General features: G+C 38.6%; 1 protein-coding gene and 1 long non-coding RNA gene across 6 annotated transcripts; both read left to right on the plus strand.

Moving 5' to 3' along the window:
• The first annotated feature begins 18,801 nt into the window (after positions 1-18,801).
• LOC141623190 (red chlorophyll catabolite reductase, chloroplastic) lies at positions 18,802-46,280 on the plus strand. The gene is made up of 2 exons (XM_074439274.1): positions 18,802-19,190; positions 45,413-46,280. The coding sequence occupies exons 1-2, from the start codon at positions 18,855-18,857 to the stop codon at positions 46,019-46,021; spliced, it is 945 nt and encodes a 314-aa protein (XP_074295375.1). The 5' UTR covers positions 18,802-18,854; the 3' UTR covers positions 46,022-46,280.
• A 9,676-nt stretch (positions 46,281-55,956) lies between these two features.
• On the plus strand, positions 55,957-59,873 carry LOC141623191 (uncharacterized). 5 transcript variants are annotated; one of them, XR_012533234.1, is made up of 4 exons: positions 55,968-56,444; positions 56,668-56,734; positions 56,908-57,178; positions 59,618-59,873. It is a non-coding gene; the product is annotated as an uncharacterized LOC141623191 (long non-coding RNA). The 5 variants fall into 5 exon arrangements; XR_012533235.1 differs by lacking the exon at positions 56,908-57,178 and having other exon boundaries at positions 55,970-56,267; positions 56,359-56,444; XR_012533232.1 differs by lacking the exon at positions 56,908-57,178 and having other exon boundaries at positions 55,957-56,444; positions 56,539-56,734.
• The last annotated feature ends 12,216 nt before the right edge of the window (positions 59,874-72,089 follow it).

The raw sequence follows: 72,089 nt of genomic DNA on the forward strand, positions 1-72,089 counted from the left end.
AATGGGACTTGCCAAGGACAAGACAGTTGTTAATTTGCATCCTAAGGCCCAGACTCGTGATCGCAGACCGCCGCCAAATGATCTCATGGATCGGCGGTGAAGGCCCTAGATGTGAAGGCGGCCCGGGCGAAGGTTCTTTGGTAACATGCCGCGCCGAACGCGGAAAACAAAGTCTTCGGCGGCGACGCGCGTCGACATCGATTCCACCTCCCATCCCTTGATCCGAGAAAGAGACGGTGGAGGTCGTTGATATTACCGCCGAGGAGGTGGTCACCTTGGCGGTGGAATCTCCTCTCTTCCGCAAGAGGAAAGAGCCTACTACCCGCCGCGATGCTTCGCTTCTCTGCCGCTCTGCTGCTCTCGCTTTGAGGCGGCAAAGAAATGCGTCCTCCGACCAAGAAGGCCAAGCCTGGTACGGATCTATCTGTGGCTCGAGACTTAGCCGGTTCATTAGGCGTTCCCGATGACGGGCTCTCGGTATGTCCATGTATGTTGACACGGATGCTTTGATTGAATTTTTTGTAGATCAACCGCCGTCTCACCGGACACAATGTTGAACAAGCGTCCGAGAAGCGATCTGCGCGGGCAGGTGGTAATAATGACACCGTCGTCTCCTCCTTACGAAGCCTACCCCGTCCAGATTAGGTCGGAGGGCCGAGTTTGGCCGGGATGCTATCGAAGTGGCCGATACGGGTAGGTGCTCTTATTGTGGAGCAAGAAAAGGCCATGGTGAAGTGCTCCACGGCTCGAGCGGCTCGAGCTTGAACTTGACGCTGCGAACAAGGAAGCCGAGAGGGCCAAGGCCGAGGTGAAGAGGCGATCCGTCTTGAGAAAACTTAGGGAGGACGCCGAAAAGCGATCCTCGCCGAGAGAGCCAAGGCCGAGGTGCGCGGCGGTGAAAGCCGCTAAGTCTTTGGGGGCGTGACCACCTCCGGAAAGTCGACTTTAATGCTCGAGAAGAGGGACGAATGGAAGTCCATGTTTCAGCCCGGGGAAGGTGGTTCGGAATAAGGATGCTATCATCGCCCGGAGGGAGGAGGACATTGAGACGCTCCAAACCGTTATCCTCCCTAATATGTGCGCCCACACGGGACTGGCCGAAGAAGCCGCCGGGGGAAGTGATTGGGGAGCTCTTTCCTCTTGATGGCTCCTTTCCGTGGCAAAAATTTGACGAGCTGTTTGATGACAAGCTCGAAGCTAAGGAGAAGGCTGCGGAGGCGAAGGCCGCTGCGGAGGCGAGGGTGAAGAAGGAGGAAGAGGAGGCCGCGGAGAAGGCGGCCCTTGCAGAGAAGGCTAAGGCGGCCAAGGAGGAAGCTGAGAGAATGAGAGCGGTGATCTTCTTTGAGGTGAAGCGCCAAGACACTCCTGGGTCGCCTACCAAAGACGATGCTGCTAACGTCGCTGATGGCAAGTAGCAACAGGCATAGGGAGACGGGCGGTCGTCACCAGGTTCACCCGGCATCTCGGATAGTTTCAGCTGTTCGGGGGCCAACTATTAAGCCTTTCCTCCCTGCCATCTTTTGGCGCTTCAAATGATATGTCTGTAACCTTTTGTTTCTTCTTTTCCTTGTATTTTGTAAAACTTTGGTAGGTTGTGTTTTGGCTTATCCCTATGGGGACGGCCGTCGTCTGTATTCTCCTTGTAATCATTTTCAGTAAAGTTTGATCACAATCCTTCACTTGTCTTCTTACGTTATTAATTGAGCACTTTTTCGTTTTTACTTTCGGCCTGGCCGAGGCAGTTAGAATGCGTATCTCAACTGTGTTTAACGTCTTTTTTTTTTTTTAAAACATGTTGGCATGTTGGTCGCTTCCTCTTTCACTCTCGGTCTGGCCGAGGCGTCCGATTTGCGCTTCCCAACCGCCACTGTGAACATGTTAGCGTATCGACCGTTGTGTCCCCTGCCAGGCCTTCGGTTGGCCGAGGCGGCTAGAGGTTACGGCGCGACAGCGTTCGTATCTGTAGACATATTGATCGCTTCCTCTGCCAGGCCTTCGGTTGGCCGAGGCGGCTAGAGGTTACGGCGCGACAGCGTTCGTATCTGTAGACATATTGATCGCTTCCTCTGCCAGGCCTTCGGTTGGCCGAGGCGGCTAGAATTGCGTCTCAGTTGTACTTATCGTTCTAAGGCATGTTGGTCGCTTTCGCAGTATCAAGCTATTTGGTAGTGACTAGTGGCGTCTACTTCTTGGGGTGACTGCCCGGCTTGGGCCGTGGCGTCTACCTCGATATGACTACGGAGGGGATAAACACTTTGACGGAAAACTTGGATGATTGTTCATTAGATATAAACACGCGTCGGGGTGCCAACAATTATTTTGGACACCTCCGCCGCTATACAAAGTATTTCCTGAGATTGTCGGTGTTCCAACGGCTCATCAAAGGCACACCCTCCATGTATGCATCGCCGGTATGTACCCGGCCTAATTTCTTCAACCACTTTGTAGGGACCCTCCCGATTAGCCAGTCAATTTACCATGAATGTTCCCTTTGTTGGTGGCGGCCGACTTTCTTAGGACTAGATCTCCTACTTTTAAGTCCCTTTTGTGGACTCTTCGATTGTAGGCTCTTCTCATTCGGTTTTGGTATCTTTTGCCCGAGTTGAGGCGTCTTTGTATCTCGGCTTTCTTCGACCGAGTCTAGGGAGGCTTTCGGACCTTCCTCGTTTTCAACCGGTTAAAGGTGGCCGTTCGAATGTTGGCACACGCTTCAATTAGCGGGGCCTTCGCAGATCCGTAGACTAAGTGGAATGGATGTACCCCATTGCTTCTTTCTCCGTGGTCCGGAGGGACCACAGGACGCCGGGTAGTTCATCGGCCCATCTTCCCTTTAGGTCTTCGATTTGTCTTCTTCAGCCGTTGAGGATTGTTTTATTGGTCGCCTCACTTTGTCCGTTGCTTTGTGGGTGGCGGATGGAGGAGTATGCAAATTTGATACCAAGTTCCTCCAACCAGCTCATTATTGTGTCACTCTAAAACTCTCGGCCGTGGTCAAATACCATGACTTGGGGTAACCCAAAACGAGTTATGACATTTTCCCAGATTACCTTTTTCTTACGCCGCCGTCGTCTTGGCATCAAGCTGCGCGCCTTCAACCCATTTGGTGAAGTAGTCAACGCGACAATCAAGTACTTTCTTCCTCCGGATGCCGTTGTAAATGGCCCTAGTAGATCCATCCCCCACTGTGCAAAAGGAAGGGGACTAAGTACCATTGCAGGTCTCGGGAAGGTGCACGTATCACCGGAGCATGCATTTGTGGTTGTTGCACTTTTTGGTTTTGGCTCGGAATCCTCAAGCATGGTGGGCGAAGTAGCGGCTCGAAGAGCTTTATGGGCTAGTGTTCTTGCCCCATGTGATGACCACGAGATGCCTTCGTGAATTTGTCGTATTAGCTCGCGTCCGGGCCGACGCATTTCAAGAGTGGCCTTATTACGGACCTCCTGTATAATTCTCCTTCAAACACCAAGTACCTTGCTGCGATCCTCTTTATCTTCGTGAGAGCTGCGGTCCTCCGGTAATTCATTCATCGTTTTTACTTCATTATCGGAGTCATCCACGTCGTCTCGGTCTCTACGTCGCCCACCATGCCGACGGTCTCAGTAATGCTTTTGGCATTCCCGATGTCCACCAAAGACGGTTCGACCGACATTCTTGATGGTTGAGCGGCAAGCTTTGAGAGAGCGTCGGCTCGGTTGTTCTCGACACTGGAATGCATTGTATCGAAAGGATTTCAATTTTGAAGTGTCGCTTTTACCCTTTCCGGGTATCTTACCATCCCGTCGTCTCGAGTCTCATACTCTCCTCTAATTTGATTAGCCACTAAAAGTGAATCATTTTCAAAATGATGTGCTCGCCCCGGACTCTAGCTAGCTCGACTCCGATTATCACCGCCTCGTATTCGGATTCGTTGTTTGAGGCCGAGAAGGTAAATTTCAAGGCGTACTCAAACTCGTCCCCGTTTGGGTTGATGATAAGTATGCCGGCTCCTGAGCTGTTCGTCGTGGAGGACCCGTCGGTGTATACTTCCCATACTCCGGGGTTTTGCTCTTCTTGAAATGTGCACTCGGCCGGGGAAATCTGCAAGTGCTGTCCCTTTATCGAGGGCCTCGGCTTGTATTGAATGTCGAAGCCGGATAGCTCTCTTGCCCATTTGATGAGCTGCGGATTGCTCAAATTTTTCCAATGCTTTCTCCAATGGTTGGTCGGTTAAGACCGTCACGGGATGTGCGTCGAAGTAAGGCTTCGGATTTCCTTGCGCAATAATGACGGCAAAGAAAGGTCGCTTTTTCAATCGGTGGGTAATTTCTTTCGGCGGGCAACAATGTATGGTCGACAAAGTAGATTGGGTGTTCTTGTTTGTCTTCTTCTCTCGATGATCACGGATCGACCGTGGCCGAGGTAACTTGCTATGTATAGATATAGCGTCTCCCCAAAGATCGGCCAGACGGGGTTGGGAGAGTTTGAAGATGAGCTTTGATTGCTTGAAAGCCGTGCTCTGTTCCTCCCCCCAGCTGAAGTCCTTATTTCCCTTCAACACTTTGAAGAATGGGGTGCTCTTGTCGGCTGACCGAGAGATAAAACGGGCTAGAGCCGTCATCCTCCCGGTCAACATCATAACCTCTTTTCGATTCCTCGGCTCCGGCAGGTCCAGGATTGCTTGGACTTTCTCTGGATTGGCATCAATTCCCCTGGCGCTGACAAGCACGCCGAGGAACTTACCTGACCGGACACCGAAGTTGCAATTCATTGGGTTAAGTTTCATCTTGTATTTCCTCAGTGAACAAAATGCCTCGTGTAAATCGGCTAAGTGCTCGCTGTCGGACTTGCTTTTTACAATAGCATCGTCGACGTAAGCCTCAATGTTTCGCCCTTTTTGATTTTGGAACACTTTGTCAACCAGTCTTGTGTAAGTTGCGCCGGCGTTCTTCAAACCGAACGGCATCACTTTATACATGTATGTGCCGTTACCGGCGATGAATGCGCATTTAGGCATGTCTTCTTCGGCCATGAATACCTGATGATACCCTGAGAAGGCGTCCAGCAGGCTCAGCATAGTGTAGCCTGCCGTGGCGTCGATTAAACTATCTATTCGAGGCAAGGGATAGCAATCTTTGGGGCACGCTTTATTAAGATTGGTAAAATCTACACACATCCTCCACGCCCCCGATGATTTCTTCACCATTACAACATTAGCTAACTGATGCGTGTCTTTTATATGATGTTTTACATCCCATTTTACACGCATTTCAGAGCTCATTCTTGTAGTTTATGCTACATTTCTCCCTATTTCCGTCTACTTCCGTATTTTGTACATTATTGCAGAAATGTGAAGAATTCAACGGGAAAATCAAGCCAAATCCGTCCCCTAGTAATCTGCATTGCATTTGACGTAAAGGAATCACTTAAGGAACGAGCTTGGTGCGCAATTCGAGGCCCAAAAGACAAGTCCACGTGTTTTGAGAAGTCAAGTAGCAGCTCAAGTGGTCGATCGACCATCACCTTCAGTCGATCGACCAATGTTCGGGTTCGAAGCTCTGTTTGTTTAGAGGAGCAAGCGATCGATCGACGATCTATCGAGTTGATCGACCAGCTTGCTATTCCAGACGTGAATTGAAAGACCGTGAATCTTGAAGCCCATTAAGTTTTAGGTTTCGATAATAATTGTTACGTATTTGCTATATAACGTAACATAAAACATTCAGTTTAGGATCGAAGTTTTTATCTAAGTTTCATACAGTAACTTCCAGTTTTTGTTCATTCGAGTAATTAGGGTTTGGAACATCGTTTTAGCATTGGAATTCTGTTCTTGTTCTTAATCTCTACTCTGAAATCTCGGTATTCTCTCTGCCCTAATTTCAGTCTATTGTTTTATTTTCATCATTAGTATAGATTTTCTAGTTAGTATCCCAAAAGCCAATTATCGTATTATCGCTATTTGTTATTTACTTTAAGCATGAATTCAGTAATCGTTATTAGTTTTAATGTTGTTTTTACCCTTAGCATGAGTAGCTAAATCTATAGTGCTAGGATGTAGGCGATTTATGGCAAAGGCGGCAATAGATCATACACGGACTGTCTCGCGTGTTGGTCGATCGACTGACATTGTAGGTCGATCGACTGACCTCGTAGGGTTTTATTTTTGTTTTAAATGTTTTAATGTTGTATTTGACGAATCGAATGCATGCGACCAGTTAGATACCTAGTTTATGACTGACCCATTAGATCGAAAGATAGGGAAAGTTATTTGACCATCAATTAAATCGACTAAACTGTGCTAAGATCGAAAGATAGGTATAGTTTAGACCGTTAGTCACTTTTCAGGACGAAAGTTAGTATTAGTGACATTAGGGACCTATAGCGAGATCGAAAGATGCTATTTGTTAAGAGTGGACCGAGAGGACCTCTTTATCTCCCGCCTTACCTGTGTTTGATTCAGACCGACTTAGTTTGCTGCCGCCGAAGCTATAATGAACCGAACATCCTAGTACCCTTCTTTTATCTGTTTAAATCGTCTATTTAGTTTATTATCTTTATTCACTTTTAGTTGTAGACCAATTCAATTCAACCCCCACAATAGTTACCTCAGACTGAACATAAATCAACTAAAATTTACATCTGCCTCCTTGTGGTTCGACCCTGTTACCACTAGCCTAGGTTAGTCTTAATAGGAATTATAAATTTTATCTTTGGTACTCACAACGACGGGTATCAAATTTTGGCGCGATTCTTAGGGAGGCAATAGTCCTAATTTTAGTTGTTTTTATTTTTAGTCTTTCTTAGTTTAAGGGACAACCGTTCCTTAAACTTTTCTTATATTCTTTTTGTAGTTTCTTCTTATGCGCAGGTCACAGGGTGGAGAATTAGTACCGTTGAACCCTGAGCTTGAAAGATCCTTGCGCGAGTTGAGACGAACACAAAGGGTACTACCGACAGAGGAAGAGCTGAGTACTCTGTCAAGCTATTACGAGAACGATCCGTTCAAGAAGACCCCTGATCTTCACCCGTTTCCACTTCTTCAGAGACGATTTACTTCTCGAATTTCAGTCATGGCCGAGGAAGCGAGTATAGCTAGTCATTCCGAGCCGACAATTTGAAAACTTATATAAGGGGTTTGAACTACCAGGAGATGCCAGGAAGTTCGAACCAAAGCCTTCATACATTAGCATGGTTGAGAAGAACCAGTTCGGGGGAGCTGCAAACGAAGATGCAGCTAAGCATATGGAGACCTTTATTGACTACTGCTGTTCCATACCCCCACCAGCTGGCGTGACCCAAGACCAGATCAAGGAGACCATGTTCATCTTCTCCTTCGTGATGCTGTAAGGGAGTGGTATAGAGATTTGGACCGAATCGCTCGGGGATCACTGATTGGAATACATTGGCATTGGCATTCTACAAGAAGTACTTTTCTGCTTCAAGGACGATTGCTATTAGAGCTCAAATCACGGGCTTTAAACAAGGGCCAGATGAGAATTTCCACGAAGCATGGGTCCGATTTAAGAAGTTGGTGCGAACCATACCGCACCATGGGTTCGAAAAGTGGAGCTTGTGCAATCATTTCTACAATGGGTTGTACGACGATCAAAGGGCCATTTTGGATCTTTCCAGCCAATGGAAGATTATTTGAAAATTTGGGAGCAACCAAGGGGTAGAAGATCATTGACGATCTAGCTACCCACAAGGCCGAGTATAGGAATTCTAGAGGGAACCAGAGGAGAGTCGCTGAATCCTCCCTCTGTTGCGCACTTGAGGCTCTCACTGCGAGATTTGACAAGTATGAGCTAGGAGGAGCTTCTAAAGGTGGGATGTACCAAGTCAATCTTTGTGTCGACGGTCCTTTCGTCTGTGAAAGGTGTGGAGGTGAGGGCCATGTCTCGAAAAACTGCCCTAGTCCCTTTGAATCTTGTCTCGCCTTTCAACACTATAGGCGGACCAACACTTACTACGAGCCAACCCACCCAAACTTGAGTTGGAGAAGCCAAAATGTCCTAAATCCAACTCAAGCTCCGCGCAAGAAGCAACCCCATGTGCCCCCTCATCAAAAGCAACAACAATATCGAAACCACCTTATGTGCCGCAGAAGAACAATCGTGAATTCTGAATTTTCCGAGCTTAAGAACTTTCTTGCTAAAGGAGTCCCAAGCAAGAGAGACCGGGATGAAGCTACTAGAGAGCCAAATAGCTCAATTGGCTAGCAAAAGTAACACTCGAGCTCCCGGACACTTACCGACTCAACCTGAACAAAAGGAGACCCTAAATGCCATCACTTTGAGGAGCGGGTCCACCCTTGATGGTCCTGCCATGGTTGAGGACGCTGTTGAAAAAGATGAGCTGGAAACAAGTCAAAAGAAAGCTTCAACGAATAAATCAAAGAAAGCAGTAGTCTACGGGTATATCGGTCGATCGGCGATATACCTAGTCGATCGACCGAGGCACGGTTACTGTGGAGCTTCGAATCAGTACATCTCGCCGATCGATCGGAGGACGATGGTCGATCGGCGAGATCGCTGCGATCTTGAAGAATTTCGTCCTTTAATGCCAAATAATCTGCGAGACCACTTGTTTCGGGGTACCACGGTCCCGAAAATTTTGGGGAACCGAGCGCCGATGGGTCGCCCCACTCAAGTTCGATCCAATGACGGTTAATGGTTCTCATTTGAGACGGTCTGAAGAGGGGTCTAGCTTCAACAAAGAGAAGGTGACGGACTTTCGGCCTAAGTCCAAGGATGCTGGTGCGCGTGAATTGGAGGAGAGGGCTAAGGTACTTCTTTGACCCCTTACCCGGAGAGGCTCGTGCCAACGAAGAAACAGTATCTTTCAAACAAATTTGAAAAAGTTATCCGTAGTCCGAATGTACAAGTCCCCTTCCTTGAGTTAGTAAACCAAGTGCCCGCTTATACTAAATTTATGAAACAACTTTTGTCCAAAAAGCGGTCACTTGAAACAATGCACACTGTCGCACTTACTAAGGAGTCTTGCTCCTATCTCTCTCACACCTTTGCACCCTTAAGTTAGAGGACCGGGTAGCTTTTACATTTCCTTGCAAAATAGGTACCTTCTCTATTGAGAAGGCATTGTGTGATTTAGGGGCTAGTATAAGTGTCATGCCCTTGAGTCTAGCTAGGAAGCTTAAGTTGACCCGGTTTGCTATCACGGACATGACGGTTCGGATGGTGACCGTCTCTGTCGAGCCTATAGGAGTCCTAGAGGACATACCCGTCCAAATAGGGAAGTTTTTCTTCCTGTTGACTTTGTTGTCCTTGACATGCCTGAGGATGCCCATATACCGATCATTCTAGGTAGGCCGTTTCGCACACCGCCTGGTGCAATTATTGACGTAGGCTCGGAACTTTGACCTTCAAAGTTGGGAAACATTCTATCATTTTTGCCCAACCTGCTAAGAAGAAGGACCCCATGTGGCACATTACATGTAATACGGTCTCGAAAAGAAATCGTACTTTGTGCTTCCGAGTTACTGTCTCTATTCATCGCTCTGTCTTTGACCCCTCCGCCCCATTGGGAGCAATAAGGAGGAAAAACTTGTTGTTTCGGACATTGCGGAGCTGGTTTGGGGAAGGAAAGGCTGCATGGTACTTCCGCCGCGACAGAGCAAACTATTTCAAGAGGAGGTCTTGGATGCCTTAGCTATCGATGATGAGGAAGTGGAAGATGAGCCAACCAAGGTGAGATGGGCCGATTTGGATTCCGACGATTCCAAGGAAGTCCTTGATTGGGGAGATGACGAAGTTAATCCGTTGAGCTCTCCGACTATCGAAGCTAAGAAGGGTGCGGCTGACGAGATGAGCACCATTGAGGCTACCTCTAGTAGCCAGAAGCCGATGAAGTGGGCCATACCGTGGTCCTTCTTGATCAACTATTAGTTGATCGAGCTCGTTATAAACTTCATTTTATTTGCTTTGTTAAGACATTTTTATTGCTTTTTGTGTGCGCGAAAACTTCGCCTTTATTTCGTTTTGTTTAGGATTTTTATGCACTTTAGGCTTTATTCTGGGATTTGCGCAATTTTGGGCGCGTATTATTGTGCATTTGCAGGTTTTTAGACCTCGGTAGCTCGAGTTATTGAGCTAATACGAAGAAATAAGACGTTGCAGCAGTGTTTTCAGTCGATCGACTGGCCTATATGGTCGATCGACTGATTTGCATGTTTACAGGAGCTAGCTATATTCGTTCACGACCTCTCCCCTGCTGTGTTTGGTCGATATGCGGACCTAAGGGAGTTTTCCACTCCGCTTTACTTTCCGTCATATTACTTATTTCTTCTGTTCTCTCATTTACGCACAATTTTACCGCTTCAAAATTGTTTTCTCAGTCTTATGCGTGGTGTTTTTGTCCTTGAGGCACTCTTGTTAGTAGCATCTTTAGCTCATCTGAAACCTCCTAGCTCATTTGGTTTGGGGAGGTTTCTCTGCTGCGCTTAAAGTCTTGTGAGTTCCATATCTTTCCTTCATGTCTTGTTTGTTTTATTTTCTCGCAAATTCCCATTTCTCTCTTCTTCATTATATGATTTTGCACAATGGGGACATTGTGTGATTTGGTTTGGGGAAGGGTTTTGCGTCGCATATCATTTGCTTGCATTCACGTTTACATTATGTCTTGCATTGTTGTCTATTTCTTCATATTCATCAAAAATCAAAAAAACAAATAGAAAAAAATTTCAAAAATTTCAAAAAATTGCACGTTTATTTTAGCATATAGGTCGAGTCGGAACGGTAGTATTTCAATGATGATTTTGCATTTGCACCTGTTTTGCCTGAGCCTTGCTAGATTAACATGTTATTAGTAGAATCGTAAATGCATATCTACGAGTTTTTCGTTACATTCTTGCTGAACTTGAGATTTGACTTAGAAAATTGGCAAGCTACATCATACATTCTGAGATTTAGAGCCTATAACTGGTAACATTCATGACCGGTTTATTTAGGAATGTGAGTAGTACTCCTTATGAGACATGTTTCCTTAATGTGCATAAATATGAATTCGATCTACTTAATACCTGTATGCATTCGGTCTGTGGTTTGTTGACACATGTGGTAGAGGTTTTCCTTTTCTCATTTTACCCATAAGCTCCATTTGCCAAAAATATCCCTTTTTGTCCCATTTACTACATCCTACATTTAGCCTGTCCTTTGTCAAGCTAGTAGTCTGTGTTCTTGGGATTGTTACTCATTTTTGGTGGCATATGCTCTGTTGAGACGTTATTGGGAAAATGAGAAGAAAGAAAGAAACAAAAGAAATGAAAAAAAAAAAAAAAAAAAAAAAAAAAAAAAAAAAAAAAAAAAAAAAATGATTCGAAAAAGATAGAAAAAGAGGTCAGATTTGTTCATAGCGATCGATCATCTTTCTTGGCCGATCGATCGAGATTCGAAAAAGAAATCAATTCGCATAATTCAAATCCTTATCTTTTGGCGATTTTTGCTCCCATATTTCATTTATATCCTATGGGGAGTCTATTGATTTGTTAGTTTGGAGATTGTGAGTTTTGTGCTTGCTATAACACTGTTTCGTTTGATTATGAGCAAGAAGTTGGATGTTGCCACTTGGTTCCGTTTTGGTACTAGCTTGATCACCTGTACCTCCACTTTACCATGAAATGTTTTGCCTCTTCTTACCCATACCTCACATATCCCATATATACCTCGGCATGTGTCATTGGTCATCTGTTTGGTTGGAATGCATATGTACGGTCATAGAGATCATTTTCATATTTTATTCTTTGGCATGTTCTTATAGGTCGTAGTTAGGTGAGAGTCACTACAAAATTAATTCTTTCTATCTTACAAATATTCACCCGTACTTATTGAGTGATTTGAGCGACCCGTGAGGGTCCAATTTGATATGTCTCTACAGTTGACGGTTCAGCAGTTTTTGACGGCTTCATAACTCGTTTGCATGATTCATTTGCTAGTTGATTGTTGGTTGTGCATTAAATTCGGTTTAGGCTTAACAGTTTGCATTTCGCTCTGAGATTGAACTCGTTCCATTAGGTCATTAGATCGAGTCTAGTTCTTGCTTGGGGACAAGCAAGGGTTCGGTTTGGGGAAGTTTGATGCGTGTCTTTTATATGATGTTTTACATCCCATATTACACGCATTTCAGAGCTCATTCTTGTAGTTTATGCTACATTTCTCCCTATTTCCGTCTACTTCCGTATTTTGTACATTATTGCAGAAATGTGAAGAATTCAGCGGGAAAATAAAGCCAAATCCGTCCCCGAGTAATCTGCATTGCATTTGGCGTAAAGGAATCACTTAAGGAACGAGCTTGGTGCGCAATTCGAGGCCCAAAAGACAAGTCCACGTGTTTTGAGAAGTCAAGTAGCAGCTCAAGTGGTCGATCGACCATCACCTTCAGTCGATCGACCAATGTTCGGGTTCGAAAGCTCTTGTTTCTTTGAGGAGCGATCGATCGACGATCTATCGATCGATCGACCGACTTGCTATTCCAGACGTGAATTGAAAGACCGTGAATCTTGAAGCCCATTAAGTTTTAGGTTTCGATAATAATTGTTACGTATTTGCTATATAACGTAACATAAAACATTCGATTTAGGATCGAAGTTTTTATCTAAGTTTCATACAAGAACTTCCGGTTTTTGTTCATTCGAGTAATTAGGGTTTGGAACATCGTTTTAGCATTGGAATTCTGTTCTTGTTCTTAATCTCTCCTCTGAAATCTCGGTATTCTCCGCCCTAATTTCAGTCTATTGTTTTATTTTCATCATTAGTATAGATTTGCTAGTTAGTATCCCAAAAGCCAATTATCGTATTATCGCTATTTGTTATTTACTTTAAGCATGAATTGATAATCGTTATTAGTTTTAATGTTGTTTTTACCCTTAGCATGAGTAGCTAAATCTATAGTGCTAGGATGTAGGCGATTTATGGCAAAGGCGGCAATAGATCATACACGGACTGTCTCGCGTGTTGGTCGATCGACCGACATTGAGGTCGATCGGCCCGACCTCGTAGGGTTTTATTTTCGTTTTAATTGTTTTAATGTTGTATTTGACGAATCGAATGCATGCGACCAGTTAGATACCTAGTTTATGACTGACCCATTAGATCGAAAGATAGGGAAAGTTATTTGACCATCAATTAAATCGACTAAACTGTGCTAAGATCGAAAGATAGGTATAGTTTAGACCGTTAGTCACTTTTCAGGGCGAAAGTTAGTATTAGTGACATTAGGGACCTATAGCGAGATCGAAAGATGCTATTTGTTAAGAGTGGACCGAGAGGACCTCTTTATCTCCCGCCTTACACGTGTTTAATTGACCGACTTAGTTTTTGCCTTGAAGCTATAATGAACCGAACATCCTAGTACCCTTCTTTTATCTGTTTAAATCGTCTATTTAGTTTATTATCTTTATTCACTTTTAGTTGTAGACCAATTCAATTCAACCCCCACAATAGTTACCTCAGACTGAACATAAATCAACTAAATTTTACATCTGCCTCCTTGTGGTTCGACCCTGTTACCACTAGCCTAGGTTAGTCTTAATAGGAATTATAAATTTTATCTTTGGTACTCACAACGACGGGTATCACTAACCACTCAGGATAAGTACAAGGCATGATAAAGCCCGCCGCTAGTAATTTATCTACCTCGGCTTTGATGGCTTCATCTTTCTCGGCTGAGGAGTTCCTCATCTTCTGCTTGACAAGGCGAGCGGTGGGGAGTACGTTCAGCTTGTGAACAATTACCTCCCGGCTCACGCCTGGCATCTCGGCTGCTGAGTAAGCGAAGACGTCTTTGTTCTTCCTCAGCAGGTCTAGGAGTGCGGCCCTGAATTTTGGCTCCAGGTTGACACCGACAGTTACGGTGCGCCCTGGGTCAATTTCCACTTCTTCGGTCTCCGCTCCTTCGACCATGCCGACAGTGGCATCCATGAGGTCGCCCTCCTGTTGTAAGGATGGGCTCTTCCCCTTCTCTGACTTCTTCGCCACTTTGAGGGATTGCATGTTGCACCCTCGCGCGGATATCCGGACGTTGACTACTTCGTCCTTTTCGTCCTTTGAGACGAGCTTATGCGCTTCCCCCCGGTCCGAGACATACATCAGTGTCAGGGCCCGGATGGACATTACTGCATCGGCCTCGCTCAGAGTGAATCGGCCTATGAGAACGTTGTAGGCGGACGAGCCGTCAATAACCACGAACTCAGATAGGACATTCTTAGCCGCATTTTCCTCGCCGAACATCACTGGCAGCCTGATTGACCCCAGGGGTACCAGGCCGGCCCCGGAAAAACTGTACAACGGATTGGTGTAGGGGCTCAAGTCCTCAACCTTCAGACCGAGGTTTAGAAAGCACTCCCTGAACATGATGTTCGTGTAGGCGCCTGTGTCAATCAGGCACCTCTTGACCAGGTGGTTGGCTATGTCCAAGTGGACTACAAGTGGGTCGCTGTGTGGGGCGATGACTCCCTCGTAGTCCTTCTTCCCAATAGTCATGTCGGGGATGTTGGAAGTGGGGATCGCTGTTTTGGGCACAAAGTTGATGGCCTGATATAGCTCGTTCAGGTGCCGTTTGTGCCCATGAGCGGACCCACCGTTCTCGTTGCCCCCGATGACAACATGGATCACTCCTATCCGTTCAAAGACGGATTTTTTATTTGAGCCGCCGGTATTAGTCTTTTGGCCTCCGGCAACATATTTGCTGAGGCTCCCCTTCCGGATCAGCTCTTCAATGGCATTCTTCAGATGCGGCGATTTGTCGATCAAGTGGCGGTGTGGCGTGGTACTCACGATCTTGGCTCGTGTCACCGTCCCCCTAGCCTTGGGAGGCCTTTCCCACTTCTGACCCTCGTTCTTGCTCGGGCAAAGACCTCGGCAGCGAGATACGACCAAGGGGTGTGACCATTGAACCGCTTTTGGTAGTACGGTCCTGAACTCCCCCCGGCGCCCGCCGAGCTCATTTCTGGCGGACTTGTCGGGCCGTGACCTATTATTGTCACGGCGTCCTTCATCCGGTTGTCCTCCGTGCGCTCTTTCTCTCGAGTGTCCGGCCTCGGGGCCTACCTGGTTTTGTGGTAGTCCTCCACCTTTATGGCTTGGTCGGCCATCTTCTTGGCGGAGTCTAGGTTCAGGCCTCCGCACTTGATGAGCTCGTTTTTTAAGTCTCCTCTCGGGAGGCCTTTCATCGATCGAAGGCCGCCGATTCATTTGTTCGACTCACGAATCTGCCGAACCTTGGCGTCGAACCTCTTCACATAACTCCGGAGAGACTCGCCTCCCTCCTGTCTGATAGTCAGGAGATCCAATGTCTCGACGGCCCTCCTCTTATTGCAAGAATACTGGGCCAGAAATGTGTCCCTTAGGTCGGCATAACAGTATACCGACCCATCGGGTAGCCCCTTGTACCAACTTTGCGCCATCCCATGCAGAGTCGTTGGGAAGACTCGGCACCAAACCTCATCAGGTTGCTCCCATACCGACATGTAAGACTCGAAAGCCTCGGCGTGGTCGGTTGGGTCGCCTTCTCCTTTGTATGATATGGGTGGCAACTTTAGCTTAGTCGGCACCGGGACCTCTAGGACATAGGCATCGAGGGGTGTCGACCACGTGTCGAATGACACGCGGCGATCGCTCCTCGCATCCTTAGTCGGCTCCTCTCCCCGTGGCGGGAAGGGCTTCTTCTCCGACTCGATGAGTCGGGCTTCTTCTCCGACTACGGTGAGTCGGACTTCTTCTCCGACTCGGTGAGTCGGACTTCTTTCACTCCCTCAGGGGCGGGCCTCGTCGGTCTTTGCGGCGACACTGTTCTCCCGCGAGTGCGGGAAGGACTCAGGTCTACCACTTGCACTCTGGGCTCCCCCGGCGTCTTGACAGGGTCAGCTTCCTCCAATGCTTCGTTCAAGTTTCTTGGAGTCACATTTTGGGCCCTGGTCTCCTGTGCGGGTGCCGCCGCTCTTGTCGTTGTGACAGTGTGAGTCGGCGTGCCACCCATTAGGTCCAGGAGTAGCTTCAGTTTAGCTGCATCAACCACATGTCCCATGATGGTGACTTGGTCGGCGGGCAGCGGTGTATCTGGTACTATTGGCATCCCGTACGCCGGTTGAATTACTCGGCCGGTGAGGGATTGCACAACCCCAGAATTGTGGACGGTGTCATCTTGGCAGAATTCGGTTTCGTCGGTCACAATTGCTTCTGGCTGTTTTGACATCCTCTTAGCTTGTTGGGTGGGTTTTCTGTGTTTTTTTTTTTTGTAAGGGATTTGACTAGCTTCTAGTATCTTTTCCCCACAGACGGCGCCAATTGTTCCGGGTGTAATTCCAGAGCAGTGTTTGTTTACCACGCAAGTGAATGGATGTCCTTCCTTGCCTTGGTTCTTCCTCTCGGTCTCTCCTGAAACGATGAACAAACTGAGGGCTCAGCTTTGCACCGAGCGTACTCACTCCGACGCTCAAGTCAATAAACTTAAAAGGATTAAGTTGTGTGTTACTTGGCGAAGTATATATTGTAGAGAGATAAGGAAGATATTACCAGATTATGAGGTGTTTAGGTTAGATTGTGTATCCTTTCCTCAATGAGGGTTGAGGAGTATTTATAGACTTTCACCTTTTGTCACGTAGTGGCCAAGTGGCCAAGTGGCTAGCAGGTGGAAGACTGATGTACCCTCGGCCGAGGGACCTATGGCAGGCCGGCGGGCCCTGTTGACTCTATGCCGAGGGGTCTTGGATATGAGTACGCGGATATGTGCCCCGGCCTGGCTAGTTGTCCTAGCCGAGGCACAAGAGACAGGCCGACAGGCTGCGTCGGTTAGGCTGTCTAAGTCGTTGACTTGATGTGGATATCTTTGACCTTGCTCAGTATGTTGACTCGGTCAGCGGGTGCAGAATATGCCCCATCAATATTCGCTATCGTAATCGTCAACATGTAAATTACACCGAACAAATGATGTCAATTGAGAGACCACGTGCCTTGGCCTTAGTTGCCAAAACGATTTATGATGAAAGTAATACACAATTAGTGTTTCATTGGGTTTACGAAAGCATTCCGCTAAGAAGGGTGTCACACGCTCAACGTGATTTTTTCAAGTTAGCTGATCTTCAACTCATATATACACCATATACATTAAAATGTTGACTCATTTTTTTTATTGCAGGAAGTAACTTCACTTACATGAAATACCTCGCTTCTGTATAAATAAGCGACAGTCAATTTCGTAAAATTGGAGGGAAGGGGTAGGAGGACATCAGTCAAGTATATTACCCTCCTTTATGGCGTAGTAGACGGAGACCAAATCTCAACCAAAGACAATAGTGAGGTACTCTACCCTCTTTTATGGCGTGGATTTTATGCAAATTGAGAGGGAGAGAGGCAGTTAATTAGTGGGATAAAGGATAATAACTTAGCATCGATAAGATTGATAACGAAATTCAAAGCATAATAGTAAAAGATGGCAACTGTGTAATATGCCTGCACAACGAATAACTTCTATGGAACAATCATAGTTAGCGATGTCGATTTCGGTCACTAAAACAGCGAAGATAATAACCAAACTTGACGGTATAACAAACAACAATACGACATGCATAAAGTATACTAATTCTAATAGGCGAGTCACACTATCTTGGGCGTACAACAACTAGTTACTTAAAACATGTATAAGCAAATTGCAATGCCTGTTAGGTGAAAAGTACAAATTAAAATGGGTAAAATGCACTGCGGTTTGTCGAATACCCGGATGCTGTTGTTAGATATTTTGTCATCTTAAATAGCGGATTAGGGCGGGTAATGGATAGGGGCGGGTTTGGGAGGCGGCAGCACAAGAGGAGGTTAACCTGGATAAAGGTGGTGGCGGCGGGGGTGTTGGTTGAGATGTCGAGGGAGAAAATTGAAAGGGAGAAAATTGAAATGCAATGAAAATTGAAAAAATATGGTTGTTAAAATGTGAGGTTTAAAATGGTAAATCATGTACATGAAAGAGGAGTCCATTTTGAAATAATGGTCAAAAATAAAATATTCGTCGTTTTGGGTCGGTTTTGAAAATATTTGTCAAAATGATGTCCACGTAGCCTCGGGATTTCTATACCTGAAACACGCCACTACTAATGACGTGTTTTGTGAAGGAAACACGCCATTAGTAGTGGCGTGTCTTTACAACAATTTTTTTTCTCAACTGACTGAACTTTTTTTTTTTAAAAAAAAAAAAAAAAATTACATAAGACACGCCATTAGGGGTGGCGTGTTTCCCCTCCGAAACCCGCCATTCCCAATGGCGTGTTTGTTTTAGTCCATTTTTTAATGAAGTTTCTTTCCGTACTCATTATAAACACGCCATTGGCAGTGGCGTGTTTTAGGTCCAGAAATCCCGAGCCTACGTGGACACCATTTTGACAAATATTTTCAAAACCGACCCAAAATGACAAATATTTTATTTTTGACCATTATTTCAAAAATGGATTCATGAAAGAGCAACACCCTAATTTTTAAGGAAACAAAAATGTTCGTACAGTAGCTTAAGAGTTAAGCCCAAGTAAACCTGGCAAATTGATCCGACCCGACAACCGAACACATGATCCGAGTTTGACCCAAACCCAAATTGACTCGATCCAATATAACTCGACCCGAATATTTATTGTTCTAAACTGATTATTCTCCATAAATGACTTGATAATTGTTGACCCGAAAACGAAAGCACCCAAAATGACCAGATCCGACCCAAATCTGTGCCAACCCAAAATTCACCCGACCCAACCTAGTTGACCCGTTTACCAGATCTAAGCCCAAGAAAAGAATTGGGCTCACATAACTACATAAGTGATGTACTTCCAAAACAGTATTTTAACATAAATCCAGCAAACTAGTAGTCAGTGAAGAAGAGTAAAGCTAATGGCTCACACACTCTCCCATTTTATTCCAATTTTACCCTTTTCACCTTGTCATTCTTCTCTTTCCACACACCAACGCTCCAGACTTCCTTCTCTTCGCTCCCGTGCATCATCAATATCATCTCAAATGAGTGATCAACGGCCCAGATTCAAGGATTTTCCATACGTATCAGATCCAATCAAACATCTGATGCTTGATTTGGTATCAATGGTAGAGATGCGTTTGGAGTCGCAGCTGTTACCGTGCACTGTTCCGCAGGATATAGAGTATTACGAGAACGATACTGGTACTGCTCATGGTTCTATCTTTGTTCGCTCTGGTGTCTCATCTTCTCCGGTAATTTCAATGTCCTTTATTGAGCATTTTTGTAGTTTTCCACTATTATTCTTTCCGGTCAAGTCAATTTTATACGTTTGATTCAAATTATATCTCACACATACTCGCTTGGTTGTGAGGGTTATTTTAGTAAAAGGTAAACAAATGATTGAGACGGAGGGAGTATCGAATAAACGTATGAAATTGGCTTAGATGGAGGAGTACTATGTTAGAAGTTTGATTATTTTGCTTAATTGTTGTTCTATGAAGCTTCTTAAGTACTCTTTAGTTAATTGCTTAAGACTTAGAGCTTAAAATAAGAGAAAAATGGAGGAAAATGGTGGTAGTAGAGAGTTGAAATGAGGGGGAAAAGGTGTCAATTTCGTTTATTCGTAATGAGCCCTGTTCTTTCTGGCCTTTTAGAGCTGAGCTGCGCTGAAATAATATTAATATTATTATTATTATTAATATTAATACTAAATATAATATAATATAATTATATTTATAATTATTATTATTATTATTATTATTATTTTTATAAAAACGCAAACTTTTTTATTATTATTATTACTACTACTACAAGAAGAACATTACTAATAGTAATATTAATACTAGTAATTATACTAATTTGAGTGATTAACTAGGTAGCCACCATGAACCACAATACACTATCAATTTTATTAGGTGAAATAATGGAGCACCGATTTGCTAGATTGTTGTTCAAAGTCTAACTATGTATCATCCTAATTTGAGTGATTAGATAGCCACCACGAAGCAACAACAATCCTAATTTAATTAATTAGATAAATAAAAAGCGACATACCCTAATTTCATCTTTAACAAACAAATAAATTTGATTGATTAATTAAAACTCAACAAATAATGTTAATAATTGATAAACAAGTAAATTAATTTATTATTTGATAAATTAGAATCCATCTTGTAAGTTTTAAGTCATTTGAGCAATTAAATTAAGTTTTAGGGAAAAATATTGATTCAAGAGTCCATTTGGTTAAGTTTTAGGTGAAAAGGGTACAAAATAGAACGTTTTATGAAAAAGTGTATGTGAAAGAGTAAAATTCGTATATGAAAAAACAATTAGGTATTAATAATAGTAATATTAAAATTAACAATGTTATTAATAATATTATTAATAGTTAATAGGAATAATTGACAATAATAATCCCACCTTTTGCCTTTCTTCCCATAGTAATCCCATCTTTCATTATTCTCATATTAAGCCCACCTTTATGGTCTATCTTCTACAAATAAACCACAAGACTTGCTACCTCTTTAGCCAGTTGCTTTACTTTTTTTATTAATTAAGTCATCCCCTTTAATCCAACCCTCAGCTCATATGTAACATGTACTGCCCATCTCTATCTTTTTTTCCAGATTTTAAATTTTCTAATACTTCTCCCACCTTTCTCCTTCAACTCACCAAAAACTAATCCCGCTTTAATGCATCCACTAGCGTCATTGCCCTACATGCATCCACTAGCGTCATTGCCCTACACCGGAGTAGTCACTGTAATTGCATATTGGCGTAATCACCGTATTGAAATGTACAAGATTTTTAAGGAAATTAAAATTTTAAATTGTGTCAATTAGTATGGTGAACATTTTTGGCTCCCTCAATACTCTTGATTATCAGACGACTAGTTAGATTTTATGAAGTGGTTAAGCTAATTGAGAAAAATTATCTAATCATGCGCAAGACTAATGCTAATTTCAAAGAATTTAGTATAAGAATTGTTCTTATGGGGGGTATTTTTGGGTGATTTGAATCGAATTGATGGCTATAAGAGAAAAATTGGTAGTAATGCTCTTGAAAAAAAGAGAAGAATGACGGATTTCGGGAATTAATAGAGAGAATGAGGACAAATTTTGAAGGGTAAAAGCTGAGTCGAGACTCGAAAGAGTATGAGAATGGTGGAGAAGGTAACCGAGTACTTTCGGAAAAACATTCGAGATGAGTCAGAAAACTCACTATCAGTTGTCAAAGTTAAAGGATTTTAAAAGCCAGCGTCAATAAAGGATAAGCATGGTGTGATGGCGATGAATGATGGAGATGTGGAAAAGGTGATTAAATTACAGTGGAGGGTGGAGGATGATAAGGGTTAAGAGAGATTGTATTAAAAGAGGGAGTTGACCTGATATCACAAGTAATATTTTCACAAGGATTGTTTTAAGAAGACATGGTAATAAGGTGGGATTATATTGAGATTAATGATAGGTGGGATTATTTTAGGAAGAAAGGTTAAAGGTGGGATTATTGTTGTCAATTTTTTCTAGTTAATATTCATATTCATATTAATAATAATATTAGTAATAGTATTAATTTTATTTATATGATTATTATTGATTTTAATAACTATAATATTCAAAATGATAACAATAATGAGGATGACTAATTAATAATAAATTAATGATAATAATAATAATAACAACAACAACAACAACAACAACAACAATAATAATAATAATAATAAATTAAATAAATAAATAAATAATATTAAAAATATTAATAAAAACTATTAAGGCATGGCTGGGCTGGGCCGGGCCGAGTTTTTAACATAACTTGATTTTACCGAGCCGTGAAAAAGATTCAACAAAAAACAGAAACAAATCCACTATCTGTTTTACGTCAAGCAATACGTGGAGTAACTCCCGATATAGCAGTAAAAGCAGAGGACGTGTAGGCGGATCGACTCATCAAGTTCCCATTGAAATAGGATCCACACAAGGAAAAGCACTTGTCATTCGTTGGTTATTAGGGGCAGCCCGAAAACGTCCGGGTCGAAATATGGCTTTCAAATTAAGTTCCCGAATTAGTGGATGCTGCCATTCAGGGCTGGGTTGGGCTGGGCTGGTTCTCCAACGTTTGACACACACATGTGATGTTCATCGATATTCATCTCGGTTGAACTCTTTCTTCAGAAGGGCAATGATCGGATAACAATTATCAACCTCCACGTTAGGGTAATGCAGTTTTCCGTTAACCCCCTTCTTATCAACCTCCACCCCCTACCACCAGTCCACCACCATCATTTCCTAACATTTTCATCATGACTTAGACCCCCACAAGTGTTACGCTACGTGCGTGCAATTAAGCACTTTGACTATCAGTAAGAGTAAACTGGCTCCACAAGTTTTAGTCGAGGTGTGATCAATCCTAGTTGACAATATATCTCGAATTGCTCGCCATATGGCGGACCCAGGCTTCAAACGCCAGGGGGTGCACTTTTTAAACGAGCCGATAAGACTGACGTGAGTCAATCGGCCAAAATAGAATATACACAACGAAACCTTGATTTAACTTGTAAAAAGTAAACTTCAAAGTACCCCTTATAGGCTTACATACAAATGGACCTAAATTTTAATTGATTTAAATTAAGCTAAAATTTTCAATCATTTATAGGGAAAAAAATTCTCCATACTTGGTGGGTTATTATATATTTTAATCATATATTTCATCCTTTGATATATTTTCAATCATATACTCCATAGCTAAAATTTTCAATGATATATTTCAGCTTTTGATGAGCACCTAGAAGATTATTATGAAACTTTATTTGCCTTCTTGGTGGGTTCCAACTTCCAAAATGACTCCATATATACTTTCATCAAGTGTACCATGAAAAGTACTACTCCTCCGTCTCAATTATTTTTTTTACCTTTTTTTATTCTTTGTAAGTGGTATTTTAATCAAAGGTAAACAAATGATTGTGATGGGGGAGTATATATAACTATTTTGAAATTTGTGAAACAATACTATCGTCAATGTTGTTAGGATCGGGATTCTACTTTGGATCGATGAGGGAGGTAGGATCGGATCGGTAGAATCGGATCGTAGAATCGTAAGATCCTACAAACTCACTAAATATAGTTTTTTTTGGTAAAAACATATAATTGGAGATAAAATCATTTATTTATTAATATTTACCCATAAAATAAATGATTTTAGTATCGATATATTAACATGTTTCTATAACTTGCACGAAAATTCAGTTTTACGATGTCATAATATAAAAATATATATTAATATTTTTATTATGGAATCGGATCGTAGGATCGTGTTATGATTCTATCTCCCGAGATTTTCAAATGAGTAGGATCGTAAGATTCTACAACCGTGATAGAATCGTAGGATCCAGGATCGTCAAACATTTTTGGATCATAAAATCGTAGAATCGTAGGATCGAATCGGGGATTCTGACAACAATGACTATCGCCAATTTTACAATTAGGATTCATATAATTGGGAATATGAGTACTAACAATTAACATTCACAATACAAATAGTCAACAAAGAATCGAAACAAAATTATTGACCAAATTGATCAAACACAGCTTGAAATAAACAATTAATAAATTCGAGCTGTGCAAGCAATCAAGAAGTCGAGAACCAAATGGTGGTAGTGCTGCGAAGCTGCTTCTTTGTGTGAATTTTGAAGTAACCAATGACAAAAGAAAAGAAAGGGTAGGTGGAAAATATATACATATAAAAAGGTTTTTGTGGGGGTTCAAACCCCTGCCCTTGAACTCAAACCACTATTTTTATCCGGTTCAGATACATTTATGACAGCAAAACTGTATACATACTCTATTTTTAGGCCTTTTCTAAAATGGAAAAAAAAAAACAGAAACCGATGTGCGCATGCGTGGTGTTGTGCGCACGCCAGGTCCACCGCTGTTGCTGTTGCTCGCCGGAAAAGACTTGGCACCGAAAATTGATTAGAATTGAATTTTTGAAAAATCTTCTATAGAAAAATACATTCATTATTTATAAAAAAAAATGGGTTTTGTCACCTCATTCTTGTTATATGTTATCTTGTAAGTATTTCACTCCAATGGCTGTTGTGTACCGTACTCGTACACCAAGTAATTTTGCTAAAATTTTGAGTTCAACGCTTTAGCCCATGGTAATTGACAAAATCAAGTTCTGCAAGCTTTTGAATGAGATATGGGGGTTGAAGTTAGAGAGGAAAGATGTTTAAATAAACTATGCATCAAGAGAGGATAAAGATGTTTGAGAGAAGAAATAATGGTCGAAATAATCGACATTTGCGGTTCACTATCAAATTGAAGAGGCGCGAGGCACTTCGATCTAATAGATAGCTAAGATGAATAATTTTGATATAAAAGATGAATAATTTGTTTCACTTAGGCCTACTCAATTTCCAATGCCATGTCACATTTTTCCAGCAAGCGCAAGCAATTGACAGTATATTGTTAATTAGGCTTCATTACACACCAACTAATAGTTAATAGAGTTAATAGTTGAGGGATTTAATTGCACATACCGTTAAACTTTTGGGGGCTATGTAAGATATTTCCATAAATCAAATAAGTATTATACTAATATTTAATTAAGTTATTTTATGGAAATTAAGTTGGTCCATTGTATGGTGAAATTTACCTAGGATTCTGTTTCCACTATTGTCTCCCATAAGTTACCACTCACAATTTAGGAAACTGTTCAGTTGACTCTTTGATGGTAAGAGTCTATATAATGGGAACATATTTATTCTGATTAAGGTTCAACAATTCTACCTCATTAAGAAAATACACCATCTAAATTGTGAGGCTGAGGGTTTGGAAATCAAGTCAGATCTCGGGATTTATAATTTGGGTTATTCTTTAAGACGGATCAATTATTTCAAACAATGGCTGGAGGTGAGTAATCGATCTCTTTTATCGCTTCCGCATTCAGTTTATACATGTTCATTATGAGACTAGAACATGTTAATTTTAGACTATAAAACTTACAGTTGGTATCAGAGCGAATAATCGCCTCTGCCTTGCTTAATTAAAAAAAAGGATTTCATTATCGTATAGAATAGTTCGTATTCTATAAATTTGGCCTTGGTTTGAGTTTTTGTTTATACGACCTCTGGCTACCCAATATGTATATATTGATTTGATTTTGGATACCTATTTTGTTGAAGCATGTATATATATTAATTAATCAATCCCATGAAGCCTTAGCTACGTGTTCCATGTATATGAGTACAACAAATTTTGTTGCAAAGTTAAAGTGTACAACTTTGTCTGGGAATCTGTTTATTGTTTTCATGTGCTTAACTCGCCTATGTTATTCATGGAACATGTGAATATTAACAATTAGTTAATTATCGTGCTATAAGACATATAAGGACGAGACATTGACTTAGCATCCTTCTTTCGTTTCGTTGGACATTCGGTTAATGTTCTTTTATGTGTGGTATACCTCTATTGCATATTTTCTTGATTGAGTTATACATGGAAAACAAAGTATGCTATATGGATGTCGTAATTATTGTCTTGTACAATTATATTTATATATATGGTATTGTCACCTTGTATTAAGTTAGACCAATTTTGTTGTCTGGTCAAATGATTTTTTCTATATACATTAAGTTGAGTATATAGACTAAATTTTAATGTCGAGTGATTCAAAATTTTATTGGTTAGAGATTAGCCACAGCATCTCTAATTAATTGAAATTTTATTTTGGAATCACATGTGGAAACTAGACATTATTTGTGATTAGTCGTATGTAATGTAATGAGACTTACCCACAGGAATCTTGTTGTATGTATTTGTATGATTAATTAAGATGATATATTGAATCTTGTTTCTTAATCTACCCACAGGACTTGAGAGATGTATATGATTTGATAGTATTGTCATAAAGTTAAAAATTTATATGTATCTAATTGAGTAAAACTTCAGCCCACAGGCAAGTTTTATGTCTCTAGATTCATATTTGAGCATGATTTACATTGGTAAAGCATGATTAAGTTTAAAGTCTCAACTACGGTAATAAGCATGTTATTTATTAAATTTGCAGTAATTTTACCTGGGAGTTCTACTGATGTCAAATTTGACATTCCTGAATTGAATGGTGATAACTATAAGGTCTGGAACTGCAGTTGGGATGGTTAGATATTGATTATGCTATTCGGAAAGACGAACCACCTAATGTAACTAAAGAAAGCACTAAAGAAGCAATTGATCTTTATGAAAAGTGGGAGAAATCTAATCGTCTCTCTATTATGTTCATAAAGACCAAAATGTGTGCTAGTATTCGTGGTTCTGTCGATCAGCATACTAAAGTTAAAGATTTAATTAAGGCCATCGATGAGCAACAACTTCGATAAAGCTCTTGCTAGTACCTTAATAATGCAGTTTTCATCTTTGAGGCTCACTGAGACTAAAGGTGTGCGTGATTATATCATGCGCATGAGGGATATTGCAGCCCAACTTAAGACTTTGGAAGTTATCATGTCTGACACTTTCCTTGTGCACTTCATTTTATGCACTCTTCCTCCAAAATATGTTCCTTTTAAGATCTCTTACAACACACATAATGATAAATGGTCAATTAATGAACTTATGGCCATGTGTGTTTAAGAGGAGGGCAGACTGTTAATGGAGGAAGGTGAAAAGGTGAACCTTACTGTTGCTTCTTCTTCAAAGCGGCAAAAGGGTCACACTAAAGATAAGGGAAAGGAAAGATTTGGTGACCGGACCATTAAGAAGGAGTCTACGCGTTTCTTCTGTAAAAAGAAGGGACTCATGAAGATAGACTGCATTAAGTTTAAGGCTTGGCTAAAGAAGAAAGGTAATTTTCATGCGTTTGTTTGTTATGAATTTAATATGGTTAATGTTAATCATAATACATGGTGGATTGATTCTGGAACTACAATCCATGTTTCGAATACCCTGCAGGGTATGAGAAACCTAAGGAAACCAGTGGGCAGTGAACTTTCAATCTATTCAGGAAACCAGATTAGTTCACATGTGGAGGCCATTGGACATGCAGCTTAATATTAAGTAGTGGTTTTATTTTGCGTTTGGAAAAGACATTTTATGTTCCAAATTTCTCTAGAAATTTGATTTCAGTATCAAGACTTGTACCTTTGAGTTTTACCTTTAATTTTTTTCAAACTCTGGATTCAGTATTCTCAGAAATTCTGAAATTATTGGTTATGGTATTTTATCTTATAATTTATATCATCTTGAACTGCAAAATAATATTACTCATAATTCTATGCATGTCAATGCTGGTTTAAAACGTTGTATTATGAAAGAGAATTCCTCTATTTTGTGGCACCGGAGATTGGGACATATCTCCATTGAGAGGATTAAAAGATTAGTAAAGGATGAAGTACTTGATACTTTAAACTTTACCGATTTTGATACTTGTGTTAGTTGTATTAAGGGTAAGCAAACTAACATGTCTAAGAAAGGTGCAAAGAGAAGTTCTAGCCTATTAGAAATCATACATACGGATATTTGTTGTCCGGACATGAACGCTAATGATCCAAAATATTTTATCACCTTTATTGATGATTACTCACGTTATATGTATCTTTACTTACTTCGTTCTAAGGATGAAGCTTTTGATGCCTTTAAATTGTTTAAGGCTGAAGTAGAGAGAACCTATGCGGTAAGCGCATTAAGATTGTGAGATCTGATAGAGGTGGTGAATACTATGGTAGATACACTGATAACGGACAAGCATCTGGTCCATTTGCTAAATTTCTTCAAGAGCATGGGATTGTTGCCCAATACACTATGCCTGGTTCTCCAGATCAGAATGGTGTAGCAGAAAGAAGAAATAAGACATTAATTGAGATGGTGCGTTGTATGAGTTAAATCGGGTTCCTTCCAAGGCTGTATCTAAGACACCTTTTGAGTTATTTAAAGGATGAAAACCGAGTTTGAGGCATATACGCATTTGGGGATGCCCGTCGGAGGTGAGAGTGTATAATCCACAAGAAAATAAACTTGATCCAAGGACTATTAGTGGGTATTTCATTGGATATGGCGAAAAGTCTAAGGGTTATAGATTCTATTGTCCATCTCATAGTACAAGGATTGTGGAATCAAGAAATGCTAAATTTCTTGAGAATGACTCTGTCCTGGAGAGCGATCATCATGAAGTTTCACCCTCTGATTTAAGTGACAGATTGGTTGTCATTCACACTCCTCAAGTTCAATCGAGTGTTACACAACCAGTGATAAAAATTCCACAAAATGTCGATCAAAATATGGTAGATCATAATGAGGAAGAGGTTCACCGTGAGGATGAACAAATTCCATTAAAAAGATCTATTCGTGAAAGGGGATCGGCTATTCCTGATGACTATGAAGTATATCTACATGAATTGGATTATAATGTTGGAGCTGATAATGATCCTATGTCGTTTTCACAAGTCGTAAGTTCTACAGATTCTAACTTATGGATGAATGCTATGAAAGATGAGATGAATTCTATGGCATCTAATGGAGTTTGGGATCTCGTTGTATTGCCTGATGGTGTAAAACCTATTGGGTGCAAGTGGGTCTATAAGACTAAAAGAGATTCACTTGGCAACATCGAGAGACATAAGGCAAGACTCGTTGCTAAAGGATTCACTCAAAGGGAAGGAATTGACTACACAGAGACTTTTTCTCCTCTATCAAAGAAAGATTCTTTTCGAATTGTCATGGCATTAGTAGCTCATTTTGATTACGAGTTACATCAGATGGATGTGAAAACAACATTTCTCAATGGTGATTTAGAGGAAGAGGTTTATATGAAACAACCTAAAGGATTCTTCTCTAAAAATGGTGAGCATTTGGTTTGTAAGCTAAATAAATCCATATACGGTTTAAAACAAGCTTCCCGCCAATGGTATAAGAAATTCCATGAAGTTATTTCTTCATTCGGTTTCGAAGAAAATATAATGGATCAATGTATATATCTTAAGGTCAGTGGCAGTAAAGTTTGTTTTCTAGTGTTGTATGTGGATGATATTTTGCTAGCAACCAATGATAAAGGGTTCCTACATGAGGTGAAACAATTCCTTTCAAGTAATTTTGATATGAAGGATATGGGTGAGGCATCTTATGTCATTGGCATTAAGATCCATAGAGATAGATCTCAAGGCATTTTGGGGTTGTCTCAAGAGGCCTATATCAATAAAGTACTTGAAAGATTCAGGATGAAAGATTGTTCACCAAGTGTAGTACCAATTGTGAAAGGTGACCGGTTCGCTTGGACCAAAGTGCCCCAGGGAATGACATTGAAAAAGAACAAATGAAGAATATTCCATATGCTTCAGTTGTTGGTAGCATTATGTATGCTCAGTTCATGCACCCAGCCCGACATCGCATATGCGGTTGAAGTGTTAGGAAGATATCGAGTAACCCAGGACTTGATCACCTTTGGAAGGTCGCAAAGAAAGTGTTGAGATACCTTCAAGGTACTAAGGATTACATGCTTATGTTTAGACGGACTGAGAATCTTGAAGTAGTAGGTTACTCCGACTCCGACTACGCTGGTTGCATAGATTCACGTAAATCCACATCAGGATATGTGTTTATGCTAGCCGATGGAGTCGTGTCATGGAGGAGTGTTAAGCAAACCTTCGACGGCTACTTCTACTATGGAGGCCGAGTTCGTATCTTATTTTGAGGCTACCTCACATGGTGTTTGGTTGAAAAGTTTCATTTCTGGGCTTAGAGTTATTGACTCTATTTGTAGGCCACTAAGAATGTATTGTGATAATTCAGCTGCTGTGTTTATGGCTAAGAATAATAAAAGTGGAAGTCGAAGTAAACACATCGACATAAAGTATCTAGCCATAAAGGAGCGTGTTCAGGAAAAGAAAGTGATCATTGAACACATTAGCACGAGTTGATGATTGATCCTTGACTAAAGGCATGCCAATTAAGACTTTCACGGATCATGTAGTGAGAATGGGACTTGGTTCCATCATGTAGTACATTCATTAAGTTTTTGTAAGAAACTTTTATTAAGTTGGATATTTTCTCATTTGGATTTATATGCGCATATTTATTAAAGTTATGTTGAGAAATATCATTTTGTTTGAACCTCGAGTAAACATGGGGTTTACTCATTAAGTTAAATGTGTGTGGTGTGAGTGACTTGATATATTGTGATACATCCGTATGTTGTGTCTCTTGTTAAATGGACCAAGTGGGAGAATGTAAGATATATCTATAAATCAAATAAGTATTATACTAATATTTAATTAAGTTATTTTATGGAAATTAAGTTGGTCCATTGTATGGTGGAATTTACCTAGGATTCTGTTTCTACTATTGTCTCCCATAAGTTACCACTCACAATTTGGGAAACTGTTCAGTTGACTCTTTGATGGCAAGAGTCTATAAGGGGAACATATTTATTCTGATTAAGGTTAACCAATCCTACCTCATTAAGAAAATACACCATCTAAATTGTGAGGCTGAGGGTTTGGAAATCAAGTCAGATCTGGGGATTTATAATTTGGGTTATTCTTTAAGACGGATCAATTATTTCAAGCAATGGTTGGAGGTAAGTAATCGATCTCTTTTATCGCTTTCGCATTCAGTTTATACATGTTCATTATGAGACTAGAACATGTTAATTTTAGACTATAAAACTTACAGGCTATAGGGTTTCTTTGAAAAGGTGTACTCCCTCTACCCACTTCTAAATTTCCTATTTTTCAAATTCTCCTTACCTATTTTTAAATGTAGGAAGTTTAAAAGTGGATGGAGGGAGTATCTTTTATCAGGTAACAAACTCAGGATATGATCAGGAGATTGGTGTTATTAAAGTGTGGAAACAAGAGGATAAGGGAAAGGGGAACAATCAGGAGATTCATGTTAGTAAAGGGTGGAAACAAGAGGTGATAGGGGAAATTTATTCTCTCTCTCGCCTTTTTTTTTTTTTTAATTACCTTCGCTACTTTATCACATTTATCCCAGTCCCTTATGGGCGAACATTATATGTTCAAGTGGTAAGGGTTCAAATATCATTGCATTCACAACTAGGCTGTGAGGCTCTTGTGCCTTTAGCTATAGAGGCTGTGACATATTGTTGCCTAAGGGTGGTCAAACATTCGGGCTGGGCCAGGCTAACCCAGGGACGGCCAGGCATAGCTTGGTAGACATGGAACCGGCCCATTGTAGAAGGCGGGTCAAGGCGGGCAGGGTCTTATATGTGTACTAGGAACCGTCCCGAGGGCGGGCCGGGCTAGGCCTTTAAAGAAGTTTGACGACCTACCAAATTAAATAAAACCGGGCTTATCAAAATTAGTATAATTTTCAAATAATATCAAATTATATAAATATGATGATAATTTCGAAATTATATTAATTAAGGTGCGTACGTATCTCGAAAAAATCAAAGCCCACGTAGTTATTTATTTAAAAAAAGGGCTTGATCAAAATTACTATAACTCTCTCAAATAATATCAAATTAAATAAATTTGATATTAATTTCGAAATCATAATAATTATGGTGTCTTCGTATCTTGAAAGAATCAAAGTCCACGTAGTTCTCTACTTACCTACTTATCGTAATGGCTAGGTTGGTGATGAAAACTCTAACCTTGCACTCCTGATTGTTGCGGTGGTAGGACGTCTTCGCTTTCGATTATGAGGAGGGGGTCCCTCTTCTGGTTTAAGGGATTAAGGGTTTAAGGGATTAATTGATATTGTTGGCCTTGTAATTATAGGTCGGCCAAATCCCGCACACATCTTTATTATGTTGGATTGGCGGTACCTAAGTTTGATCTTTTTTCATTTAATACTCTTCGATCTGCACTAAGATGTCTAGACACCGGAACAACCAAACAATCCCTAACAACTTTGGCAACAATGGAAATTGGGTCGAATAATTAATCCACCGCTCAAGATTGTTAAAATCGTCATCACTAGGCACGACTCCGCAAGGCAAGTAGTCATCAAAAAAGGCAAGTAGTCATCAAAATCTTTGGTGACACAAGAAGAGGAAGAAGAAATCCTTCTTCTAAATAAAATAGATCTTAATTTAGAGCCGAAACGACCGTCCTTTTGCACACGAGTCGTGCTAACATTATTCCTGGACTTTATGGACTTTATAGACGGATCGGATTCACAAGCGTAAATGGGGTATAGTTTGGCGCAAAACATTAGTACAACTTTAAGTCTTTTAACATCACAATCAACTCCTAACATCTCATAATAATATTCTAACATGTTGGTTAACCCTATTGGCTATTGATTCAACTCCCGGATCAAGCATGCATGCAATACCATATATTTTAGGAAAATTCTTAAAATAAGTCAACAGCCTTCATATCGGTCATAGTGTGGGATAACCCCGCTTGGTTTGATTGAACATTAGCAAAAGCAATCATAATTTTTAAACATTTCATAGTAGCTAGACTTACATTAGGCTTGTAAACATAAGAGAAAACGTTAGAAGCATTCTTATATGTTTTCAAGAGACAACACACTTCATTAGCAATTGTCCATATAGTGTCTTCTCGTGTTTGGTGATATGTGTTAATACAAATCAGTAATAACAAGTTTGTATTTTAATGCTTTTTTTTAGCAATTCATAGGTGAAATTGGTGAAATTCCACCCTGCGGGCCAATTTTTTCCCAATCTACAAATGACAATTTATGTTTTTTCACATAACTCTGAACTCTTTGTATCGTATCGACGTCTTACATTTCGAGAGTTTCTAATCCAATGAACACATGCTTTAACGGGATCAATTAAAAGGCGAGAAAAATAATAAAAATAATTCCGTCCTGAGCAGATAAGCTAATAATATGTGGAGAACATCTAAGTTCACCTTTGTGTAGTAGGCCATCCATTTTACTTATAACATGCTCAATGCATTTAGTATTAGCATTAGTATTAGCATTAGTATTAGTGAAATCATTATCAAAGGAGATTGAAAATTTTTTGTTAATTAAATTAAACTCTTCACAAGTCTCCTTACAACAACAACATCAGAGCCTTAATCCCAAAATGATTTGGTGTAGGCTATGACATGAATCATCCTTTAGAATCGTTCATGGGTAAACGCACACCTCAAAATGCGGAAAAAAATAGAAAAGAAAAATTGAAAAACAAAAGGGGAGTGAAGCATAATACAAAAGCCTGGTAAACTTGTTGGTTTTAAAATTGAATTCCAGATTTCTTTTATAAAATCTTAGAATTTAAATCGAGAATAAAGATTAAAACGATTTTGAAACCGATGTAAAACTTAAGGGTCCGGAATACCTTAAAAGTGAATAAAGTATTAATATATAAGAAAGTTGTTGGTAAAAAGGTGTAATAAATTCGAAAAGAACAAATAAATTTTTAAAAACTAAATAAAAACATTAAATATTTCAAATAAAGTCAAATACTAAAAATCCACATGTATCATTGCCCTCCATTGTGCCCTCTCCGTCACTATTCCCTCATCAAGCTCGAGAAATCTCATATCATGTTGTATCACTCTAAGCCATGTCTGTTTTGGTCTCCCTCTACCCCTAACAACCTTTTCTGTTCCCCAGGTGTCTAGCCTCCTAACTCGTGCGTTCATAGGTCTCCTTCTCACATGGCCAAACCATCTTAGTCGGTTTTCTATCATCTTGTCCTCTATAAGCGTCACTTTCACCTTTTCCCTAATCACCTCATTCCTTAATCGATCTTTCCTTCTATCACCGTACATCCACCTCAACATATGCATCTTCGCCACACTCATCTTTTGAATGTGACAATGTTTCACTGCCCAACACCCGGAACCGTAAAGTAAGGCAGACCTAATCGCCGTGCGATAAAATTTTTCCTTTAATTCTTGGGGCATATCTTTATCGCATAAAAACTCTGTAACACTTTTCCATTTCAACCATCCCGCTTTAATTCTATGAGCCACATCTTCGTCTAACTCTCCATTTTTTTGAATAATAGATCCTAGATATCTAAAGAAATCTTACCCCGCAACAACATTTCAATCAAAAATAATACTCTCCACCTTTGTCGATCTCGCACGTTACCGAACTGACACCTCAAATACTCGGTCTTACTCCGACTTAGCCTAAACCTATGAGTCTCCAAAGTTTGCCTCCACAACTCCCAACTTTCTCTCTACCCCCTCTTTCGTCTCATCAATCAACACAATATCATCCGCAAACATCATACATCAAGGGATGTCGTCCTGAATATTCCTTGTCAACTCATCCATAACTATTGCAAAGGGAAAATGACTAAGTGCGGAACCTTGATGCACCCCAATGGTAATGGGAAATTGGTAATGGGAAATTCTTCCGTTCTCCCAACATTAGTGCGTAGACTTGCACTAGCCTCCTCATATATGTCCTTTATGAGGTCAATATATTTTCGAGACACACCCTTTCTCGCCAACCAAAGCACTCAAAGTACTTATCTCGGTACCCTATCATATGCCTTTTCCAAGTCAATAAAAGTAAAAACCATATGCAGGTCTTTCTTCTTGTCCCGATGGTGTTCCATCAACTGTCTCATGATAAAAATCACATCCATAGTCGATCTCTCACGCATAAATCCAAATTCCAAATTGGTTATCCTAGATGTCTACACATTTCCTAAGCCTTGCTCGTTTATCCGCTCCCATAACTTCTTCATATGACTCATAAGTTTAATTCCCCGATAATTGTAAGGAACACTCTTGAACATCACCTTTATTCTTATACAAAGGGACAAGAGTGCTTCTCCTCCAAGCTGATGGCATCTTGTTGCTCCTTCAAATCTTGTTGAAGAGCATGGTTACCCATTCGATTCCTTTCTCCCCCAAGCACCTCAAAACTTCTATGGGTATACTATCCGGCCCCTCTGCTTTCTTTGACCATATCTTCCTTAACGCCTTTCTAACTTCACTCTTTTGTATTCTACGCACAAATTCTCGATTAACCATGCTTGGTGTTACTTGTACATCTCCAAAACCTTTCTCCTGATGTCCATTGAATAAAGTATCAAAATAAGAACTCCATCTAGCCTTTATTTCGTTATCCTAACCTTGTCGTCCATATCTTTCACACACCCAACTCTCCCAAAATCCCTCGTCTTTCGGTCTCTTATGCGGGCCAGTTTATATATACCCTTCTCTCTTTCTCTCTTGTCCAATCTGGCATATACTTCTGGCATATACTTCTGGGTTAACTTTTGCCCTCCATCACGCACTGCCTTTTTAGCGGCTCGTCTAGTCTCCTTGTACTTTTCAAAGTTCTCATCACTCATGCATTTCCCCAAAACCTTATAACATTCACGCTTTGTCTTTATCGCTTGTCTCACCTCATCGTATGTGTCCTTACTAATGGTCTATTTGCTTTAGATTCCCTTACCTCCCTCGTCAAATCCTTTACAACATGCTCTAATTTATCCCACGTTGCATCTATATCTTTCTCCTTGCAATCCGACCAAATATCGCTACTTCCAACCTTATCCAAAAACGCTACTTCACAAGTCTCCTTAATTCGGAAAAAAATGTTATAACAGGTACGTCGTACGCGCCTCATTCATAAGTTCAAAAGCAATTATACGTTTTTGTAAGATAATATTACCATCTATCCAATGGACGGTAATGCATATGAAAGGTTCATTTAATCTAGAAGTCCAACAATTGCTAGTTAAAGTAGCTCGACCATCATGTTTAGCAAAATATGCAATTAATGTCTCTTTGTTCGCAACTTGGTGCAAAACGTCTTTGCAAAGCTTGTCGATTTACGAATCTAAAAGCGGTTTTTAATGCTCTTTTATTAAAATGTTCATATTTGGTTCTTCACCTAAATGTAAAAGGTTGTTCATCATCAATAACAAATCTAGCCATTTCGTCAACGTTATTCTTATGAGCATAAGACCAAGGGGTACCGCCGTCGAGTTGTACACTCGTAAACCCGGAAAAGCTAGTTTGTTTTTGTTAACGATTACCACTGAAATGTTTTTGTGTTATGGAACTTCTTTAAATGACGACTCATGCTTCCGTAGCCGTCACCGACACTCCATTTATATTTTTTATTAACGTTGTTAGTTTGACAAACTTTGCATATACACTTGAATTCACCGTCCGGCACTTTGATTTTTTTGAAATACGTCCATATATATGAACTTCACCTCGTCGACTAGTCGGTCGACTTTGACTAGCACCTATGGGGGGCGTTTCTTGATCCACGGGGTCTTTTGAAGCTAAAAAAATCCGAAGCTAAAAAAAACAAGTTAGTTGAAACGAAATAAAATGTTTAATACAAAATTGTGTAAAATAAAATAAAATAAAATTGAAATAACAAAATATAATATAAAATTGTCAGTATAAAATAAAATATTATAAAACAAAACAAAAAAGATAATACCAAGTTTAATTATTATTATAATTAAAATGTAATAAAATGATTAATAATGGCATGAGATTGAAATTGAGAATTATCATCTTAAGATTGTCGGATCCAAATACGGAGGATGAATTCAAGTGTATGTAAAATTTGTGAGGCTAAGAACGTTACTAAAGAATATAATTGGAGTTTGTGACGGCTACGGAAGCATGAGTCGTCATTTAAAGAAGGTCCATGGTATCCCAAAAGAAACCCATTTGAGTGGTAATCGTCAACAAAACCAAAATCAACTTTTCCGGGTTTATGAGTTTACAACCCGGCGGAGGTACCCCTTGGTCTTATGCTCATAATAATATGGTTGATGAAATGGCTAGATTTGTCATTCTTGATGAACAACTTTTGACATCTGATAAAAACCGAGATATAAACGTTTTAATAAAAGAGAATTACACGGCTAGATTAAATGAACCTTTCATATGCATTACCGTCCATTTGATAGATAGTAATGTTGTCTTGCAAAAACGTATAATTGCTTTTGATCTAATGGATGAGGCGCATACTCGTTATAACATCTTTTGGCGAATTGAGTTTCATTTGATTAACAAAATTTTTTCAATCCCCTTTGTTAATACTTCTGCTAATATTAAATGCAAATGCGTTGAACATGTTATAAGTAAAATGAATGGGCTACAACTGAGGTGAGGTGAGGTGAGGTGAGGTGAGGTGAGGTGAGGTGAGGTGAGGTGAGGTGAGGTGAGGTGAGGTGAGGTGAGGTGAGGTGAGGTGAGGTGAGGTGAGGTGATCTGATCGATCGATCGATCGATCGATCGATCGATCGATCGATCGATCGATCGATCTGATCTGATCGATCTGATCGATCCGATCTGATCGATCGATCGATCGATCGATCGATCGATCGATCGATCTGATCTGATCTGATCGATCGATCGATCTGATCGATCGATCGATCGATCGATCTGATCTGATCGATCTGATCGATCGATCGATCGATCGATCGATCTGATCGATCGATCGATCGATCGATCTCGATCGATCGATCGATCGATCTGATCGATCGATCGATCGATCTGAATATTATTAACTTATCCGCTCAAGAAGGAATTACTTTTCTCGTCCTTTAATTGATTCCATTAAAGCATGTGTGCATTGGATTAGAAAAACTTGTAATGTAAGATGTTGATACAAAGAGTTGTGTGAAAAACATAAATTGTCATTCCTAGATTAGAGAAAAGATTGTCGGACAAGGTGGAATTTCACCTATAAATTGTTAAAAAAGGCATTAAAATACAAACTTGTTATTAGTGATTTGTATAACACACATCACAAGCCACGAGAAGACCAGTCCAGTCCAGTCCAGAGTCTATGTGGACAATTGCTAATGATTTGCGTTGTATCTTGAAAACGTATAAGAATGCTACTAACGTTTTCTCTTTATATTTATGAGTCTAATGTACATTTAGTTATTATAGAATGTTTAGAAATTGTAATTGCTTTTGCTCTATGTGGACAATTGCTAATGATTTGCGTTGTATCTTGAAAACGTATAAGAATGCTACTAACGTTTTCTCTTTATATTTATGAGTCTAATGTACATTTAGTTATTATAGAATGTTTAGAAATTGTGATTGCTTTTGCTAATGCTTAAACAGGCCACGGGGTTTATCCCACATTGTAAGCGATATGAAGGCCTATGTCCCCTTTATGCAGGTCTATCTATAACATCTAGGATTAATGTCTATCCTTCTGTGCAAAGTAGCGGTCATTTCGATTTTAAATTAAGATCTATTTTATTTAGAAGAAGGAGTTTTCTTTTATCCTTTTTTCTGGCACTAAGTTGACTACTTGTCGTACGGAGTTGTGCTTGCTTATTACGATTTTAACATCCTTGAGTGGTACACTACCCATTTGATCCAATTTCCATTGTTGTGGAAAATTGGTTGTTCCGGCAACCGAGAATGCTTTTAGCGGAGGTGGAAGAGTATTAATTAAAACAAGATCAAGCTTAGGTACCGACATAATAAAGCTGTGCATGTGTAAGAACGATTGGGATTTGGCTGAGATACGATTTCAAGGCCAACAATATCCCCCAAATCAGCCTTAAGAGGGGACTCCTGTTAGGAGAATATTACGGTATATATCGTAATATACCGTAATCGTAATAATATCGGTGTTAGAATAAGTTATACCCCCTCCGTCTCAATCATTTGTTATCTATTGTATTTAGCACAAAGACCAAGGAAATGCAAGTGGATGTCTAATAAAGTAATATAATATTATTATTTCATCCACTTGCACACTACCTTTTACATATAAAACTTACCAAAAGTAGAAATAGATAACAATTCACTGATACACCCCAAAATGGAAATAGATAACAAATGACCGGGACGGAGGGAGTATTAGATTGCGATAATTGTTGTATATTATTGTTCGTTATGGAAATGAATACAATGGTACTATATTTATAGTACTTCAAATATCTAAATAATATCAACTAATATCGCAATATAATATAACTTATTCTAACACCGATATTATTACGATTACGGTATATTACGATATATACCGTAATATTCTCCTAACAACTCCCTACTTAATACTTGTAATCGAATGTGAAGACGTCCTACCACCTCAACAATCAGGAGTGAAGGTTAGAGTTTTCATTACGAACCTAGCCATTACGGTATGTGAGATAAGTAGAGAACTACATGGGCTTTGATTCTTTTGGAGATACATAGACATCTTAATTATTGTAATTTCGAAATTAGTGTCAAATTTATTTAATTTGATATTATTGAAAGGGTTATAATAATTTTGATCAAACCCTCTTTTTTTATTAAATAAAGAACTACGTGTGCTTTGACTCGAGAGTCGAGATGTACTTACGTAGGCACCTTAATTAGTATAATCTCAAATTTATCATTAAATTCATATTATTCGAAAAAATATACTAAGTTTAATCAAGGTCGGTTTTATTTAATTTCGTAAGTTGTAAAATTCCAATTTCTTAAAAAAAAAAAAAAAGTTGAGCTGGCCTAGCCCGGACCGGTTCCGGGTACACATATAAGGCCTGACCCAGCCCGCCTTGACCCGCCTCCTAAAACGCTCAGTTTGCGGGTCTAACAAGTCATGTCCGGCCAGCGCGGCCCGTATGTTTGACCACCCCTCCCTCGGTTGCCTATAGAAATTGAAAAATTTTGAGACATAAAATCAATCAAGGTTGAATTAAGATTACTATTGATCTATTATTCAAAAAGATGGGGAGTTAGACGGAGATGTTGCTCACAGAATTAAAGCGGGATGGTTGAAATGGAAGAGTGTTTCAGGGTTTCTATGCGATAAAGATATGCCCCAAAGATTAAAGAAAATATTTTATCGCACGGCAATTAGGCCTGCCTTACTTTACGGCTCCGAGTGTTGGGCCGTGAAGCATTGTCACATTCAAAAGATGAGTGTGGCGGAGATGCGCATGTTGAGGTGGATGTGCGGACATACAAGGAAAGATCGGTTAAGGAATGAGGTGATTAGGGAAAAGGTAAAAGTGGCGCCAATAGAGGACAAAATGATGGAAAACCGACTAAGATGGTTTGGCCATGTGAGAAGGAAACCTATGGACGCTTTTGATTAGAGGTAGGAGACTTGGAGAACAGAAAAGGTCCCTAGAGGTAGAGGAAGACCGAGACAGACATGGTTGAGAGTGATAGAGCACGATATGAGAGTTCTGGGGGTTGAGGAGAGTATGGTGACGGAGAGGGCACAATGGAGGGAAAGGATACATGTGGATTTTTAGTATTTGATGTTTTTGACATATATAGTGTTTTTTTATTTAATTTGAAGAAATTAAATTATTTATTCTTCTCTCCTTTATTGCACTTTTTTACCAACCATTTTCTTATAGATTTTACTTGGTTCATTCCGGATCCTTAATTCTATTTCCGTTTTTAAAAATCGTTCTAATCTTTTCTCTCGATTTAAATTTTAAGTTTTAATAAAAGAAATCCGGAATTCGATTTTAAAACCCCTAAGTTTACCTTGACTTTCCATTACATTTTCGTTCATCCCTTTTGTTTTTCATCTTCTCTTTTTTATTCGCATTTTGAGGCGTGCGTTCACCCATGGACGGTTCGAAAGGATGATTCATGTCAGCCTGTAGAGAATTGATTATAATTGGATGATTATTATTAACATTAAGCATTGTATTTATACAAGAGAGCACACAACCCTAATCCTTGATAGACAAGCTAACTATCTTACAGAATATGGAAAATACAATCTATATAAGATAACTAAAGATACGATAAATAATTACAAGATATTTACGTATTATCCTTAACACGCTCCCGCAAGATGGGTGTCCTTGGACAAGGCCAATCTTGAAACCATGAAGAAGAAAACGAGCACGAGCAAGGGTTTCGTTAAAGCGTCGCGAGTTGATCGTCCCCGAAACATGTTGACCAAGAGTCCCTTGTTGAACCCGTTCGCGAACAAAATGAAAAGCCAAAGCAACGTGCTTCATACGGGAGTGAAAAACGGGATTGGCGGATAATTGGTTGCACTTAAGTTATCACAATATATCAGGAGGAGTATGGAGAGGTCACATGTAGTTCATAAAGAAGAGATTGAACCCATATAAGTTCCGAGGTAGTATCGGCTATGCCCGGAACTCACCCTCCGTAGATGACCGAGCAAGGGCACGTTGCTTCTTAGAAGACCAAGAAACGGGATTACGACCAAGGTAAATGACAAAACCAAGAGTGGATACATAATCCGCCTTATCACCCGCAAGATCGCATCACAAAATGCATGAAGAAGCGGAGGACTCGAGCGATGAAGCATAATGCCGTGAGAAATAGAGCCTTTCAAGTAGCGTAAAAGACGCTTCAAGCGGACTAATGGGAAGCCGTGGAGCTGCATAAATTGTGCTAACTTGTTGACAAAGAAAGGAAATATCCGGACGGGTTAGTGACAAATATTCAAGCTACCAACAATAGCTCGATAATCCGTGACATTGGGAATGAAGTCACCAAAGATCTTTACGCAAGAAGCAATCAAGCAAGAGGAGTAGCGGTTTAGCATCTAACATTTTATGACGATCAAGCAAATCATAAATGTATTTCCTTTGAGATAAAAATAAACCGAGGCCCGTGGGACGGACTTCAACACCAAGAAAATAAGACAACGGACCCAAATCTTTGAGAGAAAACCGAGAAGCAATGTGAGAAATAAAGGTATTAAGAGAAGATAGACACGGACCAAGAACAACAATATCATCAACATAGACAAGTAAGTAAATGGGGGAGGACGAGTGATGGAGTATGAATAGTGAGGATCGAAGAGACCCTTTGAAACCATAGGACGATAAGTAAGATTTTAATTGATGTACCACGCCCGAGGTGCCTGTTTCAGCCGTATATGGCTTTGGAAAGTTGGCGGATATGGGGACGGGCACGTTTGATCAATGAAGCCAGGAGGTTGCTCCATGAACACGGTTTTCGTAAGAGTGCCTTGAAGGAAGGCATTGTTGACATCCAATTGACGGAGATGCCAACCTTTAGTAAGCAAAGAGAGAGTAACACACGAATCGTAGTAGGTTTGACAACGGGACTAAAAGTTTCTGAAAAATCAATACCTGCACGTTGATGAAATCCCTTAGCTACGAGTCGAGCCTTAAATTTGTCGATGGTATTGTGCGGACGGTATTTGACACGATAAACCCATTTGCACCCCACAACATTTTGAGAGGAAGAACGTGGGACAAGAGACCATGTTTGGTTTCGAATGAGTGCATCATACTCGTCCCGCATAGCCGCGCGCCACCGGAGTCAAGGAGAGCTTGTTTGGTGGTAGTGGGAAGAGAGGGAGTTTGGGTAAGGGTTAGGAGTTTGGCATATTTAGGATTAGGCTTTCGATGTTGTTCAGAGACGGGTAGTAGTGGTACGCGGAGGAGGAGGGGGAGGAGGGGGAGGTGGGGGAGAATGGGAAGGAGGAGAAGGTTGGGCAGCAGGTGTGGCAGGGGAGGCAGCAGGTGTGGCAGGGGAGGCATTCTGATTTGGCGAGGCAGAGGTGGCAGGGGAAGCAGGGGATGGGGGGTCCGTGGGGTCAGCAGGAGAAGGGGAGGAGGTGGGTGTGAGGATGGGCAAGGATAGGGTGCACCACTGCTGTACAGTGGGCAACGGCTGAGACGAGGAGGAAGGAGGGTAAGAAGGGAACTCGTGCTCAAAGAATTTTACATGACGAGAAGTGTAAATTTTCTTTGAGACGGGTTCAAAACAGTGATAGGCAGATTGAGAGGAAGAATAGCCAATGAAGATACATGGTGCGGAGCGGGGAGAGAGTTTGTGAGAAGCATAAGGCCATAGCCAAGGATAACAGAGGCAACCAAAGGAGCGCAATTTGGCATAATTGGGTAAATGTTTGAAGAGACGGAAGAATGGAGAGTCATTGTTGAGAGTGGGGGTGGGAAGGCGATTTATGAGGTAGGCAGCCGTAACAAACGCGAAGGACCAGAGTGAAGAAGGAAGGCGAGCATGATGAAGTAATGCGAGACCCGTTTCAACTATATGACGGTGTCTTCGTTCCGCAAAACCATTATGCTCGGGAGTGTGCGGTGGCGAAGTGAGATGAGAAATGCCATCATTGAGAAGAGAGGGAGTTAATTTGATATATTCCCCACCATTATCGGAGTAAAGACGTAATATGGGGAGATTGAAATATTTTTCCACAAGAGCCCGAAAGCGATTAAACGTAGGTGCGGTGTCGGATTTTTGTTTAAGCGGATACAACCATATATAATGAGTGAAATGATCAATGAATATGACATAATATTTGAAACCAGCGATTGAGGATATGGGAGAGGTCCATACATCGGAGTAAATTAAATCAAGAGGAGCGGAAGACGTAAGAGAATTGAAATTAAACGGTAACTTATGACTTTTATTGATCTCACAAGAATTGCAGGGACGATTAAAGGAAGTACTAGTAATTAAATTTTGACGACAAATATTAGAAAATATATTGTGAGATGGATGCCCAAGACGATGATGCCACGGCACGGGTGTGGAAGCAAGACCGACATGAGCTTGAGGGATAGAAGGCGTCCATTCATATACGCCCGAGCTAAGAGGACCTTGGAGGAGCGGAGCTGTCTGCGAGGGAACCTTTAATGAAAAAGAGGAAGAGGAAAATTCAAGTAAGAGATCATTATCTTTGCAAAGTTGTGAGATAGAAATTATTTTGCGAGAGATTGAAGGAACATATAACACATTATTAAAGTGTAAGGTAAGTGAAGGAGAAATAGTGATAGAAAAAGAACCTATATGAGAGATGGGTAAGGATGAACCGTCCCCAATAATGAGTTCATCAGTACCGTCATATGGGGCGTGCAGCGAGAGAGTATTGAGGTCATTAGTTATGTGATGAGTAGCGCCGCTATCCAATAAATAGGATGACGGGTTGGCAGAGGAGGCAGCCATAGCCGTGTGGGCTTGAGGGCGCTGCTGTTTAGAGCGAGGAGGAGGTTGAGGGAACACAACATTGGGGAATTTGGTCTTAAAGTCGACACAGTTAGAGAGGTAGTGACCTGTGTAGCGACACCACTGGCAAGTGCCGCGAAAGGTTTTGTAGTCAAGGCCACGGAGGACCTTGTCCACAACATCTTCAATATCCATTGTTTTGCCAAGAAGGGCAAGCTCATTGACACAAGCAGTTATGTCATGCATATAGGTGGCGATTGAGCGGTCAGATTTGGTAATATTGTCGAAACGATTTTTGATTTGGAGCAAGTGACCACGAGAGGGATTGGCATAGGTAGTCTCTAGGATAGTCCACACCTCGCGAGAGGTGGTGGCTTTCAGAACAAGTGGGGAGACATCCGAGTGGAGGGTACCAAGCAGGGCTCCTTTGAGGAGACTATCTTGGCGCTTCCAGGTGGCAAATTTGGGGTTGGGATTTGTTTTGGAGTCGGTGGTGACAGTAGCAGCAGGGGCAGGGTGGGAACCATCGACAAACTTGAGGAGATCGAAGCCATAGAGGAGATCAGCAACCTGCGTTTTCCAGGCACGGTAAGTTTTGGAGGTGAGTTGAGTGCAGGAGGCAAAGTTTATGAGAATGAAGGGAGAGGTGGGCTCATGGGGGTTTGGGATTGAAACACCAGAATTAGCCATGAGAGAAAAAAAACGGAGATTAGGGTTGTAGAAGAAAGATAACAGCCTAGGATGTAAGGCTGACCCCAAATTATTTTGGGATTAAGGCTCTGATGTTGTTGTTGTTATTGAGTAAATTGATGTTTAAAGAGAGTGATCTTATAAAAATACTGTCAAGCCAACTTGTTTAAAAATTGGGTTCTTCACAAATGCGATTGCAGATTCCTTTAATAGATTAATTGAGGTTTTGAATCGTATTCCCCTGAAAAGAAGGTTTATAGTTAATGCCAGAGCCAGAGTCAGAATTTCTGACTGGATTGCACCCAAATATCTTTAATTTGTATTTAACAATGTTTGTATTTTCTTGCCGGCCCTCTCTCCCTCTGCCAATGTCGATTATTGAACCTGTGAATCTTGAGTTCTTGACTAGCAATTTGTGAAAACCTGTGAAAGTACTCCTCAGTGGTATACTGGTATCACAGTTTCATCAACTTCACTTGTGAAAATACTCCTCAGTTGTTAGGGATTACCCATGCCTTAGTCCCGCACTATTGATTTATACAATGAATGATCACACTTGCTACTTCTCTAATTGGTTGGATTCGTTTGGCTTATCTCTAGTGTAGCCAGAAATTTAAGAGTATGGAGTTTTGAGTAGACCTTCGCTAATGGTTAAGAATCTCCGCTTGTGGGGTCTCTATAAGAAAGCTGGTAACATTTCAATATGTTGTATTTTTTATAACATGGCTCTAAAAGCCTGGACTTTGGTTTGAATTGTATCAGCATCAAAATTGGCTTGTAAATCTTGTAAATTCCAATATTAGACCGAATATTGTGGTTATGTGCACCGGTTGTCTTGAATCTTGATAGTCTTTCCGGAGTAACTCGTCGACAGTGTGTCATATACTCATATTTCTGTTATCACGGATTTAGGGTTTTTTTATTATCTCTTTACCAAAACTAATGCAGATTGACTTCATGTTTAGTTCATGGCTACATTGTAAGCTACCAACTGGAGGATCCTTAAACATAACAAGCTTATTGGCTTATATGAATGACTCGACTGACACTCCCCAGTTACTAATTGAGTTCATCCAGAGCAGCCCAACATCCTTGGTCATTCTCCTCGATTTACCTGCCAGAAGGGATCTTGTTCTACACCCTGACTACCTCAAAACTTTCTATGAAGAAACATTGCTAGAAAAACAAAGGCAACTCCTCCTCGGGATCCCGGAGATCCAACCCTATGTCTCCCCTTCACTATACATTCGTTGTGTGTTCTCTCCTACCGCTGCTGTGATCCGTATAGATACCACAGCGACAGGAGGAGAGGACAGATTGGGAGAGATTGTTAGAGATAATGTGAGCGCAGCAGCAAAAGAAGTCTTGGGGATTTGGTTGGATTTCTGCGAGTTGAGTAATCGGATGTGTAATGAAGAAGCTGACAGAGTTGTTTTGAAGAAGAGGGATAGTATGTTCAAAAAAAAGAGCATTGAAATTGATCTTGGGTCAAGTTTGCCGAGGATGTTTGGTCAAGAAACAGCTGACCGAATCATCAGGGTGTTGTTAGGGACTTAGATTGCTGTATAAATGGAATGTGCCTACAAAGACAAAGTGTGGTTAAGGACGTAGATTGCTGTATAAGACTGTATGTGCCTATATAGACGTTGTCGCACTAACAAATGTAATTGGACATATTTGGGCTACATCGATGTGTATAGAATGGTGAGACTGAGTTGTGAGTTGTTTAGTGAAAGTATTCGCAAGCATGCTACATTTATCATGTTTATAGCTTAAATTTTTCAGATTATATCATGTTCAGTTTGCTTTTCTTTTACCAAGGTTGTAGCCGTTTATTGGTTACTATTTTATCTGCCCAATCATTTGTTTATTATCTTTTGCTTGTATAGTATTTTTTTTTTTTTTTTTTTTTTGTGTGTGTGGGTGTTTTAATCAAAAAGTAAAGAAATGACCGGGGTAGAGGAAATATTATTACTCCGTATTTCTTAGCTGCTTGTGTTTTGTATTGTATTAAATACGGAGTAGCGATTATGGACTAGCTAAGCAGCTAGTTCATGTTGGTTTTCTCTACTTCGCTCAATAATTATGATCACCTTACAAATACATCAGAAGATCAGTAGCCTTTTAAAAGTTCGAAAGAATTGGCTTCAAGGATTGAAAAAGCAGTGTATCTTTGCCAACTTTATATGGTTTTATACGACTAGATTTTCTGCGTAAGAGAAATGTGGCGCGGAGGAAGTCTAAGAAGACTAGTGAAAACGCCAGAGGAAAATGTCCTTGCATCACTCGCTTTCTAAGAGAGTATATATTCATGTTCTAAGCTTAACTCGAGTGACATAAGGATACTTTAAAGCAACAATAAAACCGCCTTATAAAAAATACACATCGTTAGAGATGGAAGTAGGTCATGTTGGGGTTGTACCTCGAGCCGGTCCACCATGACCGGAGAAGAAAATGACATAGGCAAACGGGAAAGTGGGCTTCATGCCGTGTCATCCATGTGAAATAGATATGGCCGCATAGGCACGACCCACACCCACGGCGGCGTGGTGAACCGTGTCGTGCTTGGGTGTGTCTAGAGATAGCAAATGGATCAATTGGGTCGGAATAGTTTGGGTCGATCATTTCGGATCTCACACACTTTGTTTCAGGTCGGGTCATTTCAGGGTTCGGGTCGGTTCTGGATAACAAGTTGCCAGGTCATATAGGGCTTGGAGTCACTTCGGATAGGGTCATTTTCGAGTATGGGTTATTTTGGGCCGAGTCAATGGTTAAAACTCTTTAATCTATAAATATTATTAAAAGGCTAGACATTAAACGCCACATAGACAAATGTGACATGGCAACATTTAATTGTGACGTGGCAAAATATAGTTCACGTGGAATTACTAGCATAGTAGTACACATGAAAAAAAAAATTATTAATTCCACATTTAAAAGTTATTCTCATAATTAATGGTAAAAAACTAAATTTAGATAATTTTAATTTCATAGGATAATTTTTAAATCATTCTCATGCAAAATGGATTTAATAATAATAATAATCTATAAATATAGCTAAAAAGTAAGTCAAACTATCAACCATCAACTATATGTCTTATTTTAATTTCATAAGATAATTTATAAACCACTCTCATGCAAACCTTTTACATTACATTTCTCATTGCTCCATATTTATGTATGTAAAATCAATAACTCTATAATCTAAATACAAAATCTATATATCTAACTTAAAGGTATGCTAAATTAACTATCATAATCTACATGTCATATCTATACAATAATATAAAAAGGCTACCTTGAGCATGTGTATAAGACATGCGACAGCGTGGAATCAGTAAGAAACTTTCATTTGATAATATATGTGACTAATTAATAATATTCATTCATATAATTAAGATAGAATACTTATTATCACGTTTATGACCCCTTATTCATCTCTAACTCTTCATTTTCTCTTTAACTCTTCCTTTTCCTTTTTGATGATTCATTTCTCCCCATAAAATTTAACTTCTTATTTGATGCTAAGTTAATATAAGTAAAGTCTTTAAAATAAGCACTTTTATTTTTTACCCTCTTTTTCTAACCTTTTGGCATATTCATATGTTATTGAAACTTTCCATTGCATATAATTTTTATTAATCATTTGCATTTGTGAAAAAAATAAAGTTATATCATACATAAGATTTGTGTTTTCTTTGGTATTGTTTAAATAACTTTTATTGATGTCAATTTGTATTTCTCACCTTGATTTATTTTTGCAGACGAAATGGTACAATTTTTTTATTATTGCAAAGTTGGACTGTGCAGTTAATTACGTTATACATAAGGTATGTTCTACGAGTTTTGTTTGTGTAATTTATATAAGCTTATTGTAAAATGCACACTTTTTTGTAATTTATCCACTAATATCGCTTTGTGGTAGATTTATTTTATACTATCTTTATGTAAACCCTCTTACTAGATTAATTGAATTATCCTTAAATGTATGTTTGTTTCTTATTCTATTTTTGTAGGTGATGCTTCCTTTGTTTTCTCATAATATTAACATAGTGTGTTAAAAAAAAACTACATGGGAAATGTGTAGGCAACAGAAGGATTTAGTTGAACAAAAACTTGATATCCGTCCTTGAACCATGTTCTAATATTATTAAAACTTATTTGGTACGTAATTGTCTCACTTGATATAAAAACAAATCATTTTTAGGTTTTAATTCGAATTTAGAGGATCTTAGTAAATTGTTTTTTTTATAACTATGTTTTTGTAAAAAAAAATACAATATAGTTAAAAGGCTACTTAAAACATCTAATTTTAATTCACATGTCATTTTTATATTGGTTAATATTAAGGCTACATCAGACTTATTTATTTAAATTCTTCATAAGATTTACTAATATTTTTTGATGGAAATCATAATACCGATCATGATTTAAATTATAAAAATTAATTAACAATTTACTCTCATCATTTAAATCGTACAATTTGTCTATCTAACTCTTCATTAACCATAGAGATAGTAGTTAAAAGGTCTTATATGTAGTAAATAAAAAGTCTAATAATTTGGATTATAAAGCTACTAATAATATTTTTTAGTGGAAACCATAAGATCATGTACTAAATTACAAAAATAAATTAAGAATTTACTCTCATTATTTAAAATTTAAATCGTAAAATTTATCCATATAATTCCTCATTAGTAATAAAGATAGTAGCTAAAAGAGTAAAAGGTCTTATATGTGGTAAATGAAAAATCCAATAACTTGGATTATAAAGCTTCACAATTTCTCATATTGTTACTTTTGATTTATTTCAAAACCATCTTAAATATTGTAATTAGCACACTTGCGAAAAAGTGAAAAATAAGGTGTATATGTGCATGTGATTCAAACGTTCATAGTCTTCTTAAAAGTACTTCATATTTCTATCTTTTAAGATTTTAAAAATTTAAACGTTTACTAAGTTGTATAGTTAGTTTTGTAATTAAGATGATGCTTATTTAATTTTAATTTTAACTATCTCAATTTGCAAATTATTGATTGTGAGGATACTATTAAAAGTGGAGATTACATGTTTGGATCTAAAGGTGAAAAACGAAAATATATTTTTTACTCTTTTAGTTGGCTTACAAAGCATCACCATTCATCATCGGCGAGATTCTCTATTTTACATGTATATTTTTGATAAAAGTATAGATTTTGAGGAAAAGTTAAATTAATAGTATTTATTTAACTTTCTTAAAAAAACCTATCAGATATGTAACCGCGATCTTGGAGTTCTTTGTTTATCGACCTAACGACGCAGTCGTTTTTAGCTTAATTATTTATGACGTACATCATAAATACATAAAAATAACAAATTTGTAAAAAATTTAAACAAACATTTATAGTTATAAAATTAGCTACATTAAATTGTTGACTACAAAATATTCATGAATAATATTAACATGTATTAAAATATATGGAAATAAAATTCAAATTAAAACTTCTATCTATATTACTATTATCATGAAAAATAATGTAAAAGAAGTAAATATTTACAAATGTTTGGTTTATAGCTTATTCGCGATTAAAAAAAAAACATATTTTATATTTTAGTTAAAGATGGACGTCAACAAAGCAAATAAATGGGACAAATAGAACAAGTCCGTGATTTTCGCGGGTACAAAACTAGTTAGTTCTAATAAGAGTATCTACAAAATTAATTATTTATTATGGAACGTTACAACTTACAATCAATGAACCCTTTATTTTGATGTAAATAATACTAATATGTGACTTAATACTTGTAATTTCGAGTCATTTTGGGTCACTTTGAATCATTTCAGACCGGGTCAATTACGAGCTAGTGGCTTTGGGTCGTGTCAACACCGGGTCAATCGTCAGGTCAGATTTCGGGTATTTTGAGTCGGGTAAGCTTTGCCAGGTCTAGACGTGCCTAAGCAATTCCTCCACGCATTCATATTTCTTTATATTTTGAACGTGTTCTAACGTGACTCGCCCGTGGGACATCATCGTGCCTGGGGCTAGACACGGTTTTCTTTCTCAAACTTCACTCAGCAGCCCGTAACGTGTTAGTGCCGTGTTGGACCGTGTCAATCTCGTGTTGTGCTAAAATGGGTTGTAGGTCGGGTTGGGCGTGCCAGCCGGCCGGCCCGCATGCCATTTCCACTCTACACACCACCACATGGGGGTTAAGATTTTTTTTTCCCATCAAAAAGATCGTACAGCCACACACAGTATGATACCAAACTTGTGTTACCACAAATTCAGAAGCAATAACATCACTGAAATTGAGAGAAAGTAAGTACCTACAGTCCGTCAGTCCCCCATTAGACAACTCCACTAACAATGATTACGGATTTAATGGTGACAAGCTTATAAGAAAGCCCTACAAATTGGGTAAACTACCTTATTTGACGTGAATTTGGGCAGCTCAAATAGTTAAGGTAGGAAATGCATTAAGGCCCCACATTAACACACCGACCAATTGCAAACATAGCTTACTGTTGGATGAAGAAAACTTATATTGATCATCAAATATTGGGGGACCAAATCACCAATCAAGGAAGATCATGTGCGACCTCACCTTTGATTGTATATGGTCGGCCCACACCATATTAACATGATCTCACCTTTGATAATATGGTCGGCCCACACCAGATAGTGTTGATAGTTATACTATTTGTACTTGGATGCTGACCTATGGCGAAACCTCAAAATTAACTAGCAACAATATAAGGTAAAGTAACTCCTAAAATATCTTCACGGTGGATAGAGCGCAAGTCAGGAGGAGGAGCAGGAAAATAAGCTATCGAGGACGACGAAGTAACTCCTTGATTGGCAAGCCAATCAGCAACACGCAGTTGGCTTCTCTATAAGAATGTTCGATTTTCACTGACCATCCATCAAGTTTGATTAATTTCTTGCAACACTGGACCAGGTGACGTAATCTGTTGCTTAACAATTATTCTTTGCGGAAAAAATTCACGCACGAGCTATTGTCAACTTGAACGATCACCTTGGTAAAATGCATTGAGCGGGCATGTTCGAGACCGGCTAGGAGAGCCCTCATCTCAGCCTGCATAGAGTTACAAACATCACAAGAAAATAAGAAGGCTTACACGAAATTACCATATAGTGTTGATAGTAATACTATTTGTACTTGGATGTTGACCCATAATGTACTCTTAGTTATGTGCGTATGTGGTTGATTTTGTGTTATATCGGGACTCCATGGTGATTGTTATTTCTATTTTTTTGACAGTTGGATAGATAATAAAGACGTTTTTACAATAAGTCTATTATATTCCTTCCGTCCCGAGCAATAATTTACACTTTTTTTTTGTGTGTGTTTCAGTCAATAGTTTATGTTTTTGTTTTTGGCATGATTTACTCTATACTTTATCTTTTAATAATATTAAAAGCAATTCCCCTCTCTTTATAGTTTTGTTTTTATGTATAAAGTATATGTAGACATTTCTTACTCATGCTTTCTACGTCAACAGTAATATCAAATCCTATGCAATCTAAACAACAACGACAACGAAGCCAAATTAAAATTGAAACTGAGTCGTAGCTGTGAGATTGATATTCCCCTCCTTTGTCGGTCATTATCTTTTCATGAACAACCAAGTGACCATCTTAATGAAGTCTAAAAAGACAAGAACGAGAGACACTTAAGCCACAAGGACATAGAAAAGAGAAATGGAGATGTATGCCATAGGCATGCACAAGGGCAAAGACTACTACATCCCGATAATCGATTTTTAAGAAAACATGATCCTGAAACTTGAGTTCTGAAGCTTAGCTACCTGATAACGAAGTAGGCGACACCACTATCCAAAAACATCTATTAGTTCAAATCATTATTAATAAATTAAAGAAAAATCTAGCTTTGGAGGAAAAAAAAAATAGTTTTGCAATAAATAATGGTCGTCAAAAGTTTTTCACCAAAGTTCATCGATTCAGATGCTCCAAAAGAATATTAGGAATTTCCTTTTGTTACCCTTTGACTAAGACTTTGTATCATTCTACTCAATTTCTCAAAATTCAATCTTTAATATTTTTCTCTCTAAAACTAAGAGAGACAAATTAATCCCACAAAATCTTACCCTTCATCTCTTTGTAACACCCAGTCGCCCCACCCCCATTTTCCTCCCTTTTGTTCATGACCCATTTGTTTAATTTCATCTCTTATGCCTTCTCTAATTGGATCATTTCCCCTTTGTTATCCTTTCTAACTCTCTGTTGTAGCATCTTAATTAAATCGCCTTGCATGTTGTTTTTGTCGGCCGCCAGTGTATTCACGTTGTTATTGTGTGATCTGGAGTTTTTCCGTCTCAGAGTCTTCTTATCTCTTGGGTGGTACCGGAGAGGTGTTCCCCCTGCTATCCCACGCCCTCTTTCCCCACCTTATATAGTATGTTTTATCATCTGTTGACTCGAGTTGAGTTTTGTGTGTCTGAGTCGTTTTTCTTTTGTATGTTGTGCATGGGTCTGACACCGTGTCAATCTATTGGCTTTGGTATGAGATGCATAGTCTTTTGATCTTTGTCGGTCGCTATCTTGGTTCAGGCTTGTTTGGTTGTTAGGCTCTTTATGGACGTTCTTACGGGTATGCATATTGGCTTTGGGTTTGCTGTTGGTCTTTGTGATGGTTGTTGATTCCTAGGGCGTTCTCTTTGTGTTGTTGGTCTATTTATATGTGGGTTTTGGATCGGATCTAGTTTTAAAGGCTTGGGTTGACACTTGAGTGTTTATCATAGGTTATGTTTCAGATTGGGTTATGTGGCGGTTAAAGTTCGTATAATGGTGTGTTGGGGATGATTTCTCTCCATAAGTAAATGTCATTTGGATTTCGTTTGTTGTCTTTACTTTTTTTCGTAATAATCTCCTTTTTTAAAAATCTTTGCATTAATTTGTGTGTTGGTAAGGTTGTGAATGTCATTGCTTGTCTGTATTGTGTTGATTTCACCCCAAATCGGTTTTATGTGGTGAAGCTGGTTTGGGGATTGGTTGTTGAGATTGATTTGTTTCAACTTGCATGCTTCTCTTGCTTTTTCGTCCTTTCGATTCTTGGCTGTAGAGATTGTCCATCAAGGTGTAGGAGAGTATTCTCCACTGGTCGCATACTTCTTTGGTTTGCTTCCCCCAAAAAAATTCTACGTCCTTGTGGTGTAAGTGGACCTTGTTCTTGTCTTTCCGATGTTCAATCGAGTCAATGGTTTGTTGGAGATCATAGTAGTGTAAAAGTTGTGGAGAATGAAGCTCGTTCCCAAACTATCTTTCATAGCTCTTTAGAAAGAAATTATAATTTTATATTTTATTATGTAGTATTTATGTATCGCTTTCTTGCGCATAATATTTGCCAAGAAGGCTAGACTGTCTATTCAACTGTTTAAAAAAAAATTCTTTTGGTATAACCTCACTTATTCTTTTACCTTTTTTTCTTCTAAATTTACTTCAATATATATATATATATAAAGATTCAATATTTTGTAGTACCGAAATTTTATTCTTTTATTAAATGTAGCACCCACTTCATGCGTCCTGTTACAAAATTTTCCGTCACCGGTGAAGTTATGATAGATAAATAAACGTTGTTTAGTGGTTGTGTAACACTGTAAAAGTTTTAAGATATTATAATTAACAAGTTTTGAAACCCGTGGAAACCACGGGATCGTTAGTAATTTATTGTTTTTATCGGCTTAAAGATTATGGAATATGAATTGTTTTCTTAACCAACAAATACTTAAGCGTTAGTTTAATTTCTCTTTATTTATTGAATGAATCCGAGTTTTTAGACCTCTAATTATAGATGAGATTTTAAAGCCCCGCGTGGCAACTTCATAGTGCAAATAGCTTCATACTTGACCAATAAAAAGTTGATCAAGGTAACATTTTAAAATTATTGTGTAGGTGTTGCAAGTATGTACTAAATTTTCAGTACCTAACAACGGCTATACTTCTTATATATTACAACAATTTTATATTCCCTCAATTTCAACGGATTTAATATTCTTTAAAATTCTCTGTTATATTTTAAAAATATGTAGAATACCCTGCAACATGTGTCCCAAATTATTCCGAGTACGTTGTACGATTATATTTATGGAAAACAGAAAGGGTAAAGTAAAAGAATATAACTTTAGAATTTCGAACAATTATTGTATAAATGAGCAAAATTAATTATGCATCTTATGAATGACACAAGTAATAAATATTTACGTATATACAATATGTTACATAGTTGCTTTCACTTTGTTCAGCCAAAGCTATAAATAAATAAACATTGTTATACTTTGTAAAATTATTAGTTACAACTCTAAAATTTCTCCTTAAACTATATTGACAAACATGTCTAAGCTTATTGACTTACTCGCATAATCTTTTACACACTTTGAGTTATTTGATTTGTGACCTATTGACCTCTTGACCAAAAATTAAGGAAAAAAAAGGTGTTACATGCAAAATTATTGCAGCAAAGATAATTTGGGTGTATTCACAAAACTTTTGGCAATAAATCTTCCAAAAATTGTCAGATGTAATGTTTATGTCGCTTCAATGAAGAAGTACCTGCCGAAAAACTAAAAGTCAATCAAACTATAATAATAAATTGAAAATTGAAAAATTAATTTAATTCTTTAGAATGATTTATAATTAAAATATGAACGCAAAATATATTATGGCTACATAAAGGTATTATAAAGCAAATACAATAAAAACTTAATTGAATGAATTAAAATTAGGATTTTATGTGAACTAAAAATAATCTTGAATTGAGTGTGTAAGCTTAAATATGAAATAAAATCTCAAAGGTGTTTTAAGGTAGAGAAATTGAAATATTGTGGTAATACAAGAGATTATAATTGTAGACAAAAATATGACAATGTGTATAGGTAGTATACATAAGGAGAGGAAAGCTAAAAAAAATCATCATTTAAGAAGAAGAATTAGATGTTAAATTAGTATGTAGAGTGAATTAATTATAAATTATTAATTATTAATATATCTATAAAGATGAGAAGAATCTAAAAAGTTTATTAACATTTACATTCTATTGTACAACTTAAATTTTATTTTATTTTCTTTAATTATATGCATGTGACACATGAAAATTCAAGATGTCTTTTGATAGGAGACATGGCTTAATGAAATGCTTAGTTTTATCTTTTTATAATATTGTATACATTTACCATGTTATGTTAAAATTTGTCGTTTTAAGTACCTTTAAATCATTTTGTAAATATTTATTTATAGATTAACGAATTAAATCAATGCTAATTAACTATAAATTGATAATCCATGTCACATTAAAATTTGTCACGTCACATTATAATAATTTGTAAAATATAATAAAATTTCACGGGATTTTTAAAATAAATTGTGCAAACGACAATGGGTAACTACCCGTCTTAAGAAACTTGACAAATGGACGATGGTACAAACAATGCATTTTATATGTGTGTGTGCGCGGCGGAAAATTTCATATGGTAAGGTATCAAAGACATATGCACGTTATCATATGAAAATAATAGAAACTAAAATAATTGAAAGATGTAGCATGCATACCAACAATTCCCTTACTTTTCCGACGCTTTATGGTCGACGCTTTTATAGGCGTCGGCCCATTTGTTCACCCAATATTCATTTTAGTAATATAATAATCACTTTAAAATTAAAAAAATCTTCCATATCTGTCTCATTTTCTATTTTCTATTCAATTGCCGATCTAATTCATTTCGGCGCCCCCATCATGCTGAATCGCGCATCTCGTTAATCATCACTGTCATGTGCTAAATAGGTACGTATTTGATCAAAACCTAATGCTTCTTTAATTGTGAATTGTGAATTGTGAATTGCCAATTGCCAAACTTGACGTGTGATTAGTGAAGACGATAAAGATGCTGGACCCTTTGCATCAGCCAATGGCGAGGATGATGTCCTACCATTCTCCTGTTGAAAACAATTTTTATATACAGTTAAGTCATTCACTCAACTATTTGTTTTCACAATAGTATGAACATGTTGGAATTATTCCCATTTACATAGAAGGATAGGAAATTTTCTTGCAGGCTGTGGAAAGGGGTATGAAGATCCCAGCTTGGGGGTATATAATTAGAGCCCTCGTCTTGGTTTTCTTTTGTGAACCCTGTATATGTAGGTTCCTCCTGGTTTAATTGGGCATTGCGTGATTTATATAGGTTCATCTGCCCATGGTGTTCTCATTTGCGGGATTCCATGCCTAGGTCGATTATCAGAATTGCAAAGGTAAGAAATATACTCATAATAATGGAGTATTCCACAAATGTGATTATTGCATTTATTGGAATATACATTGTTAGTTATTGTAGTACCCCGTACTTATTAGTGAAGAGTGATGTCGTATTTGCCTGCATTACTGACTTTGATGACTACGGTGTGTCTCCATCACGGACTTCTAGGGTCGGCCCCAGATATTGACCATTAACTGTCATTATGTGCTGGATTGTGCATAATCTACTCGTTGATGTTGGTGTGATCTGTTTAACCAACATTCATGATGATGATGGTGGCGTGCATCTTAAATCGCATAAAAGAAATCTCGACACTAGACAGAACTCAGAAGCGACATACCTCCAAGTGATGTAAATGGGTTTCTTCTTTTGCTAGACAGCAAGCTGCAAATGCAAAGAACATACACAATCCTAGGAAGAAACACCATTTTATATTTTGGTACTCCATCTTGCTTAACTTTCTATGTTTTACTCTGTGTTGAGATACTGAAGAGTAGTAAACTATATGTACATTTATGAAAACACCTAACCTTATTTTATTTAGACTGGCAAGTAGCTGCATGTGTATGGTATTTTCAGAGTAGCTTTCTAGTCAGTAAGGAGCTCAAACTGTAGAAAGGATTTGGTACACCCGCTAGCCTGGTCAGTACATTCAAAAGATAATATTTCTGTTTCTAGCTAGTGCTGGGGTCGACTACTATAATCTTTACTCTCTTTCATTTAACAATTCTTCCGGAAGTGCGGATTTTTTAAACTTTGAGGTCTAATATGAAAGAAACAAGGTCAAATTTTACTTTGCATACCGTCATTCGAAAGATCATAGAAGTAGTAAGAACAAGGTTGCCAAATCGGTCAGAAGTGTATTTAGGCTGTCCGGATATAGGCTATAGGCTGTTTTCTGTGAAATTGCCATTTTCGTCGACGCACACCTAGTTAACAAGGTTTCCAATTTGTAGCAATTTCCGACTTGGACAGAACGACTCATGCTGACATGAAATCAACTGCTAGAAAGTATGAGCGTGCTGTATGATCTGGGATTTTGCCAAAGATTAATTGTTAATTTTACCAATAATGTTCAACACTTCTCAGAAAATGAATCTCATGTGAAGTACTTCACTAGAGTGCTTTTTTTTTTTTACTTGTTAATTTTTAATTTATTTTTCCTGCCTTCCTGTCGACTTAATATTCAAATATAGAGTACTATGTGCTTCTTACTAAAAGGCAACTTGATTTTAAACTCATGATTTTGAACAAATTAAGGTTGAATCGAGCATCTCGTTTGATGTCAGCTTAATTGGGATTGAATTAGTTTTCTCTGATTATGTTAGTGACTGAAGATCAAGCAATGCGATAAAACATGTCTCCCTGAGTTTATCATGTTGAGCTCACAAGATAAACTATATATGAACTGTAACATGTCTCAGCTGGTCGGACAGCAAAGCCGTGTTTAATTTTGGTTATGTCAATGCCAGATTTTCATTCTAATTTCCAGTAGGAAAGTCATTGATTATTTCTCGCAGTTTGGCACATGTTCTGATTATTTCCAGTAGGAAAGTCATTGCATTATAGGGGTGAGCTTTTCTCTGATTATGTTAGTGACTGAACTATATATGAACTCTCTTATGAACTGTAGCATGTCTCGGTAAATTAAATCATTTCTTGTTGTGTTCTGTTTCTAATCATCTCTAATGAATTAGAACTGACTTTGGAGTTGTTCTAGCCATGTTTTGCTGAATTTGGCTGAATTTTTTAGTGGGTTTACGGTAATTTATTGCAATTCGGATATTAATAATTATGGTATGAGTTCAGTGATGATGTTGCGCATTGGCTAGTCATCCAAATAGGACTTCATTGGTTAGTTCTTCTGATATATTTTGCACCAGCATATGCCTTTCTCAATTTGATGTTGGGTTCTAATGTTGAAAGCAGTTAAGTATGTTTCATGGTACAAACTCCACATTAGACATTAATCAAAATTATATTGTGTGGAATTTTTGTAGAGATAAGTCACTGTGTATTCGGTAAAGTTTGAGGTTAGGTAGTGTTTGGATATACGGAATTGATTTCATTTCCATGATTTCAATTGTAGAAATTGAAATGTTTGAATTCAATTCCAAATCCAATTCCAAAATTACGTTTGGGAAACCCGTGGAATTGGAATTGAATTTGGGCGAGACGGGTATGGGTCGAGACCGTTGGATGTTTTATATTTGAAAAATTAAATATTGTCTCGAAAAATATTTGCGATCGGAAAAAATATCATAAATAAAAATATTGTGACGAAATTTGCGTCACAAAATAAAACGTAAGAAGTCATGGAATTGAAATGACTAGTATATGGTAGGTATTTGAGAACCCCAAATTTTAACTAGTTTGGAATTGATAAGGAATTGAGTCAATTCCAATTCCAAATTCTAGGGGTTCCCAAACACTTGAAATATTTCAATTCTGGAATTCAATTCCAATTCAAGGTTCCCAAACATAGCAAAGTTATTATCACTGTGTTACTCTCATTCTTGTGCTCAATTCTTCAATTCCATGCTTGTGTATTACTGTATTTGTCCAATTCCCTTCAATTGCCTTTTGCTCAATGCTCTCATTTCATGTCTTCTCTAACCGTTCAATATTTTCGAGTACATCACCGTTGTTCTATGATTACCATGTCATAGATTTTGGAGATCGAGAGTGCAAGAGAACATGTATATATAGCGTTATGTTGTCGCCGTTTAGCTATGATGTTTTTTGTTTGTTTTATTACTTTGATTGTATTGTATTACTATGCTCTTGATATCAGTTTAATATAATCGTCTTTAATGCCTATGATGTTTATATTTTATATTCCTACTTCACTTCCTTTATATTTAATTCCCATGTGTAGATATTAGATTCAGCGGATACTCTTGGAGATGCATCCGGGTGAAAGGAGCAATTCTCGAATTCATTTTTGGAGCGGATTAGTGTAACTTTTAGCTAGGAATTTTTTTTTGAAACATTTTTTATTCTGCATGGAAACATCAGTAGTGATATAGTTTCACATTACTCTTGTTCAGATTAAATAAGTACGATCTATTTTTTGAATTAGTTATGTATTTAATTTGACATTGTAACTGTATGTTATAAAATTTTGTTTTGGATATATGCTTGTTAATTATTTTTGACGTGTAACGGTATGTTATAAAATTTTGTTTTGGATATATGCTCGTTAATTTATTTGTCTATAGCTCTTTATGATGTCATCTAGTAATATATATATTGTTTAATTTGAAAAGCATTAGTAGCCAAAAAATTTAGAGGGCTGGAAAAAGCATTGCGAGCTTCCAAATTCCCGACGAATTTTGTGTCAGAAACACTCGACACTGAAAAGTGTCGCTATTTAATAAGGCCACTGACGCCAAAAGGTGTCGACAAGGTTGACGCTAAAAAGCGTCAAAAATTCCTGACGCCACAAAAGACCACGCTTTCTGAAGCGTCGAGAAATAAAATGTCGATGCTTTTAAGCGTCGAAAATACCCTAAAAAAGCGTCGAGAAAGTAAGAGATTTGTAGTAGTTATTGAACATTATCTAAGAGCAAAATAAGTCGTTGAACATGATTAGATAAAAATTTATGAGTGAATCTTGTAATTTAGATTGAAGTCTATGATCGAATCACGTAAATTTTGATATATTCTAAAATAAAGAACTAAGAATTATCTAGTAACATGCATTCTATAGACAAAATATCATAATAATAATTTTATTATATGGATATAAAAAAATTAGAAATGATTCAAACGGTCTCTACTCCATAAAATATGAATTGAGCTTTCATTTCAAATAAATCTACAGAAGATATTTCCACAATCGAAATCCAAAAGGTTCATAAACTTTGTTAAATTCCTTATTGTTAATACAAAAATTTCGTCGAAATCTTGATAAACTTGAGTAAATGATCCCATGCAGAAACAAAATTAGTAATAATGATTAAAAAAGAATTTATTTCAAAAAACATATTCCCTCCTAGTCTGAGTGTTGGTTCCTCTTCCATTTTCATGCTAGTCGGGTGTTGGTTCCTCTTTCCTTTTTTTGGTAAGTTTTGTGTGGTCCAAATTCAATTCCATGTGGGGTAGGGTGTTTTGTGTGGTCCAAATTCATTTCCATAATTTTGGTGTCCAAAAGAAAGGGAACCAACACTCAGACTAGGATGGAGTATAAACTAAAAAGCATACGAAGTATAATTTAGAAACCATACTATTTAGTATTTATCTGAAGGTGTATGACCGCTTCCTTTTCGTACATGCCTTGATAATGGTACATATCAAATGAACAGGAAAAAAATATATGTTAGAGATGATTAAACATATGAATAGAAAAATATCAATTTAAGTAGGTTGATCAAGAATGTATAATAGCACAAGTACACAACATTATATATTTGATAACAAATTAATGGTTAAAGACCATCAATCACTTTAAAAAAAAGTAGTAACATAAATGATATAAAAAAGCACTTAGAAAGACAAATAGTGGGAATTGGGGGAAAAAAATGAATTGAAAAAGCAAAGACATAAATGAAAAGATTAATTTCATGGTTTAAAAAGTAAATTGTGGAATTTTAAAAGGTTTTTCATTTAATTTTCTAAATTTATTTTACCATTAATTATGAGAGTAAGTTTTGATTGTGGAATTGAAAACATAAGCTACTTATTTAATTTTTTTATGTATTAGCAATGCCATATGAAATAAAATGGCATTCAAGTTGCCTTTTTAATTATATTGTAAATTATAAAAATTAATTATTCCATGATAGTTCAAAAAAGTAAATTGTGGAATTTTAAAAGTTTTTTCATTCAATTTTCTAAATTTATTTTACTATTAATTATGAAAGTAAGTTTTGATTGTGGAATTTAAAAAATAAGCTACTTATTGAAGTTTTTTATATTTGTTAGCAATGTCATATGGAGTAAAAATTACACTCAAGTTGTCTTTTTGATTATATTGTATAGATAGATAGATAGATAGATAGATAGATAGATAGATAGATTATGAAACTTATAGGTGAATTTGTAGCATCACTTTTCTAATTTTTTAATAATCATATCATATATTTAACAAACATATATAATTTAATAATAATAATAATAATAATAATAATAATAATAATAATAATGTCATATGGAGTATTTAATAAACATATATAATTTAAGAATAATAATAATAATGTCACATTAATTTGCCATGTCACATGCCACGTCACAATTTAATTTGCCATGTCACATTTAATTTGTCATCTCACATTTGCCACGTCACAATTAATTTGTCAAGTCACATTAGCCTTTTAATTATATTTTATAGATTACAATTTGTCTATTGTGAGACGGTTGTATAATAATATAGTGTAAAATGGATACAAAAATAAAAATTATGGCTAAAAAAAACGGTTATCACAATTCACAAGCCTGTCTTTGTCAAAATTTTGTGTAAAACCTTCTTAAGCACAAATTTGAAATAAAATTATATGATGGGACGATTTTTTTTTTCCGATAATGATTGGTTATTCAAGTGGTTACTGAGGGGTAGTGTATATCAATATATGTGATAACACAGTTACCCTCTAATATTGTTGTAACATTTAGGAATAAGAAAGGACATGAGAACATAAAAGAGCACATACGGTAAAACACTAGCGAGAGAGACGAGTGAATACTTGAGGAAGAGATTGAGAGTGAGGCATGATACGAATGAAACGTAAGAAATGTTAAGGAAAAGTGAGGGTGAGGCGAACTTCGAGGACGAATAATACCCGGCCTTTGTGGGACCCATACTTAGACCTTGGGACGCGTGAGAGGACCTTTAGACTGATAAGAGATCACTCGAGAGGGAAGGATAACCTTACACTAGACCTAGAATAGACCAAGTGGTATTGCAGCGGATCGAGTGGGTCCACTCGGTCGAGTGAAGAGTATACTCGGCCGAGTGAGTCCACTCGGCCGAGTGAGTCCACTTGACCAAGTGGACTCGGCACTCGGTCGAGTGACGTTGTTTCAGAATACGGGATTTAAACCCTCTTATTCCCTAACCCTAAAATCATTTTTTCCATCTTCCTCCTTATCTCTCCAAACTCTCTCCCTTCTCTCTAAACCCTAAAAAACACCTACTACTTGGAATTCAAGCTCGGATTAGAAGATTTCCAATCTTCTTCTTCATCTCCTTCACCTAGTAAGTAAAGATCTACCCTTTTCTAGTCTTTTAAACCCTAACTTTTGGGGGAATTCGTTATGGGTAATTAATTAGTAATTAGCATGAGTATAGGGATAATTAAGGGGTAATAATAAGGGGCTTTGTAGCGTATATTAGTATAGGACATATTGTGATAGTTATCATGTGATTTGTATAGAATGAGACGGTTCCTTGAGACGGTTTCGGTCCGGATTCGAGTAGCTTGAGGAGATTGCTAAAAGGTAGGTTAATCCTACTCGGTTTCAATAATGTGATGTTATTTATGTTGATGTTGTAGTTAGTCTTGCATAATTAAGGCATTTGCATTATAACATGTTTAGTGGTAATCACATCATTAAGAGGATGATTATGATATGTTGGGTGTGGTTCATGTATTGTTTATTTGGTTATAGTATCACATATGTTGTTGTGGAGACGTAAGATGGTTGGGAGACAGTCTTACGCTTAAGTCGCCTCTTGGAGTTTCCCACTCCAAGAGGGATGTGCACATTAATGGTTTGAGTTACGGAGGGACTCGACGACTTATGGCAGGGGATCCGGTTGGCTTCCGGACCCGGTACGTCTGAGCGTGTCCCGGTACCTGTTTGTGGTTATCGGTATGTCTGGGCGTGTCCTAGTACCAATGTGGTTGTCGGTATGTCTGGACATGTCCCGATACCGTGGTGGTGGTTGTTCGATAGCGGTTTATTCATACTAGTAGTCATGTTACATATTCACACACTTGAGTCGTGTCGCACTTTATTGGTTTATTGAAACTGACGTTTGTGTGTCTGTATAATTGTCACCTATTTTCGGGGTGGCCTATGTCGATCCATATGATATTTCCGATCATATGGGGAGCAGGTGTAATACTCCGTATTTATAGGTCTTTGGGTACTCTATCGAGTAGGCCTTACTCTATCGAGTAAGGGTAGGTTGCGAAATAAAATAGTTTCTGACCTGTTGGGTACTCGATCGAGTAGCTGGGGCACTCGATCGAGTAGGGGGGTACTCGATCGAGTACCTTGGGTACTCGATCGAGTGTCCGGTTTTACGGGGGAGTTTTCTCGGGTTTTGTTAATTACGCGATTAAGGTATTTAAACATATTCGTAATTGTTTTAAATCACTTTTTACAAAACCTAAAACCTGTTTAAGAGAGAAAGCAACTAGTTCTTCTTCCTAATCGCGTTCTTGACAATTCCCGGAGTTCAGACGGTCAGTTCGTATCGTAGTTCGTGTCGTTGGATTCCTTGCGTCAAGGGTAAGCTTTTAATATAATTTCTATAATGTTTTGCTAAGATTGATGAAACCCTAATTTAGGAATTGGGGGTTTTTATGAGTAGTATTTGAATGGTAGCATCTATGTGTTGTGTGATAGGAGGAGAGTTCGTAGAGGAGCCGTTTTGATACAAATTTGTAGATACCGTCTGCGTGTTGTGCTTTCAGGTAGGATTTCCTACTCAGTATTAGTCCCATAATGGGATATTGGTGATGTCTTTGTAGTTAGTTGCTTGATATGATGATTGTGCTTGTAATTGTGCTTGTGGTTGTGTTGTTGATGGTTCTCGAGATGCGTTTCTCGGTGAGTGGGGTCACTTGCGGGAGTGATCTCACGCCCTAGTTTTGCCCTTCGTGGAACCCGCCACGAAAGGGGATGTGCACATTAATGGGACGGGGTTATCGCTCGTACGATGAGCGGGGCTTAGGTGGGAACGGCTGCGGTCCCCCACTGGCGTGGCGGGTCCAGTGGACGATCGGTGTTGAGATGATGGGAGTTGGTGGTGTGTGTGTGTGTGTGATTCAAATTTGTCTGTTTGCCTTATTGTTGTTATCTATATTGATTGTGTGATTAGTATCGACCCGTTTAAATGTTTTAAAAACTGTGGTGATCCATTCGGGGTGGTGAGCGAGTTGCTTAGCGGTATACCTTGGATACGCGTGGGATCTAGTGGGATGGAGTCATCACATATCGAGTCTTTAGTCTTCCATTTGTGTTTATTAGAACAGTCCTTTCGGTTGGTTTATAGTTTGAGAACAGTTGTATTTTGCTTACAGTTGGTTTTGTAATGTAATCACTTAAACTTATTTAATAAAGTATGTTTCTTCATTGTCTTATGATTATCATGCCTCGGGTAACCGAGATGGTAGCGTCCTTATACCTGAGTGGTCCTGGTAAGGCACTTGGAGTATGGGGGTGTTACAAATGGTATCGAGCGACGATCCGAAACCTCGTAACCAATGAACTTAATGAACATAGGGAGTCAATTAAAATGAACCCGGGGTAAAGGTTGTAGGAGCTAATGCAAAGACTTGGGAGACGTCCTAAAGTCGCGAACTCGCCCTACAATTTTGAACCGGTCACCATGGGATAAGTGTCGGGATCGTTATGTGCATATTGTGTGCTGTGTGTATCTATGTAGTAGTATGTTGCATGAATTGATGATGATGACGTGAATTATATGTTGGTGGATTGTAAAACATGAAAGTATAATGATTGATACATGTAATTTGGCATGTTATAGTTATGTACGGGAAAAGTGTTTTGTCTATATATATATAAAGCGATGTGTAAGTCTACATGTTGTTGTTGTCGTGTTGAGTAAAAGTACAGAAGGTTGGGAGTGTGAATTGAACATGTGCTGAGTGAATATGTTGAACGAATATGGTGGATAAATATGTGGTATGATGGATGAATTAGTGGAAAAGATGAATCATCGTGGTAGTAACATGTGAATAGGGGACTTGATGTCATGTATTTGTGATTTTGTTTACGAAAAGTGATAGAATAAAAAACATGTGGGTAAGTCATAATTGGCAAGTTAGATAAGTTATGTGCATGATGAATGTTGTTGTTTGGCTTTTGAAAATAGTAACATATGATTATGAATATTGGTTTTATGAGTTTTGGACTGGTTTTGTTTGCTTGGTTGTTGTTTAAGTTGTTTGGAAGTAAAATCAAGTAGTTGTGTTTTTCGATTATAAAGAGGTTGTCTTTAAACTGTTATAACTTGAGATTCATAAATGATTTTGATGTGATTCCAATTGGAGGTGATAGCTTGTCCTTTTACGATTCTAACGATAGGTCACACGCCCAAAACGACCAAGAAATGAGTGAGTTATGACTGTTTCTGAAAAACTGGACAGTCTTTGAGAATTGGGGTACTCGATCGAGTATCCTCGGTACTCGATCGAGTAAGGGGGCACTCGATCGAGTACGTTAGTTACTCGATCGAGTAGCCCTGGTGATTTGTTTTACGTGCTTCTGATCTTGACCTACTCGATCGAGTAAGTCCCTTACTCGATCGAGTGGCCTGTACTCGATCTAGTGACCCTTGTTTTGGGTCATATGCTTATCTTTTGACTTCGTTGCATATTATGTTTAATTCAAAGTTACTATTTTGCTTCTTTATGCATTGTTTTACATGTATGTTGGTCTTGACGCGTAAGTTACCCAATCTTGTGGTGTAGTGAGTGACACCTGTGGTGAGTATGAGTTCGGTGGGAGGACATGAGTTATACGTGGTCGTAATAGATAGTGGAAAAAGAAAAGGAAGATTGTTATGGCTTAATTGAGACATAGAGCATGTTTTCTGAGATGAAATGAGATGAGTGATATGAGTGTGTGTTGAGTAACGTAAAAGTAAGTGAATGTGGGCAATGGATGATGTGAGTCTAAGGAACTTGAGAATGAAAGGATTGAGAGTAAGGATATGGATAGTGACAACTTGAGATGTGTAAAGAATTATGGAGGGAGGTAGTTAAGAGCCGTGTGGGTTAAGAATATACATAATGAAAGTTCGTTTTAAAGGGGTTGAGAAGAGTGGTATATAGTGAACTTTGTGGAGACATGTCGCGGGGTGGAGATTTGGCTTTTTAAGAGATGAAACTATTGTGGGTTTCCTTGGGCAATTAGCGGTATGAAAGGAATTTTGATTTCTAGATATGTAAGAAGGGAGATGCAATTGTTGAACAGTAAACGTTGATTCTAAGGATGGATTAGTGGCAAGGGTGATTGATGACATAATGAGAGAATCTTTGTGGTAAGAAAGAGGGAGATGATATCGATATAAAATAATGGGATTTGAGTTTTGGAGCGATGAGAAGGTAATTGGTGCACTAAAGGGTTAGATAAAAGTAATAAGGAGTTGAGCTATTAATTGGTATTATTGAGTGTAAAGAGAAAAGAAGGATAAAAGTAAGCTGAGGAAAATATTCACCGGAGTTATGTGATATAAAGGTAAGGAATCTTCGAAATGTGTGATATTATCATGAGGATGTTAGTTAATGGTTATATGGGGAGCTTCAGGACAACATGTTTAATAATGAGTTTCGAGAAATTAAGGAAAATAAGAAGTTAGTAGAATATCTACATGATATGAGATTTTGGTGGAGAAATGGATGATGATTCAATTAAGGAAAATATTGGGAAGAATGTTGAGGTAATTTTGTTCATGGATTCGATGTTCGTTGTTTGGGATGTTAACCAAAGATAGAAAAGAAATCATGATGTTTAGAGATGAGTGAAGAGGTTTGATGTCCGGACAGTGGTAGTGTTATGGTCTTTGACTAGTGGTTAAGGGTAAGGGTATATTAGAAATGTGGCAATTCTAAAGAGGTGATTTTGTAAAAGACTGAATTGATAAAAGTATGGTTGTCGGGAAGTATAAGACATAGTCTTAGGAGGTGGTTTCTCATAATGAGTGTTAGCGGTATGGTTATGTATGGCGAAGGTCTTGGTGATGCGAATGGAAGAATGTGATGAGGGGCATGCGAGTTAAGCTCGGACAACGGGTAACCTTTTGTTGAGTGGTAACTTACGTGGTCGGGATTGACTAGTTGGTTGTGATTACGGGTCTATGATATGTGTAAATGTTTGTGTGAGGTTCTGACCTCACAAGAAGTGGTATGGTGTGATAATTATAAAGCTGTTTTATGAATGTTCTGTAATATATATGTTGGACACGGTAGTTTAATTGAATGATATCCAAAAAGGTAATAATTTGATTAATTTGACATGGCTAGTTATAATTTTATGTGTATTAATAACACACGTGTATTCCGTGAAATGGTAGAGATGATGTTCATGAGATGCTTATCTGTTTATTCATATAATATGTTGCGTTGTGATTGAGTAAAGTGGATTTGAGTAAGTTTTCTTGTCCGAAAGGTTATTTCCGAGTCAGTATTTATGGAATTGTATGTAGCTGTGATGTCTATCGATGTGGTTGTGGTGCCTCCGGTCGTGATCCGGGCACGGTATTTAGTATTGTGATGCGGGTATTTTCGCATTGTGGTGTGGCTGTTGGTGGCGGTGTTGTGATGCCGTCACCGGTTGTGGTGGAGTAGGCGGGATGATTATGAGACGAGTTTTCGAAAGTGCATACCAGTTATACATAGATTGTTGTTTTGTTTGCTGTTGTTCTTTGTGAGTTTTGGTTGAACATGTAGACAGTTGTCTTGCTTATTGATGTTTTCTTTACCAGGTTAAGTTAAGAATGAAGTAGAGTATGATATGAAATAAAGTTGAATATGTTTTCGTTGTTGTCATGGTATAGTGATGTTCTATTGATGGGACACGGTTGTGAGAGGTTGTGACAGTAATTTTGATCTTGTTCTAGATAAGGCTTTAGTAGACATGGTAATGGAAAATGATTCGTGGAACATGTGTTGTAATGATCTGAAAGCGGCAGGTAGTTCATAATCTTTTGTTGGGACAGTGAGTGTAGGGTGTTGGGGGAATTAGTGTCATATTAAGTTATGTATGAGTTTTGCGGTAATGAAGGAAAGAACTTGAGGATCTAGTGTGAGTATAAGTAACGAGTGTGGATCGGGAGTTATGCTTCTGGAAGATAAGTGTTTTACATAGCGAGGTATGTTGGTTTGCAGTGATAATGGGGAGTTAGTATGGTGATTTTGCTACGAGCCTTATGGTATAGGTTAGGGGTGTGCAGATTGATTTGAAGTATGAGAACTGTTGAAGTAAGAGAGCCTTGAGAAATAGGAGTGATTATGGAAATGAGGTTATAGGATTATCTTTGACATATGGTGGTGATGAGGATAATGAGATAATATAGCTAAGGGTTTAGTATTAGTGAGTTACGAGGACGTAACATTTGTCTTAAGAGGAGTAGGATGCAATAAAAGAGAGTTTCATGGTGGTGCATGCGGTAATATAATTGGAAGTAGAGTGTTAGCGTAGCGTAAAGGAGGGATTTGTTTTGTGGACAATACTTATAAAAGGCCATGGCCGTGCTTGTAGTAGGGTGATGCTTCGGAGTATGAGAATATTTTATATAGTGTTGACAGTTGGAGGATGGTGTTATGAGTCTGAGTAAACTTCGAGGACGAAGTTCCTTTTAAGGGTGGTAGAATGTAACATTCCGTATGATGTCTATGAGTGTCTTAGTATTGGGTTTGATAGTTGATGATATTATGGAGCTAGCAGCATTAGAGGATGGCAGTTGATTATGTATGGAGTTGGTGTCGTGAGAGATATATATGTGGTAGATACGATATAGTGAGTCATGTTGTGGAAGTAAACATAGTTGGTAGAATGGGGGTTAAGAGTTCATGTTCTATGTTCGGTCGAGTTCTTGAGTCCTTAGCTAAGTTGTTGTGCCTTGGTCGAGTCAGTATGGTTGTTTTTATGTATGGGTTGAACTTCGGGGACGAAGTTCTTTTAAGGAGGGAAGACTGTAATACTCCGTATTTATAGGTCTTTGGGTACTCTATCGAGTAGGCCTTACTCTATCGAGTAAGGGTAGGTTGCGAAATAAAATAGTTTCTAACCTGTTGGGTACTCGATCGAGTAGCTGGGGCACTCGATCGAGTAGGGGGGTACTCGATCGAGTACCTTGGGTACTCGATCGAGTGTCCGGTTTTACGGGGGAGTTTTCTCGGGTTTTGTTAATTACGCGATTAAGGTATTTAAACATATTCGTAATTGTTTTAAATCACTTTTTACAAAACCTAAAACCTGTTTAAGAGAGAAAGCAACTAGTTCTTCTTCCTAATCGCGTTCTTGACAATTCCCGGAGTTCAGACGGTCAGTTCGTATCGTAGTTCGTGTCGTTGGATTCCTTGCGTCAAGGGTAAGCTTTTAATATAATTTCTATAATGTTTTGCTAAGATTGATGAAACCCTAATTTAGGAATTGGGGGTTTTTATGAGTAGTATTTGAATGGTAGCATCTATGTGTTGTGTGATAGGAGGAGAGTTCGTAGAGGAGCCGTTTTGATACAGCTGTAGATACCGTCTGCGTGTTGTGCTTTCCAGGTAGGATTTCCTACTCAGTATTAGTCCCATAATGGGATATTGGTGATGTGCTGTAGTTAGTTGCTTGATATGATGATTGTGCTTGTAATTGTGCTTGTGGTTGTGTTGTTGATGGTTCTCGAGATGCGTTCTCGGCTGAGTGGGGTCACTTGCGGGAGTGATCTCACGCCCTAGTTTTGCCCTTCGTGGAACCCGCCACGAAAGGGGATGTGCACATTAATGGGACAGGGTTATCGCTCGTACGATGAGCGGGGCTTAGGTGGGAACGGCTGCGGTCCCCAGCAGCGCGGGCGGGTCCGGTGGACGATCGGTGTTGAGATGATGGGAGTTGGTGGTGTGTGTGTGTGTGTGATTGATTGTCTGTTTGCCTTATTGTTGTTATCTATATTGATTGTGTGATTAGTCATCGACCCGTTTAAATGTTTTAAAAAGCGTGGTGATCCATTCGGGGTGGTGGCGTTTAAGCGGGTATACCTTGGATACGCGTGGGATCTAGTGGGGATGGAGTCATCACATATCGAGTCTTTAGTCTTCCTTTGTGTTTATTAGAACAGTCCTTTCAGTTGGTTTATAGTTTGAGAACAGTTGTATTTTGCTTACAGTTGGTTTTGTAATGTAATCACTTAAACTTATTTAATAAAGTATGTTTCTTCATTGTCTTATGATTATCATGCCTCGGGTAACCGAGATGGTAGCGTCCTTATACCTGAGTGGTCCTGGTAAGGCACTTGGAGTATGGGGGTGTTACAGCAGGTTAAGTACTGGTTGTTTGGATAGCACGCGAGAGACGGGACGAGCGTAATGAGTCACGTAATGAGTATAGTTAGTTAGATTAGTATTGTGGTCATGAGTTGTATTTTTATTCTTTAATTAATGGTTTGTAATCACTAAATCTGTCATTTATAATAAATGTTTCTTTATTGTATCTCCGATTTACCGTCTCGGGAAACCGAGAAGGTAACATCTCCCAATTACCTTGGCCGGGTAAGAAGGAGGTGTTACAGTTGTATTCTAAGGGTTACTAAGTGAAGTTGGAAATAATAGTGAAAAGGTGGAAATGGTGATGTGGTTTCACAAGATCTGGCAAAATTGACCCCTATATATCTTAATAATCCGACCTGTACCCAACTCGATACCCCGAACTTGACCCGACCCGAATTTTTATTATTGCACACTATTTATTATCCATAAATAACTTGATAATAGTTGACCCGAAAATGATCCGAATTTGAAATGACCCGATCTCTTGCAAATATGAAATTGACCCAACCTGAACTGACCTGACCCGAACTCGACCCGGTGATCCATTTACCAAGTTTAGTTTTTTCTATAAAATTCTAAGTATTGTTGCTTTAATATATAGAGTTTGATGTAGAATTTTCTATACACTTTTGAAAGGATTCCAACATGTATCCGTCATATACTCACATGTTGAACATCGTACCTTAACTTTATACAATGTTAACAATCTTAAGATTAAGAGGTACAGGAGGTAATACGCATATACTTCTCTTAATTTATGTTTGTTTTACAATGGCAAAAGGAACTTTTAGGCACAAAAATCTTGGTACTTCTGTTTTGAAAGAAACACAAACCCGAAATAAAGGACGACCATACAACAAAATATAACATAATTCCAAATGCAAAATGCACAACAACAACGTATCCGACATTATACGTATACGTAAGCTGTATCATGCATTCATGCAAGGCCCTTTATGTATTTGTGCACATTATTATACGCCCGGTCACGTCATTTTTGCTAGCACCACACAAACTATACATGATTCATAAGTCGTAACAATGCTTTTCCGGCTCTCCAAATTCCGTTACACCAATAATCGAATCCCATTCAAAATCCAACCTGATCCTGTTTTT

The sequence above is a fragment of the Silene latifolia genome, chromosome X, assembly GCF_048544455.1.
Source record: "Silene latifolia isolate original U9 population chromosome X, ASM4854445v1, whole genome shotgun sequence".
Lineage (NCBI taxonomy): Eukaryota > Viridiplantae > Streptophyta > Magnoliopsida > Caryophyllales > Caryophyllaceae > Silene > Silene latifolia.

Bases quoted from the DNA above. Each gene is read 5' to 3' on its own strand.
- LOC141623190 (XM_074439274.1), top strand. From the start codon at position 18,855: ATGGCTCACACACTCTCCCATTTTATTCCAATTTTACCCTTTTCACCT. The intron at 19,191-45,412 runs GTAATTTCAATG...AAACTAATGCAG, and splicing joins CTGGTGTCTCATCTTCTCCG to ATTGACTTCATGTTTAGTTC.